Genomic DNA, 72089 nt, shown 5'->3' with positions numbered 1-72089 from the left:
GCTTAGCACTGAGTATTACTACTATCTAGAGTACGGGTTTGGGCAGTTACTGATGCAGTACGAATGGTTGGAAGAGGACCTCAAGGTAAAAGTCATGCTGTGCCTTATCATCTTGGAAACACTACTTCTTCAATCACAGTGGTTAAAGCATTTACCAGTGATATTTACCACATTTTCCATATTAAGCCCAACTCCAATAAGCACACCATGAATAACCTCTAGACCAGTCTTTAAGGAATGTATTCTATATAAACATAAGGTTAAGCCTGTTCATTAAGGCCTCTTCCATGACAGGACTGGGGTATAATTAATCACATGGTGTAAAACTGTAACTTGGACACTCAATGCTATTGAGAGAGTTGAGGAGGAGGCTCTATAAAGACCTGTGCTCAATTATTGAAGGTGGTGCAACCCCTGAAGCCTTGTATCCTCTGCCACTATGGGCCTGGAGTAGCCTAATGTACCCCCACTGAGTCACTCCTGGCTGATAATGGAGATGGTATGGAGTACATGTACTTCAAGTATGATAGAATGACAAGCCCCATTCTGGTGTCTCTCCCCCCTCTCTCTCTGCCCAGGTGTTATATAGAATCCAGGACAAAATCCACCCCAAAATTGCAACCTAGGACAAAATCCACCCGGACAAAATCCACCCCTAATAAATTCTACCCTACAAAAACAAAACTAATGACATGTTTAGTCACAAAAATGAAGTTTATTCATATCAGTCATTCATAATCGATAACAAAAACAACCAAAATACATATGTAAGCACATTTTTGCATATATAAATATGACAATTGCACATTTTCACATTTCACATTTATGAATCACACATTCAAACATATCTATGACTAAACATCTTGCTACATTTCAACAACACAAACAACGGCCTCGAGTGTCTTTTCCTTCACTGCGTAGGTCTTGCACAGATCTTCAAGGCGTTCTTGGAGACGTTTGGTGGTTGTTCTGGTTCTTTTCAAAATGTGACAAATGGAGAAACCTTTAATGTTTGAAACAACATCTAGGAACAACAGCCAATTAGGAAAACATAAATGCTATCAAAGCAATGCTTGCAATGCTTGAGAAAAACAACTTGATCAAAGATCAGGACACACTAAAACTTTTAACAAAAGCAATTTGAGAAGGGTGGATTTTGTCCATTTTTTTGTTAAGAAGAGGTGGATTTTGTCCGGGGTGGCAATTTTGGGGTGGATTTTGTCCGGTCACCGTTATATAGCACAGGCAAACTGTAGCGCAAACAGGTTTGCTCGCTTCGCTCGCATATACGAAGACTGGTCATTTTCTCTTTGTTGCGCAACCCTGTTTGTGCTACAGTTTGCCTGTGTATATAGTCCATTAATAAGTCCATTATTAATGTTGTTATAATTGCAACTGTCTGAAAATCTCAGAAAGCGAATCTGCCGGAGAACCGAGCTGAAGCGACCATGGATCATCACAATGGGACACAGACCCATGTACTGCTCCAACACTGATAAAGATGACTGCACAAGGAATGAAAGTTTGGTAAGAAGGAGGACTTGGTGTCAGCGAAATGAGTTACAAATCCTTGTTTCAGAATGAACTACTGTTGTGTTTTTTTGCTTTTTAATGAAACAAAGTCAAAATTGAAATCTGTTCACATTTAGCCAACAGAGATTGCTTTGAAAGGTTACATAACATAGAATATCGACTAAGCATTTTGACTACATGTAACTTGTATTTAGAATTTGCTTTAAGGTTTCTGAAAGTGTTTGTGGGTTTTATGCAGGTTAAACCCTGTATTTGACTCAATTCATGCAAGACTTCCCCGATAGTGACTTGCTTCACACAACCTATCTCCAGTTTTGACTCGCCATGGCAGATACTGCAGTGTAAAATTGTTTTACCTCTGCCACAATGGTATTAGACCATGCTTGAGTCGTGGAAAGCTGATAGTCATCACACTGTAGGCAGTTTCTATCATTTTATGTTTGAGAGTAATAAACAGAATACTAAACTTGCTTCCATGAAATAATTTTTTTATTTAACTTGTGAAAGATATAACACCAAACTCGTTTTCGCTTGTTTGATCAGGGTTTTACATGACGCGTGATTCCTGCGTATTTGACGCAACAATTTTCTAAAAGACTCTCAAAGTATTATCATACGAGTCAAGCTTGACACAAGTTTTATGAGTGACTCTTAGAATTCAGTTCCATAAAATCGATTTGATAAGAAAACAATGATAGCTTTCGTATAATTGCAAATTGTGTTGAAAACGCTCGTCATATTAACAGAAAGTATGTGAATACCGAAAGGCTATAGACAGTGAGTGAGTGAGTTAACATTTAAAGTCACATCGGCAATATTTCAGCCATATCGTCACAAAAAACATGTAATAATTCTAGAATGCATAAAGGTAAATTTATAAATAAAAACACTGTTAACAAAGGACAGTAAAACCAACTAGAATATGACAGACATGAACATAAAACTAGTATGTAACTCTAAAACAGCATAATTACAGAAGACAATACAATATAAAAACAGGCTAGATATTGCCAACAACTGAAGGTAGATCACCATACTAGGGACCATGGGGACTTGCAGTACATTTGCTTCCTGCATGGACCCTAGCTGGGTTTACACCATCCCTTCAGATGTTAGCAAGTATTGACAATCTAGCCATAAATTAAAATGACATATATACTGCGCTTAAAAAAGTAGTATAAATTTACTTTGAATGTTTTGGGACTTCCTTACCCTCTCAGGAGGACAATAATTTTACAGTACTTTAACCCCCTTAAAGGATACAGCCCTGAACAATCCCAGTTGATAATCTAAACTACCAATTATAAAATATTTATCTATTTACAAAACATATCAAAATTTATGTAACAAGTCTATTTCTTTTAAAAAATCAATAATTAAATGAAAATTAACAGTAGTAAAAAGATCCCTGCAGTTGTTACATTGAAATACCTATTCCTTGTGATGGAAAAAGGCTAAAGAAAGAGCCATGCTAGAATGCGGTAAAGATACCAGCTAATAGCATTTAAGTACCTATGTCATTCACTATATTGAGACAGCCAATAGCAGTTGAATACATCATTCGCTATATTTGGACAATGTTTTGGTCATGTAAGCATTGTATGTCCTGCTAAGAAACAGCAATCGCTTTACTCGTTTTTCGGTAATGAAAGCCAGAAAAACAAATCTGACTTTTCCACTGATGAGCACTGATACCAGCGGCAAAATATATGGTTGTCAAAATTTTCAGAAGTCAACATGAACGAGACATCAAGCTTCTAAAGATGACATTGACGCAGTTAAAATTCACGAAATGCAACAGCATTTCAGTACATCTGTCAAAATTGCAGAAAAGGCAGACCGATGGTCAAATTAAACAAGTGTTTACTGTTTATGTCAGAGCTAAATAAAAATCCCTGTTGATACTTTTAAAGATTCGATGTATCTGCAAGTTATCAATGGTGTATAACACTGCAGTAACTTTCACAGAAATCCTCATATCATTGAGGAATCAATCTTCCATGTTATGGAAGAACAGCAGATTGAAGCCATAAAGAGCAGTCTATACATTGGCCTTATGTTGGATGAGACTTGTGACATCACCATAGATAAAAAGCTTGCAATTTATGTCAGGTATATTGATGGTGAACCTGCTTGTATACAGTATACTGGACTTTGTTAGGTCTGAATTGAACAGTGAAAAACATGCTATTATAACTAATCATATAAATGACAAAACAACACTAAACAAAAAAATCGTATCAAAACTCTTGCTTTTTGATTTACACAAAGAAATGTTACACTAAAATTTTCATGACTCCCAAATATTGAAAATGACTCCCAAAAATACAATGCTTTGAGTCACCATGACTCCCATTTTTCAAAGTCTGTGTAAAACCCTGTTTGATACCAAATCATGAACTCGTTTAATAAAAATGGTTTTACACGAAAGGTTGTTTAGTATCCTCTAACTATGACTCAAGGCATGCACAGGCAAACTGTAGAGCACTTAGGGTTGCGCAACAGAGAGAAAAATGTACCAGAAGCTGGCATGGGTAATGGAGGTGAGGAACGAGTGATGTCCTCCCAAAAGTTAGACGTCCCAAAAGTTAGACGCGTTAAAACAACAAAGGTTATGGTTGGTTGCACTGAGGTTCACTACACTGTTACTTTCGTTAATTAATGGACTAGTCCAAATGTACTAATCCAAACACAAAGAGAAGAGATTATGGATAATGACAATGACTTAATTTGACATAAAACAAAATAAGTTAATCCAACAAGATAATTTAAATGATCCATGTATGACTTTATAATGACTTTATTTGGCACTAAAACAAAATAAGTTAATTTAACAAGATAATTTAAATGGTCAATTAAATCATTCAAGATTTGACATCTTTCACATCATTCACTGTACAGGCAAGAATGTCAACCAAGTCTGAGCAAATGCCCAACTGCATCGAGGAACTCCATGTTTGTCATCCCTCCTGCACGCAGCCTCCCTTGCAGACGCATCAGCCTGTTCTCAGTTTCCCTGTAGACCCTCTTCCTCTTCCACATTGCCAGTGAACAAACTCTCCCCTGACTCTGTTCTTGGTGTACTCTGTTCTTGTGTGTGGCCTTGAAGGAAAGGAATACCTGAGGAGTACCCTTCTGTGACTTCACGTATTCTACTCTCTTATTTGCTTTATTTAGCGTCACATGCACACCTAAGGTAAAATAGGTAAAAAATATGAAATGGGTAAAGAGTAATAGAGATTTGGAATTTAATATATATGTAGTATAATAAATGGTTATTGATATTGTTTGAGGACAGGAACCTGTTTAATTTGACTGTATTTTGTTAATATGTTGCTCTACAACCAACCCATGTTTAAAAACATGTTTATTAAGTGAATAATGATGAACATAGTGACTAAGATTGCAATTTGCTAATCTTAGTCTGGTTATGGCAACATCAATTGCGTGTTTGGTGATAATGTTTACATTTTGTATTTAGTGTTTGTTGAATTTAGTAGAGTGGATGATGCTTTCCTATTATGATTGAATGTTAACCCTACACCCTGTACTTCTTTTTATATTTTATATTGTTTATGTTGGAAACACAATGTTATGAATGAAGTAACTCCATTAGGTTAATGAAAACTCAAAAACAAAACAAATCTATAATCCTGAACATTGTGAAAACACAATGGAGAACCCAGTGATTGAGTAAGCCAGTCAACATTAGTATTCTGATCAAAGTATTTCTGTACAAATGTGAAAACCATTTCGTTAGTGTATGGGACAGGTTCATTATATCAGTGGGTAAGACTAGGTTGTAATCACAGTCACGCCTGATTAATTTGTCCGACAACTGGGATGTCTGACTTTTAGGACGTCTAACTTTTGGGAGTAAACCGAACGAGTTGATATGCCATCAGAGAGTACAACCCTGTGAGGACATGGGCGTCTAACCTTGATGGTGGCAATATTTTATTTGACTTTGAAAATATTTTCTAACTGAAGTGAAGGAAGTACGTTGCCAACCTTTGCTCGCTTCGCTCACATACAGGAAGACTGGTAATGTTTTGTCTGTTGTGCAACCCTATTTGCAGACCAGTTAGCCTTTGATTCATGCAAGATATCTCCAATAGAGACTAGCTTCACACAACCTATCCCCTCCATTTGACTCAATTCATGCTTACGTTTCCCAGAGGATTGCCTGGTCAAGGCTCAATTACTTACAAGCCACCTTCATGTCGGTCGCTGGAACATTACAGAGAGTGGCATTAAACATTCATACAAAAAATGTTTGATGTGATCAGTGATTACACTGTTGCGATCTGTTGGATAAGTTTGACTCAGTTCATTCAAAGTGTTGCCAAGGTTTGACAATATACATGACACATTTCTCCAGGGTTGGACATAGTTAATACAACCCATACTCACTGTTTAAAGTAATTCTTACAGAGTTGTCTCAGTGTCTGTCTTTTTCCAGGTGAGGGTAGGCATCCCTTTTATCCATGTCGGTGGACTTGAGAATATGTTTGACAAGTACGGCGTTGACGTGGCATTGTGGGCTCACGAACACTCATATGAACGACTGTGGCCTGTCTACAACAGAAAGGTGAGTTTCTAGCTTAACCAGAATCTTCTGTTTTGTTTGGAAATGTTTGAAACCCACATATTTGAATATCCTAAGAAATACTGAGAGTTGGTACTTTTAATTTGCCTTAATGAAGTTTTGTTTATCTTGTATTGGATAGTGCTAGCATTACAATAAAGGCAAAACAATAAACTTTGTATAACAATGTACAATCGAGCCCTGTTTACACAGACGTTTTGGTTACGTCTGAAAATTGTCCGGATAGCGAGTTGTCTGGCTATTTGAAGAAACACGTTCGGGAGTTGCACAATGAAAATTTATTCTTTCAGATTTACATATTTAGTACACACATAACAAGTGTAGAAGTGAGCACAGCTCACAAACCCATGCTTCCAACTTTGGACAAGATAACCATGAAACACATTTTGCACTAAGTTGTGTTTCCATGGAAACAGCCAAAAGAACATTCTGATAAACATTAAAATAGCAAAAGGCACATCTATAGGTAATGATTAACATGTGTGTGAACTTTGGTGAATATAGCATGTAAGCTTTAGGAGATATGCTCCGGACAATGTTTCGGGACGGAAAGACGGACGGACTGACAAAATGAACGCTATAAACCCCTGTTACTTCGTAGCGGGGATATAATAATAACAGGTGATAAACAACAACAACAAGCAGTAATAGGATTGGTACACAGAAACATGTAAACTAGCACTGGATACTGTAGATAAATATACAATGTATGTACATGTGCCTTTATGAAGTGAAGAAGTCTGTGAGCATCGTGACTATGCTTTATATATCTGTTAGATGTATTCATTGCTAACAGACTCTTAATTGCATTTCCTCACTGCCCAATCGTACTGCGTGGGGTATGTGTTGACAAGTAATTAACAAAGACACACTTCAAATGACTGCCAAGAGATAGCAGTGAACACAATAATCAGTTGTCTGGTAGGTTACAGCCCGGCAAAGCCACATTTGAGAAAAAAACAGGCTGAAATTCGGGTGGCGTTCCCGCTAAAGGACACGGATGAACAACAGGGGAATGTGGCTTTGGCGGCAATGCTATCACAACATTGTTAAGCCCCGTAATAGGGTACCGTATCTAACATAGAAAAGCAAAGATATATACCATTATTTTCAGTTTTATTCACTCGAGGTTTCACAATCATAACAAGCATAGTATGATAACACTCACATAACTCACAATATTTAATTCACATCATCATCAATTCTCGTAATTAATTCTCAGCGTCAATCGCAAACATACACATAGTATAGCCTAGTATAGTTCATTCTAAATGGAGTCGGGGATCGGGTGGTCAGGCTCGCTGGCTTGGTTGACACATTTCATCGGTTCCCAATTGCGCAGATCGATGCTTATGCTGTTGATCACTGGATTGTCTGGTCCAGACTCGATTATTTACAGACTGCCGCCATATAGCTGGAATATTGCTGAGTGCGGCGTAAAACTAAACTCACTCAATCTAAATGGAGCAGGTTGGTTGACGTTGTCTGCATACTCTACATCAGTCAAATGCTGATTTACCATCTGTGTCTTCTGTGACCTTAGTCGGCTGTCAATATTTCTGTATTTCTTGCGTCTTGAAGCGGCTGTTCAGTGGGTCGACAGTCTCAAGACTGCAACTTCCGTAAGTGATTATTCGCATTTGAACAGTTTGACAATCTTAAAAATGTTGGGGTGGCACTTTCGGGCTAACTGGTTGATCTTGTGATGCCACCCCTCAAGGTTGTTATTGGTCCGATGGCCATCATTCCCAAAGTGGTTCCACACAGACTTTGGTGAAACTTCTGCCCACTACCCAACTTGTTGTGATCCTTTGATCATATGTTTATTCTATATAAAAATTATTTGAGATTTTCTTAAACTGACTACTTATATAAACAATTATATCAGGGGTGTTTTTTTTACTAGTCGGTAACTCTCTGCTCAGTTTGTGTATTGAAAATGTGGCTTTGCCGGCAATTCCCCTTATAAAAGACATATTTGTGAAACGATAACAAGGGTTTCATCCTTATGTATTTCTGCATCATAAATACTATACTACAGAAAAGAGTATATATTATCAAGCCGAAGGCTTGCAATATGCAAGGTTTCTTCTCAGCATTTGATATTTACATTACAAAAACACAGTGGTAATAATTTATATATACTTAAAGGTGTTAGTATTTTGCCAAAGACAAGGCATGCCTGATGTCCATTACATTACTTTGGCATTAAGGGCAGTGGGGTAGCCTAGTGGTCTAAGCGTTCGCTCGTCACGCCGAAGATCCGGGTTTGATTCCCTACATGGGTACAACATTTCTGGTGTTCCCCGGCATGATATTGCTGGAATATTGCTAAAAGCAGCGTAAACCATACTCACTCACTCACTCTGGCATTAAATCGAAATTTACATATCTTTAACATAGTCTTAGCAGTATGATCAAATTGATCAAAGTAAAGATGATAATTTGATAAATGAAGAATATGAAATATATATGTACATGTTACAATATACATTGTCTTATGATACAGGTGTACAACGGCAGCTATGAGCACCCATACACCAACCCAGGGGCCCCCATCCACATCATCACAGGGTCAGCGGTACGTCGCATCACACACTAATCCATGCTTCAAGTGGTATTATTCAGCCTCATGTAAGAATGTCGAGTTTTGATTGGTTCACTTGACTCTGATAAAATACCATGTACACCCGTCACGATCCGCGAGCAGGGAGTACAAAAGTCGTATTATCCCGCCACGCCTCGGTGACCACGTGAAGTGAGAAAAGCGTGCATCGCCAAGCCTTTAGTAACGTGCGCTGCATTGAGGTCATTCGATCAGCTGGTGTCAACATGGCATCTCACATAAATAAAAACAAGTTGATTCGATGCGTATTGTTTTCTTTTGATTCAGTAAAAACATTCGGCTAGATAAATGCGTTATCACATCGTGTCGAGGGAAATACGGGGTTTTATCAGTCCCTCGTAAGGTTGTATTCCCCTCCGGCGAGGGGAATACAACCTTACTCAGGACTGATAAAACCCTGTATCTCCCTCGACACGATGTGATAACTTATAATGTCTGCATTGTGTTGTGTGCATTAAAATCTTGTAAAATGTTAATGATCAATTTAATGACAGGATGCAAATAAACAGAAAAAATATTTCTCTCTAGGGGTGCAAAGAAAGGCTTGACAAGTTTGTCAAGAACCCGAATCCTTGGTCAGCTTTTCATGACTCCGACTATGGCTACACTCGTATGACCATACACAACCACACCCACATTGACTTCCAACAGGTGTCCGATGACAAGGTGAGTACACCATCCACAACCACACCCACATTGACTTCCAACAGGTGTCTGATGACAAGGTGAGTACACCAACCACACCCACATTGACTTCCAACAGGTGTCTGATGACAAGGTGAGTACACCATCCACACCCACATTGACTTCCAACAGGTGTCTGATGACAAGGTGAGTACACCATCCACAACCACACCCACATTGACTTCCAACAGGTGTCTGATGACAAGGTGAGTACACCATCCACACCCACATTGACTTCCAACAGGTGTCTGATGACAAGGTGAGTAGACCAACCACACCCACATTGACTTCCAACAGGTGTGTGATGACAAGGTGAGTAGACCAACCACACCCACATTGACTTCCAACAGGTGTCTGATGACAAGGTGAGTACACCATCCACACCCACACCCACACCCACATTGATGTCCTACTTCTGATGACAATGGTGAGTGGGCGGATGTATACAGGCTTAGATACAGATGTGTATACAGGGTAGTGGTATCAGACGTTACATGAATTGTAGTGTGATGTGATGTTGGTGGGTTTAGGAGATGGTGGTGAAGAGGCTGCTTCTAAATCACTAGTTGTCAATGCTAATGTCTTGCATTTTTAATGTGCTTCAGAACGGGAAGATCATCGACAGCTTTACTCTAATAAAGGACAAACACGAACCATATGGCCTGGGCAATGCCTAAGCAGACGTCAGCCATCAACCCTCAATACAGCTGGTAATTGTTATCCATGTGTTGTTATGTACTTAATCTGGGTGAAGTTTGGATGGAATGGATGATGATGGATCCCCATGAGGACACGGCGGAATAGGTCAAAGTTGCATATTTTCTGTCAGAACCAATCATAATGAGGGTAGCGTTGCTGACTGTGTATCGTTAAGATTGAATTATTGCTCTTGCTGTCAACCACTGGTCTGCCCACATTCTTCATGATGGTCACTTTGACATAAGCAGCGTTTGAAATAACTGCTTGCCTTACCGCCTGGAATGGATTATTTTCAACATGGACTGCCAGATTCTCAAATTCACCTGCGCAACGGTCGGGTTAAAATTTACACATATATATGAAGATATTTTGTGGGCAGGTAAGTTTTGGTCAGGGCTGGCAAGTTTTACATCTAACCAGCCCTGTGGTCTGGCTGAAAGTGTTAGTGTCAATGTGTGTGATGGTGGCCATGCTTTTTGCCAGGTCAGTGTGTCCCCTTGGTTGGGATACAATATATCAACAAATTTGCTTCCGTAATTTTATACTGCAAAAATATTGTCATGCTGGTTATTTTGTACATGGAAGATTAGGATCTATATGGGTAGGGTATATCACAAAAGGAGCATTTATGTCAAATCCAAAGGACGTCTTGACTTTGTCCGTCTTGACGTTTGTCCGAGCAGGTTAAATGGGAATAGCTAGCTGAAGACACACGTTTGTGACTTATTTAAGTATTGAAGTTGTGGTGAGGGGCAACATTCAACTGGAAATTAATATATTTCAGCATTGTCTTGTATTGATACAACATGTATTGTGTATGTTTTGTTGCATGAGAACTTCACGAAGAAAGAGTACTGTTTTCTTGACGACAGGCACCTCTCCTCCTGAGTATATAGACGACAGTAGTCACGGTCAGTGCCCATATATAGAAATATGAGTGATTTTCTCTATGGTCAGTGTTACATTATGTGTTTTATATTTTCATAATGAATCACTAGTGTGGTTTATCACCATGTACGTCCATGTGTTGTATTGTCATACGGGTAGCAAGAGAATCATTCCACTTGTAGTTTAGCCCCAGGAGAAGGAGTCCATGGCTGCATGGTCTCTACAAGATAGAATATATTCATTCACTAAATATTGTGGTTTTGACTGTTGACCTGTGATAGTAGGAACTTGCCAAATAACCCACTGTGTTTCATCCTTTCAACCCCCAAATTGTGCGAGTCAAAGATTGTCATTTATCTTACTGCATAGGCTTTGATTACTTACATCTGTCCAAACTGTATTGTGATCTTTACAAATCATTTGTGTCTTAATATAGGATTCCTCATTCAGGAACAAGCCTGTCCTACAGAGTAATAGGTACTCTGCCTCACAATCCCTGAACCACATTATTTTCCTTACTGCCTAGCCCTCTCTGCAGTGCTAAAGCCCTAAATGAAGCAAGTGTAGATTCCCTCAGGTCTCCTTTTCAATTTAAATAGGTTTGTTTGTTACTAGGGCTACCGAAATAACCGGTTTACCGGTATTTACCGGTTCAGACGTGAAAACGATACGTATTGCGATACCCTGATTGAAATCCGGTATTTTGACATGCATTCGGAAAACTTCGTAACACTCGGAAATCTTCGGATATTCCCTTGTTTCATTTGTGCCAAATATTATTCACATTTTATTTTTCATTTTTTGTCATGATGAAAAGGAGTTTTAAAGCTTAATCAAGCATAGTGATTTTGTTGTGGTTTTGCTTTATAAATCAAGCATTAACCCGATTATAAGTAGTATTATGAAAATTCTCTGCAATACCCACCCCTATTTGTTACTATCAAAGTTTTGTATATATTCAGAGACTAAGCGTTAGTATAAGTAATTTCTGACAGATGGCCAAAATTTACAGCTAGCCAGCCAGATGGTTAAAATCTGTTTTTCAAATTGAATGTTACTCTGACAGATTTTCCTGAAAATGACTGTGGTGAATAGACTGTTAGACAGTAAATACATGTCTCAGGTTCATTAAATTATTCATTGTAACTAAAAATTGAGTTATTTTCTTTGGATTGTCTGTCTGGTTGGTAACATTTTGAGTTACGGCCCTGATGTCTGGCTGGGTTCTTGGCTTATTTCATACAAAGATATTATCTAGTCATTTAATGATAAAGAACCCTAAACAGTTTTTCAAGTACATCTGGGAAGTTTCACATCTGGTTTTTAGTACCAAATTATGATGTGACAATGTTTTCTGTGTTTACTTAAGAAGTGGTTAAAATTGGCTTTAAAAGTAAGCTTGTATATTTCCCAGAATGTTTAACAGAGTTTTCATTGTGGCATGTACTATCTTTTTGTGTTGTGGTGTTGAATATGTTTTAAGTCAAGAATCTTTAAGAATATGATGGTACAAAGATACATATATTCCCATCCAATTCTCCACCTATATACATTTTAGTATTGAGCCTTGTAACTACTGCTGTACCATTGTGGTATGTGAAACTGTTTTGAAAAGAAACGGTTTTGGTTAGACATGATTTATTTTGTGTGTGTTTTAAGGTGATACTGAACACTTATTTCACTAATTCACATCTACTTTTATCTACTCAAGACCAAAATGTTTTACTATGTTTACACATTTTATCAGTTTTATTCAGTTTCACATTGTTATTGGATATTGACAACTGGTTCAGAATGAAAGCCTCAGTGCTACAAGTCAATGAGGATCACTGGACTTTTTACTTGCTCTTAACAGTTTAGTAGTTTAGTTCAAGGCTGAGAGCGTGGGGCTTATTTACTTACCCCATCTCGAACAAAGGCTTAATGAGTCATCAAACATCAAAAACAATCTTCCATATTTCCTTTATAGTGCCAAGTACAGTTGGTATGAAAACTGACAAGACAACAAACCTACATAACATTTTGTATTTGTGACAGCCGTAATACTGGGCTGAGTTGACATTGTTTGACAAGTGTCTGCCATGTTAATGGAGTTTTTTCTGCATTACGCTTGCCTGATGTGTAAATGATGAAACATTGTTGCTTGTTTTATGCAATAAAAAATACACATTGTAATATTGTTTTATTATTGACAGAAGGGTGTACAAGATATGCTCACAGTACATCCCAGATTTACATCACTGGATGTTATCTGGATGTATTGTGTTCCCTGTTGATCCAGGTTCATGGTCTACAGTAATCCATGCTTGTCATAAGAGGTAACTAACCGGCTCAGACTTGGCTGATGCATGTCATTGCATCCAATGAGCTTTGGATCAATGCTCTTGAAAGATCTCAATCACTTGATTTTCAGGTCTAGACTTGAATATATACAGACATCCTTCATAGGTTCACTCCCATTTGTCAGACATGCCATTTATCAGATGGCCCAATTATCAGACCGATCAGTCAGGTGTGACCAGTGTAACTGCCTGGACTTACCCACTAATTAATTAGCTGCTCCAAACTGTGAACAGAGTAGGCTACTCCCCGCTGTCAAGTTAGTTAAGTGATACAGATTAACCAGAATATGATTGTGTTTGTAAGTTGCTTTTGATCACTGTGACGGGTTGCATGTGTTGTAGTAACGAAATTTAGAGTAGTTTGTTCAACGATATGGAATACAGGAAGTATGTGAGGCTCAGTAAAGATTAATCAATAGGTTTTAACTGAATTTGTTTTGCATTATTTTATTACTTAAATGGATTAAACTTCTCCAAAACATAAGCGTAATCTCACATGTACTATATAACATGAACTCTAAAGTCAGTAAGATATCGCTGTAATGGCTGGAACATGTATACGCAGAGTTGAATTCATTGAGTCTCAGGGAATAACCCCACAAGTATTTCTTGATGGCTTCACCTACTCTAAGAATAGAACCAGAGGCCAGACCAGGCGCTAAGCTAACACAGATTGACTTTGGTGCCGCTCCCCCACCCAGGAAGAAGGTGTACATAGAGTCTGAGGGGAGACTGCTCCGGTTGAAAGAGAAGCTGACAAGTGGCCAGAAGACATATGTTCAATTCCTGGATGCTGTTGGACACCTATTGAAACTGGGCTGACAATATTGAACTATACTCTAATATAATCAGTTCTGGCTGATTTCATACTGATATGCTTACTTGTACTTGATCATTATTTTTATTGTTATTATCATTATTATTAAAAGTCTTCCCTGATTTCTTACATTTCTTATTTTTGTTATTTGTTTTATGGGCCAATTCTATTTCATTAAGAGGTAACAGGTAGGGGATTAGCAGCGCACTCAACCAGATAGTTTGTTGTTTTAACCTGTCTGACAAATGGCACATCTGACAAATGGGAGGATACCCCTTCATATAGCTTTAATAACTGTCACCTGGCTGCACAACCTTATAAATGCTGTCTGGCTGCCAACCTGTAACTATCAGTTGTCTACACAACCTTTAGCTGTCATCTGGGTGCTCAACCTTTACCCATTGCCTGGCTGCACAACCCCAAATGTCACCTGAGTAATGGTAAACTGAGCATCATAGATGATTCTCTTGAGACACTGAGTTGTTTCCAAATATTTATGAGTGTATGACATGTGGATGGGAAAAAATGGTAAATTATGAGGAATTAAAATTTCATTAATTTTGAAACAAATCTTGTCTGAGTACCTGTGATGTAAGAGATCAGAAAATAACAGTGTGAATGCACTGGATTGTATCTACTGCTGAACTGGCCATTAGATAGTGAGTTTAGTTTTACGCCGGACTCAGCAATATTCAAGCCATATACTGGCCATTAGTACATACACACTTTGAAGTAGGAAATATAACAACACATTTTACAAATCTAAATTTTATTTGTGAAGTGTAAATATAAAATATCTCTCTCTTTACATATAAGCATTATATATATATAAGATTAATAATAGAACAGCTCAAAGAAATGTCAGGTGAAATAATGTCCTTATATGATGAAATAAATGCCCTTATATGATGAAATAACATTCCTTAATATGTAAAAACTGTCAACAGTATGTAATTGTAATATTTGTATGAATTCTTGTTGATACCAGTATATACTGAGGCAGTACATACTATGCCATAAAACATCTACATAAAACAACACATCACACAACAGTTTAGTGCTGTTATAACACCGAGTGTGAATGTATTGTCACTAAGATAGCACTGATAATAACCTGGCATCCTCTCTGTGTCTAATAAACATATTAAACAAGTAAATAAAGAAAACTAAAAGTTTTTCTTACAGTGAGTCAAGAAGGTCCTTGGTACCCCAGTGACTGATGGCCCCCAAGTCTTGTGCACAAATAATAAATCAGGAAAATGTTAGCAATGTTGGTTGTGGAGACAAGGTTTTGGGGCAATAACTTTGTGTGCACTAATCAATTAGTGGGGTAATAATGAAGGGATTTGAGCAAGTTATAAGAACTGATGCATCATATGCATCATCATCATCATCATCATCATCATCATCATGAGAATCCATTGTTACTGTCATACCTCCAGTCCTCAGACACTAGGGACTTTAAATGTTACTACCAATCAAGAACCATGGAACTATTTGTTGTAATATTATGGATCAGTTTTGTGACTTATCATTTCACTACTCTCAAAATTTTATTTTGAGCCATTGCGATGTAACATGAAATAGGTGCAGAACCATAAAAGGTGGAGAATCACTGCATGAAATCACATTTCACTTGCGAGGTAGGTTTAAGGTTCATGAAGTCATGATATTGTGCAGTGAAAAATCCTTTAGCATAAATATATAGTAAAGATATAGGTAGGTAGATATTGCAGTAAAATAAAAGGTTCATTTTACATCTTGTATATAAAGAAATATGTAACGAAATATTGAAACATTCCACTTCACTGACGTGTCCAGTCATGGCAGCCATACTGGTTTAGACCTTGACCTTCATTAATCAGCACAGAAATGCTTCAAGCTTTCATTTCCTACAAGAATAAAACAGGAATAAGAGCAAAGCATTGATGACATTATGACATTAAGATGTCATGATATTAAGTAATATAGTGAGTTTAGTTTTACGCCGCACTGAGCAATATTTCAAGTAATATAGTGAGTGAAGAAGGTTCTTCACAGTGACATCAACCTGTGGACACTTGCACAAGTTGAACTACATTCCAATTGGCATTTTAGATCATCACAAATTCCCATGGAAGGTATCAAGACTCGCTGCACAGATTTTGTACATGACATATAGGGATAAATAATAAGGTGAGCAAACTAGTCAGTACCATAGCTATGCTCATGGGTTTCAGCAAAGTGGTAAAGGTCTGAGACCGACATTTCGGCCTCACATTGAACTCAAACACTGTAATGTAACTAGAATACTGTTCCAACCAGCTTTAAACACAACTCCCTCACATGATAAGGTGAGCTACACACTCCTTGTTATCCTGCTTTACCTGGAAAGGTGAGCTATTGGTCTCCTGTAGAATTCATGTCCTTGACAGACCGAAGAAGGGCATCAACAGATGGTCTGTCTTTGGCTGTAGCGCTGAGGTAGATGAGCTTCATCTTTCCATCCCTCTCCAGCGTGAAGTCTCCTCCCATCTGTACACACACCAAACAGCCGCTGATGACATTACAGCACTTGACAGAGAGACAGACAGACAGACAGAAGTGCTGACAGATGAACAATCCTTGAGGTGTATGTCTCTTCAAACGTGGTGTATTTTTGATAAAAATGGCAACTAAAGTGAACGATTAGTAAAATAAAATGTTATTGTGAAAGTATCAATTTTGTAATGCCGTTTCTTTGATAAATTTTGATATGGTAACTGATTCATTGCCATCCAAACATTGGACATGACTCACATCAGTAGTGTCATCAATTGTCTCCCTTCTACTAACTTCTTTGAGTGGCACCAATAGTCAATAGTGGCATCAATAGTCAATAGTGGCATCAATAGTCAATAGTGGCATCAATAGTCAATAGTGGCACCAATAGTCAATAGTGGCACCAATAGTCAATAGTGGCACCAATAGTCAATAGTGGCATCAATAGTCAATAGTGGCACCAATAGTCAATAGTGGCATCAATAGTTCTGTTTTGATACAGATTCTTGAAACGTTGTCCTGCTTGACAACAGTACAAGAATCTGTATCGAAATGTCGCACTCACGTAACAAAAGAAGTTGATATCCACAAAGTCTGTTCAGTAAAGTCCCTTCTAATACTTCCTTAAAGCATTGCTCAAAGAACACAATTATCAAGTCAAGACAATGTTTGACTTAGCCTGTAACATAATTACATCACCACAATAGATACATTCTAAAGTGATGTTTGTTCTACTGAATAATATTTATGCTAATATTAATAATTAAAACAGTAATAAATTAACAGTAATGAAATTCAATCGATGTGGTCTAAACAAGGCTTGCCTGATGTGGGTCATCATCAATGTCCTCATAAGGGGCGGGTAACTCTCGTCCTGCCACCATCTGTTCAGCATAGTAAACTAGGCACGATACACTCCACACCTGCCACAAACAATCAGTCAACTGTATTCGTGCAAGCAGGGATTATCACGTTCATTACAGAAATGGTAGTTGTTTGTTGTTTCTATTTGTTGCTTGTAATGTGTAATTTTTATGGTAAAATTCATATTTTATACTTATCCTGACTCACATGACCAATACAGAGGCATGCTCTTGTCACACTCTCCTTCATCGCCCTTTCGGACGGTCGGGCAATCTCTCGAGTCCCTTTTGCGACTTATATCCTTTATATGTTCGGCCAGATTGGGTAACCCAACTGGGTGAGTGATTTTACGTTTGCTTCAGAGAGCAAAGGGAATCAAGTTTCCATGTACACTTTCCCTTCCGAAGGAAAAGGGAGATAAGCATCTAGCATGAGTCAGGATAAGGAAAAATAAACACTGTTTCAGCTAAATGACTGCCTTGAACACATCTGGAAAGAACTGAGCAGGTGAGGACAATAGCAGATGAATCAACCCAAGACGTGCAAGATCATGTGCAGGCACTCGTTGACCAATGGAGATGACTCCTGGTTAGAGTGTTCTCCCTTGTCTAGGAGGAGACGTTGTACTGCCGGACAACCCTAGCCCCTAGGAGGTTGTTGAACATCATGCATTATTTCCCCAATAAATGTTTCACGTTGTTACCTGAGTGGTGGCAGTATGACACATCTATTTTCATAATAATGCACACACTACTGTGATTGTGAGATTTATTTAACAAGTGTTATTTTTTTTCATTTGTCTGAGTAAATTCAAACTTATCATTGAGATTCCTACCTTCAAAACAGACCTCTTCAATGAGAATGCTTTATACAACTGAAACAAAAACAGGAATTGTCTTTTAAAACATGGCAGCTCATATGACAAATATTCCCTCAGGCTGATGTATGACAGGAAATATGAGGGTAGTATTAGAGTGAGTTGTGTAGGTAGGATGTTAATGCTAGTTCTTCAACCATATCACTGCATGAGGAAGGAATGGCTGAATTGACTTACAACTACACATTTGTTACATCAGTGAAGCCTATAAACATGGGGATCATCAGGCTTCCCTGGAATACAAACATTGCTCAGTGGATCCCAAGAGAGACCAACACATGAGTCTTGCTTCTCTGTCGGGAAGCCATAGCCTGATATTTCCCCACACAACACATGAGTCTTGCTTCTCTGTCGGGAACCCATAGCCTGATATTTCCCCGGCACAACACATGTAGCCTTTATACTTGCCTTTCTGTCGGGATCCAGCAGCATGTCAAATGTACAGCCCGTGTCAGCCAGCCATTTCTCCGCCCCTTCCTTAGCTCCAAATGAGATCACAAGCACCTTACTTCCTGCTGCAGAAAACTCCTCCTGAATGAGTGAGTGAGTGAGTTTAGCTTTATGCTGCTTTTAGCAATATTCAAGCAATATCATGGCGGGGGACACCAGAAATGGGCTTCACACATTGTACCCATATGTGGAACTGAATCTTCAACGTGACGAGCGAATGATTCTGAATTCTGAATTTATTTTTACAGTATACAATTTCGTAAGTCACCGGTGATTTATTTGAGTGAACACCGGTAAAAGCATCCAGAAGCTTAGCGTGTGATCCTTTGGGTGTCAATTGTGTTTTATTGTTAAGCCCAAAGTGACACATATCAAAATTTGTACTATTTTAATAAAACCCTTAAGTTGATATATAAAAGATCATAATCATCCACATGATCAGTCACAAGAAGGTAGCATCTACCAACTGAAATACTGCCTAGTTTCTTGCAGTTGATCATGTGGACCTTTTTCTTGTGATATATGTGTAGAAAAGGTGATCAAAGCTGGAGAGCCTGTTCCCAATCCCATTCCTTTTAGTGAATACAATATGTTTCATACAAAACAAATTGACCATTTTATTCTCCATGGTGGCTTCTCCAAAGCCTGAAGTGATGCAGGTGTTAGACCTGTACATCTGACAAACCTAGAACCTTAGGTGATTTCACCCAGGATCACAGGATCAAGTGAGCCTAAGGGACCGTTCATAATTTATGGCTTGGGGGTGATGATGATTTTATGCAGAAGCATGTACAAAATCAATGAACCCCCATCTCCCTTCCCACAATTTATAAATTATTTATATGTACAAAATTGCTGACCCCCACCCTAGTTCATGTCTACAAAATTGATCACCCCCCACCTCCCCAGAACAAAATGGGTGACATAACCATAAATTATGAACTGTCCCTAAAGGACCTAACTCTTCACATCAAATGCCTTTGTTTGCAGGTACAAAACTCCAAACATTTACTTTAACAGGACAAAACATTCCCTACCTGGTGAGCAAGAAGTTGTGCCACATGATCTCGTCATGGTAGTCAGGCAAAATGACGCAACAAGACAAGAGTGAGGCTGGATGAAGGGAGGTAACTCTGTAGAGTTGTGGACTTTCCAGACTGAGCATCCTCTACTGGCAAGTCCACTGGGCCCAGTTCACCTGGGCCTAACTGCACATCCTGCTCCGTATCCAACATCTTGTCTACATCACCAAGAAAATCATCCCATTCTCTCTGGAAAATTATTACACAGCAGCAGGTCAATGATAATGGCCACTTCTGGTTTCATTGTCAATCAGACGTTACAGGAACGGTTGAAAAATCTATTGCTTATATTCCTACATTGTAGGACATGGAATGAAAATATCAGCAGAAGCTATGTGGATGTTATCCATACAGAAAAAGATGTACGTGTAATAGCATTTAGGAGGATTCTATATAAGCTGGGTTTTTTAAAACTGAAAAATGTCCTGTTCCCCCAAAACAAGATGACAAGTCACTACGCTACCTCGAGATCCTGCCAGTAGTCTGCTGCCTCTCGGACCTCAGGGTGCCTGGAAAAAAAGTTTTTACTTAACATTCCATGCGTTTCATATAAGTCATATGACACACTTGCTCGAGTGTAATAATTTCTTTATCCATTTTATTCAAGTACATTTGTCCAGTAAAACATGGTAAGCAAGCGTGACAGCTCTCTTCATTGACATCACGTTCAATTGTTTTATGATGTCACAGACAACAAAATACAGAAACAATGGTTGCTAGGCAAAAGTGATATGTAAACATGTGCACATGATATACTAGCATATGACACTGGTTATGTTTCACCATATGGGTAATAAATGTAATTATTACTAGTTTTAGGATACTTTGAGGTGAATGTTATGATATCAGGTATTAGATTGATAATATTGTAAATATATACCCAGTATATGCAACATGTTCCCATAGTTACCTGTAATACCTCTGAATGTATCGGTTAAATTCTGCCTTTGTTTTCATTCCATGTCTGCAAAAGATGGAGATAAAGTCAGCTGGAGCCACATACTGCTACTGTACATTGCATTCAAGAAGCCTGCCTTTTTGTTTAATTCTCGTGTTACATTTTGTTGTGAAAATCTTATGTGTGTTTTGTTTGTTTCCTTCATCAGGTGGCTGGTCAGTGCAAGAATACAGTGCAAAACAGCTGTATGACAGTGGTTTTTATTGAGGATAACTACTTCTGTCCTTCATTTATTGTAGATCCTTTAGGCTAGAAATATGAATATATCCCAAAGCAAAGACCTTATGTGTAGGAGAGGGGTGAACGATCCTTTCTAGAAATATGAATATATCCCAAAGCAAACCTTAGCAGAACGTCTTTATACGTTGATACGATCTTGAATAGCAGCCCAATCTTCTCCTCAACCAACACAGACAAAGACTCTAGAAACAAACATGGTCAAGGATACAGCTCATCAGTACAGCTCATCAGTACAGTGTGATGTATTAATGATGACAGCTTAGTGTTCTAAAGAAAGTACACCAAGTGTAAACACACAGGAACATTATGTATACATGCAGGACTACTACCTACAACAGGGTTAAGGTGACGACGGGTTCTTACGTTCTCATACTCATAGTATGTAACAGTCTCCCACTGAAGTGACCATTACAGGTTGTGGTAGGGTGGGAGCAGATGTTCATGGGAAGGGGTAGAGGGTACATGGGTGATAGTGGAGATAGCTTGTAACGGTTTTGTTTGTTTGTTGTTTAATTCTGGCTATATGACGGCAGTCTGTAAATATTCGAGTCTTGACCAGACACTCCAGTGATCAACAGCATGAGCATAGATTCCAGCAACTGGGATATGATGACATGTGTCAGACAAATCAATGGACCTGACGACCCGATCCCAATAGTCGTCTCTTACCACAAGCATGGGTTGCTGAAGGCCCATTCTAACCTGGATGTTCATGAGTGTTAAAGATAAGTTGTGGTAGGGTGTTTGTATGTAGAGATTTGGTTGTAATAGTGTGTGTGTATGTGGTTAGAGTGGGTTTGTGGGCAAGCATAGGGTGCTGGGGGGTATGTGTGTTCACTTTATTGCATGATACAATGGTACCATATCAACCTGAGATGTCATGTGCAATTTTATGAGTTTTTCACAGAGACAAAAAGGCTTCTTTCAGTACCCTTTAGTATATCTCTTGCTCTGCCTAGGAGTGTTTCCTCTGTTTCAGTGAGAGAAGAGATGGATTTCACCAGGAGTATTCTCTCATCTTCAGGGTTCCCTCCACTTGAATCACACATGGTTTCGCCAATATCAGCTGAAGTCAGACATGATTCTAACTTAAACACAAGGTTTCAGATTACAATTTGTTTAGCAAATCAGTATTTACTTTGAGTCTTCTATGATTACTCACTTGAGATCCAGTCTAGCTAATAAATACATATTGCTTACCCCATACCCACAAATACATGCTAATACCTCATGTTACAAAATGACAAATGATAATTCATTAGATGAATATTCACTCATAGACTGGTAGGTTTCAAGGGAATCTTGTGAAAGCAGCTATATTTACAGTTAATTCAAGTTATAATGAACTCAAAGGGGAAACTAATTAGTTAGTTCTCACTGCAGTTTGTCACATGCATTTCATAGTCATTCTGGACCAAGTCATGTGACCATGTCAAGTCACTTGATAAATAACATAAGTGTGCAATATATGCATTATCTTGATTCATCTCATACATAACTACATGCATATTATAAATATATTAATGAGACAGTTTCATTGAATTATTCCAGAGGTACAGATAAGCTGTGTATTGTAAATTACACAAATATTTATGTGAAAACTCAATTCCTATTAAGTCTCTTGCATACAAATACGCTTGAATTGTTGTAAATACTCAATAAATTTGATCTTACATGCATACACACAAAATAGATAAATTAACTGAGGTATATTGAGAGGTTCTATTTCAGCACATGAACTTGGCATGTTGCAGTCTTTCTGATCGTTTCTCGTATTACAGATCAAATATATATAACACATAAACCAACATTTAAACTTTATCATATTTTCCAAATTAATAGAAAATGGCCAAATACCCAATTGAGTTTGAGTGAGGTGGGTGTAATTTATCGGGTCACACAAAGGAAAATTAGGATACCCAACTGAGATGAACACAAGCGAGTACATAACTCAAGGACAAACCCCATCCGCCACCCCAAAAATAAAAAGGAAAAAAAAAGAAGAAAGTTATCTATAGCTCTGTACATACATCTACAAACAAGAGGATACTTGTCGTCCGTGAGGAACTATGGTATTTCGTCTTAAACATTAACATGGTCAAGAGTTGTCAGAATATCATCATTGTTTATATCAGGACAACTCTGAAAGAACCGGATACTGCCTTATCACTGTTTCACTATTGCTATTTTAAGATGTAAACTTCAAACAAGGTGTTAGAAGTTAATCCAGTGAATCACTCATCTTCAATAGTTTGTTGCTGTTTTGAACAACTATATGAGGCTACAGAAGTTTACACATGCTGAATCGTGACACGTGATCAGTTCAGAGATTAACAGTTCCTTTTAACCATGAATATATGTATACTGTCATTGACAGAGTACAGGAGCCCAAAGAGAGTTCATTATTCGTTATATGTGGGTGTGTTATATCCATCAATTTTAAATGATAAACTATGCAACAAATTGATGGAACCCAAACCTCAGCTCATTAGATCTATCATTTAAGTGGGTACATTATACATTGTATTATCTGGTACATTATATCTGAGAGTCTTTCAATAGTGCTTCATAATGCTTCACTGACATATAAAATATCATGGGTTCAGTAACCTTGCTACAATTGACAGAGGTATGTTATATGTTTGATTAACTTACCATTCAATTGCAAGGGACAAGTATAGGCATGTTTCACCAGTTCACAGCTCATGGCATGCATGAATGTAACAATGTCACATAAAATTAGACACTGTTCTTGTCAAAATATATCTGCTTCTATCAGCTTGCCATTTGAACAAATAATAAGAAATTGTTAAGGAAATTTCAGAATCTGTTCTCTACACGTTAGTATTATCAAAACTAGATCTATATATCTCAAGAAATATATTTAGCATAAGACAATACATATTCTACTGCTGCTACTATTGTGTACACTAATCAGCCTGTTTTCCCAATTACCAAATCATCTCACCTTTACGTGGGCCTTCTGTGGAAAGACACACAAGTGAAAGCTGGATGTCTCCTTTAAATGACTTTCACAGTCAGTGTCAGGACAAATCTGCACCTACTTTAGAGGTAGGCCTACAATATAAGTAGGTTGAGCCATTGTCATTTACAAGCCAGTATATCACCACGTGCCTCTACAAATATCATTATGATTTATTCATGTGCCTGTCAAGAAACTGTTACATGTAAGATAAGATAGTCGTGTGTCTTAGTTACAGTTCTATTTAATGTACACTTAATTTGTGACCTAATGCAACACGCTAAACATTTGCCTTAGCGGATCATAATGCAAAATCAGGTTTATCACAGAAATGCGTATATTTTATCAGATCAAAACGGGGGTTAAAGATTTACTCTCGTCAACAGTCGTACCCCTTCTTTTGACCGTACGTACAAAATAGTTATCAAGCAAATTTGGTAAATTAGAGTTAGCTCTCCGTGTAATAAACATGTTCTAAACACAAGGTGGCGCCACAAAGAAACCGGAAGGGAATTCCCAATGACGTCAAAAAGCATTGTGGGCTACGTGGCATTCGCCATAAGTGTGATATGTAAGAATCAACGTCGTGTCAAAATTTCGTCATCTGTGAAAATCTGCGGTTTCCACGTCGCCGGTATTGTTTGAAAGGTACGATAATCACTTCCCCTAAACATTAGGAATACTCATGTCGGCGTGTATACTTGACTTCAATTTATGTCAATCAAAATAGAAGCCACTGATTTTCACAATAATGTCGATGTGTGATTTGTATCTGCTGTCAAATGCCAACAGCGACATATTGTTGTTGCTGGATATGCGAAACATTCCATGCTGTCTCTGAAAACGTGGACTGGTATTTAACACCTACTTTGTGTTTTACGACGATATATAAGACTGATTCTCGAGACTAATCAATTCTATGATGGACACAGACGGCATGGAATCGGTGATATTTCAGTGACAGTCTCATCAAAATGTTTATGTGCAGCGAATAGAAAATTAATTTTGATTAATTTTCCACTGGAAATGTCACGTCTTTGAAAGATCAGAAGACATTATTTTTTGTTTTCATTTTGAATTTCTGATCACCAAAATGATTTTAACGGATTCCCAAGATTCCAGATATGTTCATTTGGGGATGGTAAGGTATGTGTAGTGAACTGTTGTTGATCATAAGGAAAATAGCTTTGAAAACGTTATATTTTCTACAGTGAGTGATCTGTTTTGGGTCCTTGTAGTTATGGTCTGACAAATTATTCAGATGTTTGTGTACGTTATTATCTTGTTATCACAGGCACATGATAACATTAGCTAGATAGGGTTCACTGTGCTCAGTGTAATTAACACCTCAGGAACACAATGTGTATAGGCATAACCTTGATGATGGCCACTAAAAATCAAATTCTGATTATCAAGTATATCTGCATTATGATGAACAACAGGAAATTTAATTTTATGTGAGGAAGTACCATGGACAGTAACAGGCATGCAAGCTAGCTTTGCAGATTGTAATTAAGTGATTCCAATCAATCTGTTGTTTAATACAATACTCATCATGCTCATTCTGTGAGATTTGTATTCGTGCATTATCAAATCTTAGCCAAAAAACAAGTAATCTGTGTTGTTGGCAATAATCCATAACAACAGGGTGAGATGATACAGAAACATCCAAGTTAACGAGCCTACCTACCCAGTCCATCTGGTCTTACGCCCAGCAGCTCTTCCTGGTTATCTTTTGCATAATGTCATTGGCAAAATTGTTCAGGCATTATGATTTTAAGGGTGCATAGTTTAACATCTTAAGACATAAGACAACATCTCAATCAGCTTCAAGGCCATCCTTGATGTATCATATGAACACCAACTAATGTAGAATTGCTATTTCCATCAAAGACAACATACAAAATACTTCAACATGTTCAATGAATGTTTCTGTAGCTTGTGATTTCAAGATGTTATGAATACAAAGAGTAATGAACAGTCTCACTCTCAGAAAATCCTGATATTTTGACTGTCAGTACACAATGGTTGGAACTATACTGTGCTTATTCAGAGACATTGTATCATTTAACTGGTCTTATGGATATTTGTATGTTTGTAAGTTCAGTTGCCAGAACTATTTTTTTAGTTATACAATAAATTTCTTGTGAAACTGTTAGCTAAGTGTGTCACTGAAGTCAAAATGAGACCACATGTTGATAAGATCATAGTGAGACCACCCACTAATCATGCTTATGCTCACTGATCACAGTTTGTCATGCTGAGATCATAATTTTTTATTAACATCATATTACTCTGTCATCATAAATCATCATTGTTATAATAACCATTGCAATGATTTACTGTATGTAATTCAAATAGACTCAACCTGCGAAAATTGATACAACTTTACATCTTGTTTGTTTGTTTACAGCCAGGCCATGGCTACCTACCAAGAATTTATTCAACAAAATGAAGACCGCGATGGAGTGCGATTCAGCTGGAACGTGTGGCCATCCAGTCGGCTAGAGGCGACCAGGATGGTTGTACCCCTGGGTTGTTTGTTCACACCGCTGAAGGAGAGACCCGATCTCCCTCCCATTCAGTATGACCCAGTGTTGTGTACACGACCAACATGCAGGGCAATCTTGAACCCTTATTGGTAAGTCTTGTCACTGTTTAAGTGTGATGCAATGTATACATTTAGGGTTTATATCTGATCAATCAGACATATATCATATATGATTTGCAGAAATTTGTAATTTTCATGTCTTCTTGTTGTGCATCATCATTCATGATTGTTGGTCACATGTACATGTACCAGAATATTGTCATACTACAGTCATTCAACAATTGTATGTACACATATTATAATATGATCTCCTTATATCAATATTTCAATAGTCTTGGAAGAATTTGTGTATGATCATGTAAATTATAATGTGTGTGACAAAAAACTACTCATTGCAATACAATATATGTGATGATATGCCAACCCAAATGGTTGTTTTGGTAATATAATAACTTCACATCTGTTGCCATGGTAACCATTAGTGGTAGATTTTCTACATTTCAATCTATGTTGGTGAAACAAAACACTGGAATAATAACAGAAACTTTGAAACAACCAACTTATGCAGATTCTCTAGTATTTCCCGTTAGCTAAAAGTAGCAGTGTCCTCTAGCCATGTTTGTCATGCTTTATATTTTATTATTTATTTATTATAGGATATTTATATAGCACACATATCCATGCAACTAGTACATGCTCAAGGTGCTGAGTTTTATAAGGGATGGGCATTAAATAATCTACTGACCAAAATATTATATTATGAACAGTATTGTACATCCCCTAAACCGTTTCAGATTATACTAGGACTTGTGATATCTTTAACATTAGCCAAATACGACCTTACTTGTGGGCTAGTGCTACGACAGAATGCTTTTCCACTTTCAGCCAAATTGACTACCGAGCTAAAGTATGGTCCTGCAATTTCTGTTATCAGAGGAATCCGGTAAGAGTAAAACTAATTTACCATGGTAACTAGGTTAAAGTGGCTTAACTCTTCTTGTGTATTTTTAGAAATCTATTGAACTTTTCATGTCTGTTGCTATGCTAATGTACAGTTTTCACTTCAAAGTGGAATGTTGTTTAAACTGATACATTTTGGCATCATGTAGTGGCAGTGTCGCAGGGTGCAGTTTAAAAACACTTTCTCATGTACCTTTCAACTTCAAGCGCTGCAAACATGGATGGTCCTAAAGATTAGCAATGTAACAATGTATTGCTTGTTGTACAGTTTCCCCAGCAGTATGCAGCCATATCGGAGGCCCACCAGCCCGCCGAGATCATTCCTCAGTTCTCTACTATAGAGTACACAATCAATGTGAGTACTTATTGAGTAGCAATATTTTCAAACATGATGATGCTTTTAATATTTTCTTCTTGAACACCATTCTTACATAAACAGTAGTAATTTTCTCCACCCAACCCCCCAAAACGGAAAAAATATCAAGTGTATGTTTTACAACTTGACTACCCATCTGTCTCCATGGTACCTGGCAAGACTATAATCAGTATCCACATGTTCAACATCTCAAAGTATCTCAGGGTCATCATCATGCTTTCTGGAAATAACATATAGAAAATGATTAGCAAATTGTTAGTGGTGTCACTAATAGTAATAACACCACCTCGACATGTAATACCAAGGGTTTGATTGTTCCAGCGTGCAACATGCCACCCTCCCATCTACCTGATAGTGCTGGACACCTGTATGGAGGAGGAGGACCTACAGGCTCTCAAGGTAAACGCTCACCCTCTCATCACATTCATCCCCTTTACACACTCACCCCTTATCATATTCACCCTCCCTCATCACATTCATAACCACCAACAACACCTCCTCATCACTCTCACCCACCATACTCAGTGACCCCCCACCCACCCACCATACTCAGCTCCTCATTACTCTCACCCCTTCATCACACTCACCCCCTCATCACTCTCACAGCCTCTTTACACATACCCCTTCATCACTCTTGCCCCATCATCACATTCATTACCACTACCACCACCTCATCATCACTCTCACCCCGTCATCACATTCATTACCACCCCCACCACCTCCTTGTCACTCTCACCCCCTCACCATACTCACTCAACACCCACCCACCTATCAACCATTCTCAACTCCTCATTACTCTCACCCCCATCACATTCACCACCCCCACCCCCATTACTCTCAACCACCCCTCATCACTCTCACCCCCTCATCACATTCACCCCACCCACCCCATTACTCTCACCCCCACCCCCTCTCACTCCTCACCCCCCTCATCACATTCACCACCCCCACCCCTATTACTCTCAACCCCCACCCCCTCTCACTCTCATCCCTCATCATCATTCACCACCTCATCACATTCACCACCCCTACCCCCATTACTCTCAACCCCCACCCTCTCTCACTCTCATCACATTCATCACCCCATTACTGTCCACCCCCACCCTCTTACTCTCATCCCTCTCCCACCTCTCAACTCCCACCCCCCTCTCACTCTCACCCCCTCATCACACTCATCCACACATTTCTCAAACCCACCTGATGTATGTATGGCGTTTGTGTTGATGTCAAGATTTTGTGTTTCCCAGGAGTCCCTGCAGATGTCTCTCAGTTTACTTCCTCCCAACGCCCTCATCGGACTCATCACATTTGGCAAGATGGTCCAGGTTCATGAGCTTGGCAGTGAGGGGGTTTCAAAGAGCTATGTGTTCAGGGGAAACAAGGACCTCACTGCTAAACAGATACAGGTGAGCCTATAACTTCAAGCTAGAATGGCCAAGATGCCCAATAATTCTCAGAAAGGAAAAGTTATATTTTTTATGTGTCCGGTATCAGTGACTGAAGAAGTGGTTTACTGTTATCAGGAAACATCAAATGAAGTGTTCAGATCCGATTGTATTCCCTCATATTGTAGTCACTGAGGATCTCTTCTGAAGAATGGACCGTGCACTATTTGATTTAAATGATTTCCCTTTATTAACTTGACTTTGTGTTTCAGGAAATGCTTGGTATTGGTCGTGCAGCTGCTCAGCCCCAGCAGAGGGGCTCCCAGGGCATGAATCAGCAGTACCAGCTGCCCATGAACAGGTGCAGTATACATGAAGACACTCTACATCCAGTACTGCACTGAACACTTTTGGACATACAGGGATCTAACATTTCAGTAACATATACTATCATGGGGAAAATAACACATTTCAGAAATAGTACAGATGTCACTTTTTATATTTTTCTTGTATTTCTTTGACTGTCCGATCTATGTAATATATATCAACATTAATACTAAAAGCCTGGCTTGGATCACAATTTCCCCTTCTGTAGCTGATAACAGGTGTTCTTTGTATTTACCAATGTTTCTGTAATGACATAAGAATGTCCTGTCCAGGTTTCTGCAGCCAGTGCACAAGTGTGACATGAGTCTCACTGACCTGTTGGGAGAACTACAGCGTGACCCATGGCCGGTCAGTCAGGGCAAACGACCTCTCCGGTCAACTGGTGCAGCCCTGTCCATCGCTGTGGGGCTTCTAGAGGTGAGAAATGAGTAGAGAGTATGTCACTGAACTATTTTTACCGTTGCAGTTTTTTTACATTTCTATTTTTCTATTCCTATGAAAAAATTAAAGAAAAAGGTTTCATTTAGCTTTTGATTTGACCCATTCTGCTTACATTGTGTAGTTTATTGTTTTCAGTTCCAGTTGAGAATGTTTACTCGACACCCAGTCTGATTATCCCACCAATGTATTTGCAGTGCACATTCCCCAACACTGGAGCACGTGTGATGCTGTTTGTGGGTGGGGCATGTACCCAGGGTCCAGGGATGGTGGTAGGGGATGAGCTGAAGCACCCCATCAGGTCCCATCATGACATAGAGAAGGACAACTGCAAGTATATGAAGAAAGCCATGAAGGTGAGGTTATGCACCAGGCACCCTGGTGATCTGATAACGTTTAGTCAAGAGTTTTGACACTCAAGTTAAATGCCATTGATAAACATAATGATTCCCATGGTGTACACTTTGGGTCATTGTCAGTCCATGCCAAGTGTAAAATCTTTCATCAGATAGAGAGTATTCTCTATGTGCAAAATGTACACTTTTCAGTATTTATGAAAAATCAATGTGAAGACATATTGATTGGGCGAATGATTGTATAGTGGAAATTTTATGCCTGTCAAACACAGTGAGATATTATTGACTTGAACTGAAACATATATATTTTCTGACACTGCTTAATAATCACATCCTCGATAATCTGCAGAGTATATGTTCCGAAAAAGCTCCACTACACCCTGGATGCATCTACGGCTTGGCCTGATGATTTTATTACCTCCCTTTGCTGGCTTTTTATCCATTCAGGTGTCTGCTTTGAAGTTGAGCATAGAAATCACAACTCACTTTCGCTTCTTAAACTATCTATCCGATTAAACTTGTCATCACAATTGATGCAGAGGTACTCTGAAAGCCATAGATGCATCCAGGGTATAGTGGAGATTTATCGGGAACATATACCCTGGAGATTATCGAGGATGAATAATTAGGGCATGGCACACATTATAACCACAGTGACCTGGTAACACATTGTCAACTCTGCTGTGACCATAGATCTATCACATACATAAACTCCTTCTTCCAGCACTACGAAAGCCTCTCCAATCGGGCTGCAACAAATGGCCATGTGATAGATTTGTATTCCTGTGCTCTGGATCAAACAGGACTGCATGAGATGAAGTTCTGTCCTAAATATACTGGGTAAGAACCATATATCCAGATATATACAATTGGGGTTTCAATAAAATATCAACCATTTTCATGAACTATCTTCTTCCCTTGGCTACTAACGGTGGATCAACTGGGTGCTCTCTCTTGCAGTCTACCCATTTGAAACTCCTCATCAACGTAAACATATGAGTGACAAGTTTTGTTCATGTAGTATCTGAACTAGGTCCTATATGTTTAGGACAAATGCATTATGACTATGATGCTGTACAACTTTGAATAAGTTGTGCATCATGTGGAAATCGGTAGCTACTTTCTCTGCAAACTGTCTCTGAACTTTGAATGAACTTTGGACTTTGTTTGAATTAGAGTTATTCATGTTTACCAAATCCTTTTCTTCAGTGGACACATGGTGATGGGAGACTCGTTCAACACGTCTCTGTTCAAACAGACCTTCCAGAGAGTGTTTGCCAAGGACATGAAGGGGGAATTCAAGATGGCATTTGGTGCAACTGTAGAAATTAAAGTAAGTCACAAATTCACTCGGGTGGAAATGTATTGTTTCTAATAAGCTTGTAGTGGAATGTAGCTCAGGGCCCACTTGCCCAAAGTGATCTTAGTGCCATGGTGAGTGTAGCTCCCAAAATCCAACAGACTAAAGACCACTGATGTGGCAGTAACATGGTTCACTTTGGGCTCTGGAGAGTTCCACATCACACTGTGCTTATCATCAGGGTTGACTTTGATGTGGAGCATGATTGTTGTCATACCCTGATGGGCTGGATGGTTGTCATACCCTGATGGACTGGATTGTTGTCATACCCTGATGGACTGGATTGTTGTCATACCCTGATGGGCTGGATGGTTGTCATACCCTGATGGGCTGGATGGTTGTCATACCCTGATGGACTGGATTGTTGTCATACCCCCATGGGCTGGATTGTTGTCATACCCTGATGGAGTGGATGGTTGTCATACCCTGATGGGCTGGATGGTTGTCATACCCTGATGGACTGGATGGTTGTCATACCCTGATGGACTGGATTGTTGTCATACCCTGATGGAGTGGATGGTTGTCATACCCCATGGGCTGGATTGTTGTCATACCCTGATGGAGTGGATTGTTGTCATACCCTGATGGACTGGATTGTTGTCATACCCTGATGGGCTGGATTGTTGTCATACCCTGATGGACTGGATTGTTGTCATACCCTGATGGAGTGGATGGTTGTCATACCCTGATGGACTGGATTGTTGTCATACCCTGATGGACTGGATGGTTGTCATACCCTGGACTGGATTGTTGTCATACCCTGATGGACTGGATTGTTGTCATACCCTGATGGACTGGATGGTTGTCAAGTACCCTGATGGAGTGGATGGTTGTCGCACCCTGATGGACTGGATTGTTGTTGTACCCGATAGACTGGATTGTTGTCATATCCCAATGGTCTGGATTGTTGTCATACCCGATGGACTGGATTGTTGTCATTATCCCAATGGACTGGATGGTTGTCATACCCCTGATGAGTGGATTGTTGTCATACTCTGATGGGCTTGATGGTTGTCATACTCTGATGGGCTTGATGGTTGTCATACCCCAATGGGCTGGATGGTTGTCATACCCGATGGAGTGGATGGTTGTCATACCCTGATCGAGTGGGCCGGTTGTCATACCCCCATGGGCTGGATGGTTGTCATACCCCCATGGGCTGGATTGTTTTCATACCCCATGGGCTGGATTGTTTTCATACCCGATGGAGTGGATGGTTGTCATACCCTGATGGAGTGGATTGTTTTTCATACCCTGATGGAGTGGATTGTTATCATACCCTGATGGACTGGATGGTTGTCATACCCCATGGGCTGGATTGTTGTCATACCCTGATGGAGTGGATGGTTGTCATACCCTGATGGAGTGGATTGTTGTCATACCCTGATGGAGTGGATGGTTGTCATACCCCTGATGGGCTGGATGGTTGTCATACCCGATGGAGTGGATGGTTGTCATACCCGATGGAGTGGATGGTTGTCATACCCTGATGGAGTGGGCCGGTTGTCATACCCTGATGGAGTGGATGGTTGTCATACCCCTGATGGAGTGGATGGTTGTCATACCCCCCTGGATGGGCTGGATGGTTGTCATACCCTGATGGACTGGATTGTTGTGTCCCGATGGGCTGGATGGTTGTCATACCCTGATGGACTGTATTGTTGTCATACCCTGATGGACTGGATGGTTGTCATACCCCATGGGCTGGATGGTTGTCATACCCGATGGACTGGATGGTTGTCATACCCTGATGGACCCTGATGGACTGGATTGTTGTCATACCCTGATGGAGTGGATTGTTGTCATACCCCCATGGGCTGGATTGTTGTCATACCCGATGGGCTGGATTGTTGTCATACTCCCCATGGGCTGGATTGTTGTCATACCCTGATGGACTGGATTGTTGTCATACCCTGATGGACTGGATGGTTGTCATACCCTGATGGACTGGATTGTTGTCATACCCTGATGGACTGGATGGTTGTCATACCCCATGGGCTGGATGGTTGTCATACCCGATGGACTGGATGGTTGTCATGCCCTGATGGACTGGATTGTTGTCATACCCCTGATGGTGGATTGTTGTCATACCCCCATGGGCTGGATTGTTGTCATACCCGATGGGCTGGATTGTTGTCATACCCCATGGGCTGGATTGTTGTCATACCCTGATGGACTGGATTGTTGTCATACCCTGATGGACTGGATTGTTGTCATACCCTGATGGGCTGGATTGTTGTCATACATACCTGGATGGACTGGATTGTTTTGTCATACCCTGATGGAGTGGATGGTTGTCATACCCTGATGGACTGGATTGTTGTCATATCCTGATGGACTGGATGGTTGTCATACCCTGGACTGGATTGTTGTCATACCCTGATGGACTGGATTGTTGTCATACCCTGATGGACTGGATTGTTGTCATACCCTGATGGACTGGATGGTTGTCATACCCTGATGGAGTGGATGGTTGTCGAGTGGATTACCCTGATGGACTGGATTGTTGTTGTACCCGATAGACTGGATTGTTGTCATATCCCAATGGTCTGGATTGTTGTCATACCCGATGGACTGGATTGTTGTCGTATCCCAATGGACTGGATGGTTGTCATACCCTGATGGAGTGGATTGTTGTCATACTCTGATGGGCTTGATGGCTTTGTCATACTCTGATGGGCTTGATGGTTGTCATACCCCAATGGGCTGGATTGTTTTCATACCCGATGGAGTGGATGGTTGTCATACCCTGATGGAGTGGATGATTGTTTTTCATACCCTGATGGAGTGGATTGTTATCATACCCCTGATGGACTGGATGGTTGTCATACCCCATGGGCTGGATTGTTGTCATACCCAGATGGAGTGGATGGTTGTCATACCCTGATGGAGATGGGATTGTTGTCATACCCTGATGGAGTGGATGGTTGTCATACCCCATGGGCTGGATGGTTGTCATACCCCCGATGGACTGGATGGTTGTCATACCCGATGGAGTGGATGGTTGTCATACCCTGATGGAGTGGATGGTTGTCATACCCTGATGGAGTGGATGGTTGTCATACCCTGATGGAGTGGATGGTTGTCATACCCTGATGGACTGGATGGTTGTCATACCCTGATGGACTGGATTGTTGTCATACCCCGATGGACTGGATGGTTGTCATACCCTGATGGACTGGATTGTTGTCATACCCTGATGGACTGGATGGTTGTTGATGGGCTGGATGGTTGTCATCACCCTGATGGACTGGATGGTTGTCATGCCCTGATGGACTGGATTGTTGTCATACCCTGATGGACTGGATTGTTGTCATACCCTGATGGACTGGATTGTTGTCATACCCTGATGGACTGGATGGTTGTCATACCCGATGGACTGGATGGTTGTCATGCCCTGATGGACTGGATTGTTGTCATACCCGATGGACTGGATTGTTGTCATACCCCGATGGACTGGATGGTTGTCATGCCCTGATGGACTGGATTGTTGTCATACCCCTGATGGACTGGATTGTTGTCATGCCCTGATGGACTGGATGGTTGTCATACCCTGATGGACTGGATTGTTGTCATGCCCTGATGGACTGGATTGTTGTCATACCCTGATGGACTGGATTGTTGTCATACCCTGATGGACTGGATGGTTGTCATCACATCACATGAATGGCTGAATTCTTGTCGTATTAGGATATTGTTATGCCCCTGCCTCTAGCTGGTCCAGACCTGTTTACATACTGATTATATTTATATAAAGCATGAATATTTACCTCACACATTGCAGTTTAAGGTTTTCTGTGTGGTATAAATATTTGTACATGTTGATTTCAGACGTCTCGTGAGTTGAAGGTGTCCGGTACTATTGGTCCATGTGTGTCTTTGGCGGTGAAAGGACCGTCAGTGTCCGACACAGAGATAGGCCTTGTGGGGACGTGTCAGTGGAAGATGTGTGGGGTTTACCCCAACAGTACCCTCAGTTTGTTCTTTGAAGTGGTCAATCAGGTAAGCAGTAATTGTGTTCAGCTGTGTGTTCATCATGGGCTACTCATTTCATCATAATCATCATAATCCTGTGTGATATGTAAATCAAGAATGTCTACCACTCAGAATGCAGTACTTATTGCGGTGATCTGTTGATATATTTCTTCAGAAAGGGCACTCAAACTTTTGTAAACTGTTCACAAGAAAGTATTACCCTGAAAAATGAGATGATTATTTTACTACAGTAAATGGATTAAAAGACAAAATATATTTTGTTAGACATGTTACTGTTTGGAAATACATGTTACTTGTTGGGTTTTATGCCATTATGATCAATTGTACCTACAGCTGACTGTGTCATGTGTCTGTGTTCCAGCACAATGCTCCTATACCACAAGGAGGTCGAGGCTATATACAGTTCATCACACAGTATCAACACTCAAGTGGCCAGAGACGGATCCGGGTTACCACAACAGCTAGGAAGTAAGAGCTTCTCTCTCAAACCTTTTTCATATGTTTACAGGGCTTCCCATGCCCACAGTGATTTTAGTGTGTTGTCCTATGTGGATTTCTTCGTAAATTGGTCTCACTGATGCATAAATGTGTTGTAAAAGGTGACTTTGATACATCAGGTGATCAGTGGTCACCCTCAGAGACTATGGATCCATTGCTTCCCACAATTTTTATGTTTTAACATCAAACTGCAATAGCATGGAACATTATGATATCTGCCACTGGTATGTCAGGTTCAGTTTTTACAGACTGCTGGGATGTAGCTGACAGCCTTATTAAACATCAGTCACTCATTTTAACATCTTGCTTTGTGTGTTCCAGCTGGGCTGATGCCAGCACCAACATCCAGCACATAGCTGCAGGGTTCGACCAGGAAGCTGCTGCAGTGCTGATGGGGAGGATAGCCGTGTACAGAGCTGAGACCGATGACGGCCCCGATGTTCTACGGTGGCTGGATAGGATGCTTATTAGATTAGTAAGTTGATGATCAAGTCGAATGTTAGTCAACACCCCAGCCAAGAAGGTGTCATGTGGAGCTCTTACTTCATTGTTCTGCTGATGTATTAGATATTATGTTGAGACGGAGTGTATTGACATTCTGATAGTTTGTACATCCTATGAATGATAATGGACCAGTTCATTTTGTTTTTAGGGTTATGACCTGTTAATAAGGTTTGTCATTATATATGAGATGTGTAAGGTGTTATTTTTGTGTTGCAGTGTCAAAAGTTTGGAGATTACCACAAAGAAGACCCAAACTCATTCCGGTTCTCGGAGAATTTCTCACTTTACCCTCAGTTTATGTTCCACCTTAGACGATCACAGTTCCTTCAGGTCTTTAACAACAGTCCAGATGAGACATCATATTACAGGTACAGATGATGATGATGATGATGATGATGATGATGATGATATAAGCAATTGATCAATTAATCACACGATCAGAAACCGTGATTTGGCTGAGAGCATGTTCTTGTACTGTGATATAACATGGATTGCTGTCCACAACATTGATTGATCACTGGATTGTGTGGTCATGTGGGTAAAATAGATAAGCAAAGAAAAGGCTCAGGTTTCAATATTTAATCATGATAATACTTCAAGGTATAATTTGCATTTAAATATGATGGAAGTAGAAAAGCCTTTTCATTTATGTCAGATATTTTGACTATTTACACGTGTGAGCTTATTGAAGTAGCAAGGGTCCAAGTTGAAGTGGAAGATTATTTGTCTATTGTGGTATTTTCCAGACACATGTTGAATGTGGAAGACTTGACGCAGTCACTCATCATGATCCAGCCTATACTGTACGCCTACTCCTTCACAGGACCGCCAGAGGTACAGGCATTTAAAATAATTCATACCTTCAGTAATGTTCTTGATGAATTAGTTACTTGTTTTCTTTTAGTGATTAAATGTTTTAGATTTATAAGTTAAACGAGTGAGTGAGTATGGTTTTATGCCACTTTTAGTAATATTCCAGCAATATCATGGTGGGGAACACCAGAAATGGACTTTACACATTGTACCCATGTGGGGAATTGAACCCAGGTCTTCACCATGATGAGCGTATGGTTTAACCATTAGGCTACTCCACTGCCACAAACGAGAAAGTCTTGGTGGAAAGTGTTTCTTTAAATATATATCTGAGGCTTGGCAACATTTAGGACTGACTCACTGGTAAACAATCAACAGCAGATTTTGTCTTCCTGTTTACATTTGTATCTGTGTCCTGTATCATCTTTTTGTTATCAAAAACAATTGTTAAAAGTAAGATTCTGGAACTACAGTTGTGTTTTCAATCATTTCAGTCTGTGTGTGTTTGAAAATGTGTTGACTAACGTGTATGGTAGGAATGTAATGGGATGTGTGTGTTTGTTTCAGCCGGTGCTCCTTGACACCAGCAGTATACAGCCAGACAGAATACTCCTGATGGACACATTCTTCCAGATAGTTATATACCATGGAGAGGTGAGCAAGTCCAATATGAAGCTCATGGATAAAGGAGTTATTCCCCTTTGTTTACAATCTGTATGTGACTGACTCATTTTTGCATGTCATTAGATCTAATTCCAACTTATCTATGATCATTTGTGTTGCCATAGAACAAGAGAGATACTGACCAATGTTGAATTATTGAGTAAAGGGTGTGCCCAGACTGACAAATATTTACTAGGGCACATTCTTTGTGAAGTAGATGACTTCTTGTTGTGTAGCTTGTGTTGATTATTTAACTACACAGGTGCAGGGTAAGCAATATCACACTAACTGCTGTTCACCAATGTTATGGGGTGATTCTCAACTGGAGAATATATATTAATAACGACAACTCTCTATCTGCATCAGACAATTGACCAGTGGAAGAAGCAGGGCTACCACGACCTACCAGAGTACGAAAACTTTAAACAGCTGATGCAGGCACCAGTGGATGACGCCCAGGAGATTCTACAGACCAGGTTCCCCATGCCAAGATACATTGTCACCGAGTCCCAGGGTTCACAGGTCAGTGACCAGTTACTCTTATATCAACAGGAAATATTGTCTAATGTTTTATGTGAAACTCTGTTTCTTAACTTACAATCTACAGTGTGTTTTTTACGAAAGATGTATTGTCATACAAACTTCAACAACTTTGTAACCATCATTTGCTAACCTTACAATATAAGTCTGCCTACTGATGTAGCAGTGCTTTCTTCCAAGATGCATGTACCATGGTACCTAGGGATGGAACATTTGTAATTGGTATCAAACACCACATATTTAGAATGTGAAAGAGTGTTGATAGTCTCAGTATAATTAACATGTAATGTAACATGAACTGCCCACTACTTGTTTCAGGCTCGGTTCTTGCTGTCCAAGGTGAACCCATCACAGACACACAATAATGCATACGGATGGGGACAGGTACGCTTCATAGCAGTTACCTCTCATAGTTTGAACATCAGCATGATGTTGAATTGTTGCCGTAATACTTAGTACATTTCACAAATGTGTGTAGTGTTAATGAATGAAATTTGGTTTTTGCATCCTGTAGTATAGGACTCATGTGTTTTGATGGGGGTAAAATTCATTTATTTTTATGTTTTTTTAATATACTTGTGTTTTACATTTTATCATCATGTCATTGTGAAATAATAACATAAGCTTGTCACTTTGAGATGACTCACTAATGCCTAAATCATCTTGTTGATTATTTGGATTCAGAAATCAGTTTTGGATAAAACTTGAATAATTCAAATGATAGATGAGATATCTACTTTGTAACTCCAATAAACCTGGAATCGTACATCTACTTTCAGCCATCAACAGGGGTGTGTAAACACTGTCATTTTTATGTCTTGGTTGTCATGTGAACCACTTGTCATGTGCAGTGTGAAACTAACGTGGTTGTTGAAACTGGCATGATAACTTTAACAGTGTGCAGTGGCAGCACCGTAAAAAGATTGGCCTGAACTATACAAATTCAGTTTCATATTCAGAAATATTATTCACTTATAACAAACGTTTTTGCTACAGACTTCTTGATATTTGTAACAGAGCTGCACATCACATTCTCTATTGAAGATCTAAGGCCAATCTTTTTTCGGTTAAATTTTGATAACATTTGACACAATTGTTTGTTCAGTTCTGAGTCATGACTTGAATCTTGAATGCTGTATGCCAAGATGCTCTTGCTTCAAAGTTGAGGAACCTTAATTATTTTGAAGAAACCATGTTTGTTTGTTAGGAACACATTTTGCACCAAACATTTACTTGTACACATGTAGAATGTTACCTAGCATTATTTGTAGCTGTGTTGATGTGTGTTATGAAATAATGATGTTGTCCACTAGACTGATCTCCCTAAGTGAATGATGTAGGCTGTTAGCATGAGCTTTTGTTGCATGAGTTGCATAGCCCTACATTTGTAGCATTGATGAGTTTGACCTTCACCTTCACTCTGCTGTCTAGGTCATCACAACTGGGGGCCCAGAGGTAGTATGCTCCGTCACACCTTGGGGAGCGGACCCACAGTTACTTAGTCTGTCCATGATGGGAGGAGGCTTTGTGGAATGATTCTTTAAAAACTGTGCCAGATTGAGCAATGTTGCCTGAGCTACTTATATTTTACTCAGACTATGATTATAATTATTCAACAGATATTGCACTTGCCAATTTAGTTTCTTGTGTTTTTTCAAAGCTTAAATCCTTGTGTTTATTTTATGTTGATTTCCTAAAAAAAATTGAAATTATTTCAACATCAATTTAATACAAATTTTGTTGAGAGTTGCAAAATTGTAATGAAAAATTATGTTGCTTTTAAACGTTACCTTTTGGTACCATTGGTACTAGTTGAGATAGGATCCACTGGTTTCTAAAGCTTCTAATTAGAGACTTATGCAGGATGAGGGCGTCAGTAATTCTGTGAATGGAATATTTCTTACTGCAGCTTTAAAACCTCAAACCATCAAATATTATTACCATTATTTCATTTACACTGTTTCGAGTGTGCTCATCAATACAGATAGTAACAAGAAACCAAATTGGCCTGTGCACAATCTCAAAGCCTGAGATACACATGACACACCCGAGACAGTAAGGAAGTGTTTGGTGGTATTGTGGTCACTCATGTATGAAGTCATTGTTATCACCCTACATACTTCACAAGCTGTAGGTGGAAGAATTGCTCGAATGAGGGCAACATTGTCACAAACACTTCTGTACCTGAAATCTGAACGCTGCTCTGCAACAGCAATTGAGGGATTCTTGTTGGCACAGTTTTAGTATCATTACTCAAAGAAGGTTGTGCTTGTGGTTTTGGGTTAGGAGGATTTGGTACCTGTACATGGAGGTTGTCCTAATAGAGGTTATCACACGCAGATGTCTTACCGGGTGTCCACACATTTTTAAGAAACAACTGCATAAGACATTTTTAAAGTCTAAATTATACCCCTTCATCATCTGCATGTGATGACATTTTCTATGATATATGATATTGCTTGTTGACTACACACCCTGAGATGATTGTCATTGTCTGTCTCTGTGTCCCTCCTTCATTCCATTGTCTGTCCCTGTGATTTCTGTCATCAAGGCCATCTCAGTACTCCATTAACCCATCTGAAGTATTCTTATTAAGAACAGATCTAACAGCAGAGTATGCCTGTATCAAGGTTTTTGGGTTTTTTTTAAAATGAATTGTTCTTTGTTACTCACATTGAGGAACTCCCAATATGAGAATGTATCACATTATGCCAGTATCTCCTGAAACATCTTCACAGTAGTCATCTAACTATGTAGTATCTGATAGTTCATGCCTTAATATTTTATATATGTACTTGTTTATTGTCTCTAAAACATTCACTCACTATCTGATTAATTCAGATCTCATTTTTCTCATATAATTCAAAACTGAGTTTTTTTCTTATTTTGGTTTAATGAAAATTCGAACATTTGTTCAATTTGAATGCATTTCAAGTTCATTACAATGCATCTGTTTGTTGCAGGATGGCGGTGCGCCTGTACTGACCGACGACGTGAGTCTGCAAGTGTTCATGGATCACCTGAAGAAGCTGGCCGTTTCTTCGTCATCTTGATTAGTACCAACCCTCATCTAGTACCGACCGATTCCATCTGGCTTGATGTAGACACAATGCTTGCTGCTGTATAACACCACACGCTAACACAGATCTGGGGACGCCAACGCCAGGATCATGAAAGATTTGTTGTGTGTGTGTGTATGGCTATCTGTCCGACATGTGGGGAAAACAGACTCTCCATATGTGTGGATTAGCAACTAGATGATGCTTGACGTGCTGTAACGCCAATGCAAAGACAATACATGTGATTTCGCTACCAGTGATGCATGTTTTCTGCACAATATTATATGGATGTTCCTTAGTCAATAACTCTTCTGGAGAGTGTACAGTGCCAACATGGTTCTCCCTGTACAGACATCTTTGGATTTGCCAAAGAAACAATTATCACAGCTTGCCTTCTAAGGCATCTTAAACTTGTTATATTACCCTTGAACTTGAAAGGCTTAACATATTTCAAAAGGTATGTTCCAATTACAAATTGCTTTGTCTGACGCAAGATAATGTTGATAGTCACATGGTGCATATTAGATATTCATGACCAAAGGTTATGGATGTTAGGAATGATAATGTACATAAATAAGTACAGTGTAATTTTATCATGTTCATATCAAGAGTACATGCAGGAAGAATAAAGATTAATTCTGTGACATGTAATCAATTGTGAAAATAGAAATGAGTACCGGATATCAAACTTGAATTGCATGTTTTATTGTATTTATATCTATTGTTAATTTTTTTTTCTTCTCTTGTGAAAATAAATATAACAATCTACAGTGGACACTGTGCTTGTCATGGTTTATAAGAGATGGATTCCTCATGCAGTATGTGGTTACTATGTCCCTCATGCATTTTATTCCTTATACTAGCAATTTTGTCCATTGAAGAATAGAATCCCAGCCCAAATCTGAAAACCATGATCCCAGTTTTATTATCATTGTCAGCTATAGCATCTATGTACCTTAGTTAACCTTTTCACAAGGAGGATGGTAGGACTATGAATATTAATGCTTCACTCTTGCATCATGTCTGGACCAGATGATCCTGTGATGGACCAGATGATCCTGTGATCTACAATGGAGTAATTCATATGTACTGGGATGTTCCAAGTCCAATCCCATTAGTCTCCTGACTAGCATGCACATTAACCTGTGATTTTGATTTGTTTGTTGTTTAACTCCGCACTCAGCAATGTTCCAGCTGTATGATGGCGTTCTGTAAATAATCCAGTCTGGACCAGACAATCCAGTGTCAACCACATGAGCACTGATCTACGCAATATATTCAGCCGAAACATTCTAGATGGTTTTACTAATGTATCTTAGCAGGCATATACTGACTATGATGGGACATCAGACTGCTGACAGGCATACCCAAACAAGCGAACTTTGTAGCCCACTTTGTGCACATGGCTCCGATTGTACGTTTACCTACCGTGTGTTCACCTGTACCCTTGAAACCTATTTGTGTTCAAGACATGGAAGTACTAAAAGGAAATGTTTAAGTTGTATTTATATGAACATTTTTGTCATCCTGTTTTCCTCCTAACTCAATATATGGTTAGCCCCACTCAACCAAGCCCCTTGTTGGGATCTGGGTCTATATAGGCATCAACTGGAACCAAAAGGTTCCACAGCACATCACTGTCCCTTTAAAGGATTCTGACATACATAACATATCCTGTCAGAAAAACAACAAGAGGCATCTATCTTAATTTATTTAATGTTGTATTTACACTGTACAAATTGCTCCCATGATTCAATAACCTGCTTCTGACTACATTCCTTCTCGCACATTAGTGACAGGAGACCTCTAGTTGCGAAAACATGAAATACTAGAACTCCCATGTCAGCATCCTTGAGCTTCTCACTGATGATATCTTGTTCATGGCAGCACAGTGGATTACAGTTTTCTCTCATCTGGAGTAGTCTTGTGCTTCCAAAAATATTTCTCTGTGTTGGACATTGGAAATTTTCAGGATAGGAACTAATTTTGCTTAGTGCAGGGCATTCAGTTGTCCATTAAATACACTGTATACAGAATACTCACCAACATGCAGCTATATGTTTGTTGTTACTTAACATTGCTGCTATGCTGAATGTTCATTTGCAGCAAAGGAAGTGTACCAGAGTAAAAGATCTTCCTAAGATCGATACATACACTCAATATCCATACATGAGAATGCCATGAGCAGCACGCGGGTTAAATACAGAGTTATACAGAAACAGTTATATACAAATGAGCAACCACCATCATAAATATGTCACAGACTAAACTGTATGTACATTACTAATTCAATAATACTGTATTCACTTGTTCATCATGACTGTTACACCAGTGCACATGTACTCTCATGAAACTGGCAGTGGTACATTATTCCTGTATAATAAGATGACTGTTAGTGGTGACTTTAGATCAATACAACTTGTGTTTTAAGGTGTTACAATATCATGTAAAACATTTTAACAAGTGTAAACTTAAATTAAAAACTTAAGTTAAAACTTAAATGGCTGAATCAGGACGAGAGTTGAACATGCTGTTACTCATGTTAAAATTTCAATGACACTCCTAAAAACAATCATCCAACAAAGTAATTTCAATGGATAATAATTCTGACTTCATTATATTTATTGACTTCACAATGATACTTGTAGATTCTTAACACTTGGTAACACAGGAATGTACAGAACACTTTAGACAGTTTGGAACTTGGGAACATGAACTAGACCTGGGTCAACTATAACATCTGGCATCATGAGAGGCTGGCCTTCATCAGCTGCTGGAGCCTGTTTAATCGTTCGTCAATGTCACAGATCTCAGCTGATCTGTCAAAATACTCGCTCTCATCATCTGTGACAAACAGGAGAAGTAAGATAATACATGAATCTCATGTACATATTTTGTTTGATGTGTCATTTAATAGGCTGATAACTATTTTGGGTTGGCATGCCATATTTTGTACAACCCTAAGGGTTGAAACAGTAACTCTAGTGTTATCGTAGCTGGTGAATGAATGTGTTTTCATGCAGCAGTGAGCAATATTCCAGCTCCATGTTAGCAGCATTAACTAACTCTGGACCAAGTACACCTGTTATTGATGGCCTGGGTATATCCTAGGTACAGTGCCACACAATCAGCTTAATGTAACCACCCAATCCTCAGACAGCTCTCACCACAACTACTTCGGGATTCGATCTAGATGTTTAAGTTTTTAGGTGGACAACTGTCCCTGCTGCACCCACCACTGTCAGGGTAGTTCTCCTTGTTCCTCACAGCTCTCTTCCGCCCAGACTCCGAGTCAGGGGTACTGGCCAATGTAAACAAGTCAAGGATTATTACAATATTAGTAGATTGATGTATCTATACTGATATCTGTATTGATGTTTCTGTATTATTAGAAATTTGTATTGCATTTAAATCTTAAACATGCTGTATCAAACACAGCATTACAGCTATTGAGAAACATAATTTTCTGTTGACATTAGCTTGAGGAGTTATTCAGCTATAAACTCTATGTTGGTTGGTTACTGTCATTTGAAACCTCTGAATGACAAATCAGAATCAAATATTTTCCTCAGGATATTTGGCAGTATCATCAAGATGGGACAAAGGATATATTTTCTTTTTTTGATTGACTGGTGCTCTCCTTGTATCCTTTCTTGGCTGAAACACAAAACACATTAACTTACAGGAAGATGTACAAACATTCATCAGGATGCCTTAACAGTCCTAATTCTCATTTAACCATAATTAGTGAGTGAGGGAGTATGTTTTTGTGCCAATTTTAGTAATATTCCCGCAATATCAATATCATCAGGATAGCCCACTGTCCCAACATGAAACGCTGCATCTGATGATACACAGTTGAAACTAGGGAAAGTTGGACAGTCTCATTATACTTACCACACCAGGACTGGTTTGGAACGAAGTTCTCTTTTGTTTGGAATTATTGTTGTAGTTCCTGAAAATCCAAGTACAGAAATGACACACACTGGGAACTGCTACTAGAATTTCAAAGAGATCTGTCACACGAGGTTGGATTATCTCATGAGGTTGGATTTTCCTCATAAGAGAACAGATACTAGAATTTCAACAAGGTTCTGTCGCCTGGGGTAGAATCAGCCTCTGGGTGTCCACATTGTGGTGAGTGAGTATTTCCCCAGGTGAGAACTAACTTACCATTGTTGCTCCTGTGACATGTAAAGGTGGACACATTGTGGTGAGTGAGTATTTCCCCAGGTGAGAACTAACTTACCATTGTTGCTCCTGTGACATGTAAAGGTGGACACATTGTGGTGAGTGAGTATTTCCCCAGGTGAGAACTAACTTACCATTGTTGCTCCTGTGACATGTAAAGGTGGACACATTGTGGTGAGTGAGTATTTCCCCAGGTGAGAACTAACTTACCATTGTTGCTCCTGTGATATGTAAAGGTGGACACATTGTGGTGAGTATTTCCCCAGGTGAGAACTAACTTACCATTGTTGCTCCTGTGACATGCAAAGGTGGACACATTGTGGTGAGTGAGTATTTCCCCAGGTGAGAACTAACTTACCATTGTTGCTCCTGTGACATGCAAAGGTGGACACATTGTGGTGATTACTATTCCCTAGTTCCCAATATCCCAGCATGTATCAGTGCTGCCTGTCCAACAATCAACAGATGCACTAAACAGTTGATACAGTGACACGCTGTCAGACTGTGATGACAATTAGCAATTATCATAACAGAAAGCCAGTCCTTCCTCCATGTACCATAAACTGTGGTCCCCCATGAAGATACAGGTTAAACCTGGTCCCCAGCTACCAACACTCATGTTTTTATGTAACAGGTGGTTAGACTTGGTTCATGCTTGTCCTTGTATCCCAGTTGCATATCAATACATATGCATACACGGATATCTGTGACTGGCAGTATTTATCAACACTATGGTCTTGTCTTGAGTGAGTTTAGTTTTATGCCACTTTTAGCAATATTCCAGCAATGTCGCGACGGGGAACACCAAAAGTGGGCTTCACACGTTGTACCCATGTGAGGAATCAAACCCGGGCCTTCGGCGTGACAACTATAGCCTAACTATTAGGCTACCCAACCACATTTTCTTGTCTCGAAAAGGAGTAACTTCATACATGGTAAAAAGGTTTCATTGCACAATCAAGGAACAGACACACTATGTACCCACCTCAGCCCTCTATAGGAGGAATCTGACATCCCACCATCACTCAGGTCTCCTTGACTGCCCACTGGTAGGAGAGAAATATCACTTTACTGATAATGGTGCTTTGATACGAAAGTTAGTTGACAGAGAATGGACACATCATAAATGACACAGTTTCAGTCACTACAAGTCCTATTTGTTGTAGTTTGGCTGTTTACCTAAGTGCGACACATTTTGATGTTATAATTCTTTCAGTTATCGCAGATACAGAAAGCAAACACTGCACCTAAAGTAACAGAATAATGGCATATCCAGGAGAGAACTGTTTACAAGTCCTCAGACAGGAGCATCTGCACATGTGTCGTGCATCACGAGGCCACTGCCAGGAGAAATACAGCAGGCATCTCAATGTCCTATAACCCTCATTGCCGCGAGCGACAGTGATCGTTAATGATAATCTGCTGCTGAGGCATGTCCCTCTGTGTATGGTCTCGGGTTTAATACTGTCATATTTACCATGTGTCTCCCAGTCAGACTGTAATCCTGAAAAATCAGCCCCTGTTTTATCCCCTTAAAGTTAAATACAAGACAGGGTGACATTGCCATGGATTGAACCGTTGATCTTACTCTCCCTGATCAGACACCTTATCCACAAGACCATTGAAATGGTTGACAGAGGGGATGAAGTGTCATTCCATATTCAAAAGTAATAAGAACTGACTTATAACTGCAACAACAGAATGATTATTGTACTCACAGGATGAATTCCTTGATCTGTTGCGACTTTGAGCTGAAAATACATTGAATATTTATTATTTACACACCTCATTGTAGAAAATTGTGTTGCTGAACTGAACACATCAAGTTCAGTTAAAACTGAAGTAATTTAAGGACTAAAGAACTATTGAGACTATACCACCAGGTCATTTTGGTAAAATATAATCTAAAATATAACAGACGAGCAACTGACGAGCATGAACAAGGTGACGACAGAGAAATCATCAAAAATGAGTTAACTGATGATTTGCAACCACAGCAGATTATGTCACACACAAGGGACACAACTCTCTACAGTGATCAGCAATATAACCAACCATTGAACCATCTGTACTATATCTGCACTTACCTATAGCTGTTGTACAATCATAACAAATGTAAAATACCAGAGTGATGACATACTGGAAATTTACCTGAAAGCCTACTTGTGTTTGTGCGGCCAGGCGAAGGACCAGTGGATCGGTTGGACGTCCGAGATATGTTAGCACTTGTTCGCCTCTTCCTACAGACACATTTAAAGATTATGAATATGACTATGCTTGGCTTCCATGAATACATATAATTTCCACAATGCAAACTGTTAGGAAGGATGCTGGCATAAAGTCACCCCTGTAAGGGTAGCATGTACGCACGTAGAAGTAATATCTTGCTGACATGAACCATTCAATGTTACATACTTTTTCAAGTGAGATTCCCTCTTTAATCGCTGTTTTTCCTTGATGTACGCTGTGGGGTCAAAGCGAGGGTTGCGTGCACCTGAAAGTATCAAATTAATTTGACATGTGCAAAGAAATGTGACACTGTAAATATTAACTGGTTTGTCCACCAAAATGTTGACTGTAAGACCTGCTGTATCATCACTGATACTATTAACAGGTTTGAGGAAATGCATGTCTACTACAACCTCATACGTGGAGAGATCACTTAAAACCTTACCATTTCATTTCCCTGTCCTAAGTATCATATCAGACATTTGAGAGTGTTTCGGGAGGATGCAGCATGAAACCCAAATGTCATATCCCCTGTTAAACATCTAAAAGAATGTCTCAAGGACAGCAACTAGGGTTTAACATTGCTTAGACAAGTATCCCAGATATGTCACAGTATGTCAGCTAAAGGTGGAAGGAATGTTGACAGAGATTCTGGTCTCAGACATAGACGACTCTAGTGAAACCCATTAGCATGGGTATAGCGTTGACAAATATAGAAACAAATGGGGTAAATCAGGGTTCGAACATACAGTTTTCGTACTCAAGGGAAGTAAAGTATACTGAGGTGCCTTAACACATTCGGGCCACCGGTGCCCCATGACTGGATCAAACTACATCTTAACAACTGCTCACAGGCAGCATGGTCTGGTCTCAGGGTAACAAACACACTATCTTGTCTTGAGATTCTGTTATATCTTAGCCTCATTAGGTCAAGAAATTACAGTAATGACTTGTGGAAGTTGAAGGACAACAATAACTATACCTGCTGGAGATGGTGTTCGGCTCCTGGTGTGGACATAACTCTTTCTAGTCGATGGGGATCTGTCACTGAGGCTGCTTCTGTTTGGAGCGGTGGATGGCCTCTCCCTGGAGGAGGAACGAGGCCGGCCGAACAGTCTGTCTTGTGAGTACGTCCTGTCTCTGTTGTAGGACCGGTCATTGGACAATGACCGCTCTCGTGTGTATCGATCGTAGGAAGATGACCGTTCTCGTGTGGAGGGACGGGATGTCCTCTGTGTTCCTCTTGCACGATCACGCTTGTAAAGAGCTAACTCATTTGTTAAACTTTTGACTCGAACTCGGAGGTTTCTCTCAGAGGCTCTAAGTTCCTCAACCTGTATGAATATATATGGTACACCATCATATCCAAGGTTACTACATTGTGAGAAAACTTATATATATTATATGAAGACTATTCATTGAATCAAGGAATTGACACAAAGTCTTGCAAAGATAAAAGTGGAAACCTGGAATGCTTTTGTTCAAATAAAGATCTCAACATCCTTTATAGAGTCATTACATAGTAACAAACTTTCACCCCTTACATTTGTAGAAAAGTGGAATTGTATGGGTTTTCTGTGTGTCGGTTTGATTTGTGACTGTGTGTGGGATTAGTGGGTGAGTTTTGTATGAGATATGATACAGATTGTGGAATTTGCAGGTGAGTGTTTGATTTGTGAGCGAGTGTTGGATTTGTTGGTGAGAGTTGGGTTTTGTGGGGATCTACGGGTGTGTATGATTTGTGTGTGGGTGTAAGTTCCCTGTATTCCTACTACCCAACCCTCACCTCCCTCCCACCCCACCTACACCTACCTCCTCTAAAAGTTCCCTCCTACTACCCATCCCTCACCTCCCACCCCCATTTACACCTACCCCTTCTAAAAGTTCCCTCCTACTACCCACCCCAATTTACTCCCATCCCCCACCCCACACCCACCTACCTCCTCTAAAAGTTCCCTCCTACTACCCACCCCTCCCCTCCCACTTACATCTACCTACTTCCTTCCCCTGTACTCCTCCTATCAACCACTCACCTCCCACCCCCATTTACACCTACCCCTTCTAAAAGTCTCCCTCCTACTATCCACCCTCACCTCCAACCCCCACTTACACACCTACCTACTCTAAATTCCCTACTCTCCTACTACCCACCCCTCACCTCCCACCCCCCACTACACCTACCTCGTCTAGAAATTCCCTGTACTCCTACTACCCACCCCTCACCTCCCACCTACACGCTCACCTCCTCCAGAAGATCCCCTCCTCCAGAAGATCCCTCCTTCTATCACGTCTCACCACTCACCTCCAGGACCCCCTCTTTCTATCCACCAGCTCCTCTCCAACCTCAACCTGCATTACCTCCTCTAGAGATCCATTGCACTCCTTCTATCCACGGGCCACCTCCAACCCCCAACCTACACGTACCTCCTCTAGAAGATCCCCATTCTCCTTCTATCCACCCGCTCACCTCTCCAACCCCAACCTACACGTACCTCTCCTCTAGAAGATCCCCTGCTCCTTCTATCACCGGCCACCTCCAACCCCAACCTACACGTGCCCCTCCTCTAGAAGATCCCCCTGCATTCCTTCTTCATCCACGCCACCCCTCTATCCACCTACATTGCCTCCTCCTCTAGAAGATCCCTGTACATTCCTTCTATCCACCGGCCACCTCCAACCCCAACCTACACGTATACCTCCTCTCTAGAAGATCCCCGTGCTCCTTCTATCCACCGCCCCACCTCCAACCCCAACCTACACGTGCCTCCCTCTAGAAGATCCCCTGCTCCTTCTATCCACCGGCCACCTCCAACCCCAACCTACACCTACCTCCTCTAGAAGTTCCCCTGCTCCTTCTATCCACCGCCACCTCCAACCCCAACCTACACGCACCTCCTCTAGAAGATCCCCTGTGCATTCCTTCTATCCACCGGGCCACCTCCAACCCCAACCTACACGTACTTCCCTCTAGAAGATCCCCGTGCTTCTTCTATCCACCGCCACCTCCAACCCCAACCTACACCTACCTCCCTCTAGAAGATCCCCTGTACTCCTTCTATCCACCAGCCACCTCCAACCCCAACTCCTACACACATCTCCTCTAGAAGTTCCCTGTACTCCTTCTATCCACCTCCTCAACCCCACCTCCAACCCCAACCTACACTATCCATTCACCTCCCTCTAGAAGATCCCCTCATTCTTCTATCCACCCACCCTCACCTCCAACCCCAACCTACACGTGCATTCTCCTCTAGAAGTTCCCTGTACTTCTTTCTATCCACCACCTAACCCTCCAACCCCAACCTACACGTGCCTCCTCTAGAAGTTCCCTGTACTCCTCTTCTATCCACCGCCACCTCCAACCCCAACCTACACCTACACTCCCCTCTAGAAGATCCCCTGTATTCCTTCTATCCACCAAGCTTCACCTCCAACCCCAACCTACACTGCTGTCACCTCCTCTAGAAGTTCCCTGTACTATCCACCTATCCACCCACCCTCACCTCTCCACCCCAACCTACACGTACCTCCTCTAGAAGATCCCTGTACTCTTTCTATCCACCGGCCACCTCCAACCCCAACCTACACGCGCATTCCTCCTCTAGAAGATCCCCCGTACTCCTTCTATCCACCGGCTCACCTCCAACCCCAACCTACACCGCATCTCCCTCTAGAAGATCCCCTGCACTCCTTCTATCCACCGCTCACCTCCAACCCCAACCTATTGCATTCCTCCTCTAGAAGTTCCCTGTACTTCTTTCTATCCACCGCCACCTCCAACCCCAACCTACACGTACTCCCCAGAGAAGTCTTCTCCCTCCCACTATCACCCCAGCTCCTCCAACCCCAACCTACCGTGCATACCTCCCTCTAGAAGATCCCCGTACTCCTTCTATCCACCGGCCACCTCCAACCCCAACCTACACGCACCTCCTCTAGAAGATCCCCTGTATTCTATCCATCAGCCACCTCCAACCCCAACCTACACTGCATCACTTCTCCTCTAGAAGTTCCCTACTCCTTCTACCCACCTCCCACCACCTCCAACCTCCAACCTACACTGCATTCCTCCTCTAGAAGATCCCCTGCATCTCTTCTATCCACTGCAGCCACCTCCAACCCCAACCCACATGCAGCCTCCTCTAGAAGATCCACTTGCCACTCCTTCTATCCACTCTAAAGCCACCTCCAACCCCAACCTACACCATGCATTACCTCCTCTAGAAGTTCCCTGTACTCCTTCTATCCACCCCTCACCTCCCACCTACACGTACCTCCTCTAGAAGATCCCCGTACTCCTTCTATCCACCGCTCACCTCCAACCCCAACCTACACCTACCTCCTCTAGAAGTTCCCTGTACTCCTGGCCCCGCTTGCTTGCCAGTCTCTGATGCTTGGACTTCTCCTTCATCAAGTCTTCCTCCAGATTCTTCACCAGAGTCTTCAACATTCTCACGTCATTCGCAGCACTCCCTGCTGATGTACTCTTCAGTTCACGGCGGTACTGAAGGAAATCAGCCTCTAGTGATTCTTTGTCTTTCTGTAGACGGGAGTTCCTATGTGAAACAGAAGTGATAGTTCAAATGCACTGAAAACAACACAACCAGCTATCATAAGAGAAATCACATGTGTGGGACATACAGAATAATACACTCATCCTTGTTAGAAACCCTTTCAATGAAACATGTCAATGTTCTATGTCCTCTTTGAGAAGCAGATGGACTTAAAAAGGAAGGACGTTCCAATATCCCTTGGCCATTTTGCATCAGGGGATAATAATTTAACAAGTTGTAGCTGTTCCAGTTGCACAATTACATGTTTCACATGTTTCAGGTTCTTACACCTCAAGTATCACTACAGAGGTGGAAAGGGGTTAACATCCCTACGATCGATCATTGTGAGTGACATTCCTCAACTACAGCAGATTCAGGGAATTGAATTCCTATTCTTCCTACCAGAAGATACTCACTCTTTATGAAGTCTTTCATTTTCTCTCATTTTGGTTTCTGAGATTCCCTGCAATGATAAAAGGTTTGGGATGATCAAAACATAATTGAATCATCATTTTGTGTTCATCTGTGGAGACCACACTATTACCATGCAGCCAGATGTAAGGAAACATGGAGTTGTGACGACAAAACAACCACTGGGGCAACACAACCCACCAATATCAACATGACATAGTGGGTTAGGGTAGGTCGGGTAGGTCTTAAACGGTTTAATTATTATTCAGACTATAAAATGATTACAAATGAATAGGTAGACATGGTGAATGTTTTCTGTATGAAACAAATATAAAAATACATAAAAATCATAACATTAAACAGTTTTTAGTATGATCTATTTTGTTGGGTTTAGCAACTTGGGTGACACAAAGGCATATTTAACTGAGGTAAAATTGTGCCCATGTATCCCTGGATACAAGCATTCTCTCCAGCAACACTACCTGATGCCGCATGACCTTGATTTCCCCCTTGAGTTTCCTGATGGTCTCCTGCAGCTGACGAGGGTCTGGCTTCCCCACATAGGGCAGAGGCAATGGGTAGTGGATCCTACAACAGTCAGTGACCATTAGTCTGGCAACACAACCAGGGGTTTAGATAGTAGCTGATACAAACCCAGAAATAAGCTGTTTATAGTTATTTTCAAAGTGATGAATGTTAATGTTCAAATATTAATTAAAACAATTTAAAAAAACATTGGAAACCATCATTTCTCACATGTTTGCCTTACCCCTACATCTACATCTAAATCTATTATTATTTTAAAAAAATACAAATGAAGGTGTGAACAAATTAAATCACATTTTTATGAACATATCGGATTACTTTGTCAAACTTGTCCTCATCTATGTTAGGTTACCTGTCAAATTCTACAGTGTATGTGAGAATGAGGTAGCGTTTTGAGTTGAGGACAGAGGCTCTTGGTGCGGGTATGGAGGACTTGACGTTGCTGCCTGTCTTCTTCTGTCGGAGAGACTCCAGGTCAGCATAGGTCAGCAGGTCCAGAGATACACTGTCACTGGTCTGTCAACACATGAACAGGTCTTTAAAACTCAGAAGGACGTGTATCAAATCAGAGAATATTGAATGTCTGGAGTAAGAGTGGGATTTAATGTAGCACTCAAGACTATCCTTACATAGTAAAAGGGTGCCCATGTGTGTTTCTGTTTTATATATCTAATGTTATGGTACTCAACCACAGAGATACCCTGCCACAAAATGAGTGAGTATGGTTTTATGCCGCTTTTAGCAATATTCCAGCAATATCATGGCAGGGGACACCAGAAATGGGCTTCACACATTGTACCCATGTGGGGAATTGATCCCCTTAATGGCAAGCACCAGGCCAGGGAACAACAAGTAACATCTTCTCATATGACGTCGCTCGGAAATGAACCAGCAATGCTCTGCTCTCTAGGTAGAAGTTATTCACAAGAAGAATAGGTGGTCATGTTGCATTAAAATGTGACATGAGCATTATAAAGGCATGTACTCAGATTTGTTATCAACAGGAGGGATTGAATCTGTCAGGAAGTTTTAAAGTCACACACATGTATTGTAATATCACCGAAGTGTTTTTCTATCTGTTAACACTGCACCTAGCAATATTCCACCTATGATGGTGACTATATACACTGGTGACCAGGAACTAGGTCTGGCAATACTTTCTTGCTTACTTACATTCTTTCCCTTACTTTAAACAAGTTTTACATGTACACACTCAATAAAGTTGCATTTCAATGTAACATGTTAAGGCCAATGAAATTCTATATTACGCTAACCTCACTCTTATGAACACTGAACTTATAATAAGGGCCAATGACATTCTTAATTATAGGGGCCCTTGAACATTGGACTGATGTAAATTTCAGTTGCCGGCCTATAGTAAAACCAATGTGTTTTATATTTCGCCTTATATTCTGAACTTAAACATATATTGTTATCAGTATGTCAAAGTACCTGTGAGATAGCTGATTCAAGCATGCTGATAAAGACACTAAACTGTTTGAAATTCCCAGTCTTATGTGTGAGATCCTCAATATCTGCAAGGAACAAAGATTACAAATAAAACTACAAATGGAAATGCAAACATACATATGGCAGTGAATTCAGACACAAATAATGATTTAAGTTTGTGACTATGGTATGTGTAATAGAGTCTAGTATTGGTGCCATAATAGCTTTACTTGTTGTTTAACACAGCACTGAACTATGTTCCAGCTATCTGACTGCACTCTCTAAATAATGGAGTCTGAACCAGGCAATCCAGTGATTGACATCATGAACATCAATCTTCACAATAGGGATATAATAACATGTATCAACAGAGTTAGCTAGTCTGACCACACGATAATGTTAGCTGCCTGTTATGACAAGGCAAAAGCTATTCAAGACCAATCCTAACCCCAGATCTTCATGGGTTGGTGCAATAATATCTTCTAATTATTAATGAAAACAAGTTGAAAAGATTAGAGCTGGTGAAACAAACTGTTACCATGGATACCATACTTCAAATTACCAGAATTACTTTCGCGAAGCATGCTAAACATACCAACCATAGTACCATTAAAAAAAGCTTTTAATGTAAGCACAACCAAGCACCACCACACTTAAAGGAAGACTTTTTAAACTGACACCTTATTTGTTATTTATATTAGCAGTTGTGCTTATAATCATGATAACAGTTATGTCCTTCTGTAAGGACACTATGATGACATTTCCAATATTTTACTGTAAATCCCCTGAAAAGTTGTTTGTGTTTTGGAAAAATTGTACAGATGCAACTCATTGAAAAGTACTTTACCACTCACACCAGTGACATAAAGATGTTCCACACAGTCAATTCCAGTATGTTTGTGCCGTTCACATAAATCATTATTACTAATACTATATAACAAACACTACGCCAAAAACTTCTCAGAATATTAACCAGAACCTGGTTTTCGATGCTTTATGCTCTACCTTCCATTGAATTTATTTTATTTTCACTAAGTTTATAAGACAAAACTGAATTTTTTACAGGACTCAGGCTTTAAACTTGAGGCTAAACATACAGACATGATTACTTACACACTGCAGAGGTACAGATAAGCTGTGAATCTGCGTATATTACGTAAATATTTATGTGAAAACTCAATTCTTATTAAGTTTATTGTGTACAAGTATGCTTGACTTTTTGTGAATACTCAGTAAGTTTGATCTTACATGCTATAAATCGACACAAAAATGTCGATTCATAGCCTGTGTACCGGTGCTTAGATAAAATAACAGGTATATTCAGAGATTCTATTCCAACACATGAACTTGGCAACTTGCAGTCTTTCTTATCGTTTCTCATATTACACCGTTTTACAGATCCAATATAATTTATTATAAATAACATTTAAACTTTATCATATTTTTACAATTAATGGAAAATGGCAAAATACCCAATTGAGTTTGAGTGAGGTGGGTACAATTTATTTGGTTACTAAAAGGAAAATTAGGATACCCAATTGAGATGAAAACAAGCGCGTACATAACTCAATGACCCAAAAGAGTTATCTGTAGCTCTGACACTGCCTTATATTTATGCTGGAAATGTCATCAAATTCAGACAGTGTACTGGCTTGAATCATATATATATCTGCATTGAAATTTCTATATTTTGTGTCCTGTGTTTGGTAATATAATTTAAGAGGACCCATTCAGGATTCAAACCCACACTCTCGAAATAAGACACCTAATTGCCAGCACACAAAAAGAGCAATCTAACACTGATCGGCAGAATGGGTTAACGACTGGATAACTTTGTTCTTAGTGTAACAGTCTGGATGTAGCTAAGTCAGTTAGCTATCAGGCTAACAATAGAAGGATGCTCACAAAACTGGTTGCATGTCATATGACATGTGACCTACAAGTACAACAGAGCTCCTCCGCACAAGAGGTTGTGGTGCTGTATTCTGGTATATACAAGGAGCACAGCAAAGTGGTAGGTCCCTGGATGACTGGGTCATTCATACCCGATATATTTATTAATTTTGAAAATTACACTATATTTTGTAACATCCTTTTGATTTCATATATGCAGAAGTTGTATCATCTTGTGGTACAGAACCGTAACCTAAATTCGTGGATAACCTTGATTCGTTGATCGCGGAAATTATCATGCCAGATCGAAAATTAAGTCTCGACTGACGTCACGAAGCGGTACTTTTGATGTACATACAATGCCACGCCTCGCTGACAAATAAGTTCTGAAGCTCTGCATTACACGCAAAAATACTAAATATAATTGTCCAGCATTGAGATAAATAGCCCCAGATCACTAATACCACCATTACCAAATTTTATTTTTACAAAATGTCAAGTAAATAAGATACGGTTAGCTCCAAGCTTCTTACTTCTCGTTGTCTGCTTTCCTTAGTGTCAATACTTACTGCAGTAGGATGTCATACATTGTGGTAAAAAGTAGCCGACTATGTAATCCACGAAACAAGGTGACATGAAGTCACATTTTGTGGGCACACGAATGGGTGATGTTTGCAAATGGCTTCCGTAAACAAACGTTTCATTCATGATTGGAATATTCGGCATTTTCAATTTGCTGAATCAATGCATAAAATAATCAGTGCGTATACAAAATGAAATCATGCATTTAAAATATGAACTTCGCAGCACTTCCCTTATATCCACGAATCAAGGTTATGCGTGTATATATATTTTGACAAGACCTTTGGGTGTAACATACTATGACAAATTGACAAGTGATCAGTCCAATGGAGTAGAATGTACCACTTATTTTGTGTTACTATTAAATACACATACTCATCCAGCTTAGGAAACTGTTAATGTTGTTTTTAAATTGAACCAGCATTTTGCATTTTTTTACACTAATGACAGAGACATCAAGAGCTGTATTGGGGGGTCTGAAGGTGTTTGGCCATTTTTAATTGCATCTTATGAAACAAAAGCATGAATCCACAAAGTATATGAAACACAGTCCTTAAAAAACTATGAAACGACTGCGTTTACATAACATCCCCAATTAACAATGATTAATGCTGAGTTGTATTACATTTGTATAACAAACTTCAGGAAGAGGTTGGCTTTTAATTTGCGTAAGACTTTCTCAACTGTCATCGATTTAGCAATACAAAGTTTCTGTTAGATGCAATGCATACTTACAGGCGGAGTCAAATGTTGCTCGCCATTGATCTGCTGACAACTTATCTTCAACTTCAACCAAAACAGCACCTGCTTGGCTTTCGAGAGTCACAATATACTCAGATCCACGGAATATATGGGCACTGCTAACACTAGCATCGCTTACGGATGCCATGATGACGCTGGTGAGAGAACGTAAATCAAATCAACCTAAAATCTAAAATAATAGCAACAGCACGTTTCAACACGACTTTGGAAAGTGACAGCCACCCCTTATCAACACTATGCCATGAGTGTTTTCATCTTTAAATGATGATTCCATCAAACTTATATGTAAGGATAATTATAACTTCGGACACACCAGCACATTTGTGCTAAGTTGTGCCCTCATTTGCTCAGGATAATTATATGTTTGCAACTTTTTCCAAATCATCGTCTTTCAAACAAGGCGCTGTCAGACATATTGTTTACCGCGCATGCGCGTTAGGATAAATATGCATTTCCGGTGTCAACACGCACATACGTGTCGAAGCTTGTTGCTAATGACGCGCAACTTTAAAAAGTATCGAAAATGATCGCCTGGCTTACTTTAGCTCGTATAACCCTGCGGAATTTGCACGAAAGTTGAAGATACGATGTTTACAGTATAGTGTGATCAAATATCCCAGATGTTTATCAGTTCACAGGGGCTTGTAACGCTAAAAACTGCCATCAAGGCATATACTATTTTATTGAGCTGACGGGGTCTTACGGTACTGGCTGTAGGTGAATTCGTAACCAACCAAAACCGGTTCGTAGACGTGGAAATCCGGTGGATTCGTAGACGGATTCGAGCGGTGAATTCGTAGACGTTATTAAAATGGGGAAAAGTTCATCCTCAATGATGAAATTAAAAGATATGTATTAGGTAAGTATCGTCATTCAACGTTTAACTACGCAGACCAGCAGAGAAGTAGCAGAAAACACTTCTTTAAGAAAAAACACTTACATCTCCCACACAGAGTACTTCGCAATCAAAACAACTCACCACTTCCTAAATAACATTCACAACAACTCAGTGAAACCAGTTAACATCTAAGTAAAATTCAAACTATATATTCAATTATTTATACACCGTCCTACGATAATTCACCGATCCTGAACCGGTTTTGGATTCACGCATTCACATAATTGAAATAATTTGGCGTCACAGATAAAATGATTGAACTGGTTTTGTCCTCTTCTTTAGAAATGAACGAAATCACCGTCTCCCTTAGTACTATATAAAAGGAAAAGACCCGTCAGTGATAGTATATGCCTTGATGGCAGTTTTTAGCGTTACAAGCCCCTGTGTATCAGTTGTCAAAAATCATATCATATCATATTCATATCAGTACATTTAGAAGGCCAAGGAAGGTGAAAGTTTGCATGAATGATAACGAACAGAATTATTCTAGATGTGATGAAAACGAGAAATAATCAGTAATGACCGTCGGTTTTGAACAATGACGCTGAAACCAAGCTTTCTCCTTTTTCTAAAACAATACAACTAATATGAACCAGATACCATAATCAGTTACAGTTTTAACCCGTTTAGATCACTTACACACCGCCCCGATATAGTTTGCATAATGCACCCAAAAGCCTGCCTCCCTTTCCCTCTCCACCCCAATGTAAGTCACGAGTAAGTTTACTTTAGAACCAAATCGACATAATATCATGTGAGGCAATGATGGTTCTGAGCGAGTGGAGGTTGGGGTAGCCTGTATATATGAAGTTTATTTATGGTGTTCCCCTCTGTGATAGTGGAGGGTGGGGTAGCCTGTATCTATGAAGTTTATTTCTAGTGTTCCCCTCTGTGACAGTGGAGGTTGGGGTAGCCTGTATCTATGACGTTTATTTATGGTGTTCCCCTCTGTGATAGTGGAGGGTGGGGTAGCCTGTATCTATGACGTTTATTTATGGTGTTCCCTCTGTGATAGTGGAGGGTGGGGTAGCCTGTATCTATGACGTTTATTTATGGTGTTCCCCTCTGTGATAGTGGAGGGTGGGGTAGCCTGTATCTATGAAGTTTATTTCTAGTGTCCCCTCTGTGACAGTGGAGGTTGGGGTAGCCTGTATATATGAAGTTTATTTATAGTGTTCCCCTCTGTGATAGTGGAGGGTGGGGTAGTCTGTATCTATGAAATTTATTTATGGTGTTCCTCTCTGTGATAGTGGAGGGTGGGGTAGCCTTTATCTATGAAGTTTATTTATGGTGTTCCCCTCTGTGATAGTGAAGAGTAGGGTAGCCTGTATATATGAAGTTTATTTATGGTGTTCCGCTCTGTGATAGTGGAGGGTGGGGTAGTCTGTATATATGAAGTTTATTTATGGTGTTCCCCTGTGATAGTGGAGGGTGGGCAGCCTGCATTCATGAAGTTTACTTGGTGTTCCTCTGTGATAGTGGAGGGTGGGGTAGCCTGTATCTATGAAGTTTATTTATGGTGTTCCTCTCTGTGATAGTGAAGGGTAGGGTAGCCTGTATATGAAGTTTATTTATGGTGTTCCCCTCTGTGATAGTGGAGGGTGGGTTATCCTGTATCTATGAAGTTTACTTATGGTGTTCCCCTCTGTGATAGTGGAGGGTGGGGTAGCCTGTATCTATGAAGTTTATTTATGGTGTTCCCTCTGTGATAGTGAAGGGTAGGGTAGCCTTATATGAAGTTTATTTATGGTGTTCCCCTCTGTGATAGTGGAGGGGTGGGTTATCCCTGTATCTATGAAGTTTACTTATGGTGTTCCCTTCTGTGATAGTGGAGGGTGGGGTAGCCTGTATCTATGAAGTTTATTTATGGTGTTCCCCTCTGTGATAGTGGAGGGTGGGTTATCCTGTATCTATGAAGTTTACTTATGGTGTTCCCCTCTGTGATAGTGGAGGGTGGGGTAGCCTGTATCTATGAAGTTTACTTATGGTGTTCCCCTCTGTGATAGTGAAGGGTGGGGTAGCCTGTATATGAAGTTTATTTATGGTGTTCCCCTCTGTGATAGTGGAGGGTGGGGTAGCCTGTATCTATGAAGTTTATTTATGGTGTTCCCTCTGTGATAGTGGAGGGTGGGGTAGCCTGTATCTATGAAGTTTATTTATGGTGTTCCCCTCTGTGATAGTGGAGGGTGGGGTAGCCTGTATCTATGACGTTTATTTATGGTGTTCCCCTCTGTGATAGTGGAGGGTGGGGTAGCCTGTATATATGAAGTTTATTTATAGTGTTCCCCTCTGTGATAGTGGAGGTTGGGGTAGTCTGTATCTATGAAATTTATTTATGGTGTTCCTCTCTGTGATAGTGGAGGGTGGGGTAGCCTTTATCTATGAAGTTTATTTATGGTGTTCCCCTCTGTGATAGTGAAGGGTAGGGTAGCCTGTATATATGAAGTTTATTTATGGTGTTCCGCTCTGTGATAGTGGAGGGTGGGGTAGTCTGTATCTATGAAGTTTATTTATGGTGTTCCTCTCTGTGATAGTGGAGGGTGGGGTATCCTGTATCTATGAAGTTTATGTATGGTGTTCCCCTCTGTGATAGTGGAGGGTGGGGTAGCCTGTATCTATGACGTTTATTTATGGTGTTCCCCTCTGTGATAGTGGAGGGTGGGGTAGCCTGTATCTATGAAGTTTATTTCTAGTTTTCCCCTCTGTGACAGTGGAGGGTGGGGTAGCCTGTATATATGAAGTTTATTTATGGTGTTCCGCTCTGTGATAGTGGAGGGTGGGGTAGTCTGTATCTATGAAGTTTATTTATGGTGTTCCTCTCTGTGATAGTGGAGGGTGGGGTAGCCTGTATCTATGAAGTTTATTTATGGTGTTCCTCTCTGTGATAGTGAAGGGTAGAGTAGCCTGTATATGACGTTTATTTATGGTGTTCCCCTCTGTGATAGTGGAGGGTGGGTTACCCTGTATCTATGAAGTTTACTTATGGTGTTCCCTTCTGTGATAGTGGAGGGTGGGGTAGCCTGTATCTATGAAGTTTATTTATGGTGTTCCCCTCTGTGATAGTGAAGGGTAGGGTAGCCTGTATATGAAGTTTATTTATGGTGTTCCCCTCTGTGATAGTGGAGGGTGGTTTATCCTGTATCTATGAAGTTTACTTATGGTGTTCCCTTCTGTGATAGTGGAGGGTGGGGTAGCCTGTATCTATGAAGTTTATTTATGGTGTTCCCCTCTGTGATAGTGGAGGGTGGGTTATCCTGTATCTATGAAGTTTACTTATGGTGTTCCCCTCTGTGATAGTGGAGGGTGGGGTAGCCTGTATCTATGAAGTTTACTTATGGTGTTCCCTTCTGTGATAGTGGAGGGTGGGGTAGCCTGTATCTATGAAGTTTATTTATGGTGTTCCCCTCTGTGATAGTGGAGGGTGGGGTAGCCTGTATCTATGACGTTTATTTTATGGTGTTCCCCTCTGTGATAGTGGAGGGTGGGGTAGCCTGTATCTATGAAGTTTATTATTTTCCTTATCCTGACTCATGCTCTTTGCTTGTCTTCTTCTTCTTGCTTAGAACATAGTGGAACACTTGTATCTCCTTATTTGAAGCCCTTCAAAAATAAAATCACTAATTGGTACTCACCACGAAGTTGCTCCCCTTTGTCTCCCCTGGCGGAAAAGGTGTCGCCACCCTCTGGCCATGTGCTTCACTCTCCTTCTTCCAGTGAGCAGGATGTGAGAGCCTTGTGTCTCCTTACACACATATCCTTTGATAATCTCTTAGTTTTACCTCTCATAGGTTACTATAGAGGTATAGCTAGTATCCTTTACTATTTGTATTGATTAATTATCGTATTTCTACTGTTTATTCACGTGTATTCGCGGATTGTTCAGCTAGCTTCACGCTCATGAAAATCTGTACGATTTGTAGATTACGCTTTTCTGCCTCCGATCCCATGTAATATGCCCTAGTTGTTCTACGCCATTGTAGCGTTTAATTCACGCTTTTGCAGTTACTGCATTAATTTATCTCATTCTGCATTTAATAAATATCATCTTTGGCGCTTTAAGACGCGGCTGCAGATAGATCACGCAAACAAGGGCAAAACATGGCAGAGAGTCCAGATATTCCTTCCAGTCAGCTGCTAGCTGATCGACCCTCTCCCCGTCTGGTGTTCTGCTAGAGACCCCGCGCAGAGGAACGTGGGGACGAGTCCGTTACTCGAAGAAACTTAACCGCCTCCCCCAGACATCCCGGTCATTGCAGACTAAGTCTAAGAGGGTCTCATCGTCGCCTCAACGCAGATTGAGGATTACCCAGGGCAGCGCAGACTTCCAAAGGGAAATTCACGAAGACAGCAAGAACTTTCTCAGCCGAGATCGTTCCAGCAGCAGAGTTGGGCCTCTATGATGATCAGCCGATAATCATCCCCTAACTTCACGGCAGAAGAAGCTTAACCGGTGTCAGCGACTGTGACTTCTGCAGAGATCTCCATGCAGCCTGATGCCTCTACACCGACGCCAGACGCCATTGATGTGAACCCCATCGCAGAAAAGACGCCTCGGCGACTTCGGCTACAGATCATCCCAGAAGACATGATGCGGCAGATTATGAACATCATGGAGGACCACTACAAACCGCGCAAGCAGGGTCCGAGCAACCGCGAAGGCTCCAACGTGAGACAGCACCCCAGAGGCACCCCCGTCACAACGTAGCAGCCAAGACGATGTCACCTTCGCGAAGCGAAGTCCCGCACCACCTTGACGAAGGACTCTAGATGTACAGCTCAGCACAAGGCCTCGGGCTGGCGGCGGGAGAGATCATCACCATCTTCGATTTCATCTCTAGATATGGACTCAGACCATCAGACATCACGAAGCCTTCGCGAAGGTCATATCATCGATCCCCTGACTGGACGCAAAAATGAAAGCTAAGGCATCTGCAGAAGGACATATGATTCCAGATCTTCATCGTCTAGAAGAACATCGAGGGATCGCCAAGAGCTTCGCGAAGCTATCAACATTCACCTCATTAAGTCTCCGAGAAGATCATCCCATAGACGATCTCCACTCCGCTCATCACCAGATTCGATCACCCATCAGATCTCCACATAGAGCGGGCGACAAGTCAACTAGGATCGCCACAAACCTCATCAGATATTCAGACAGCTACACGCGAGTCCCGAAGAGCATCTACAATTTATTAATGATGATGGTTTTGAGGATGATGGAGGAATCATATTTTCTGATGCAGAGATACGGGTATTGGATGGTCAATAACCTAGATCTCACATCACCATCTAAAAGTGGCAATACAGCTCAGACGATTTGATGAAGGAAGATGATCCAGATGCAATCACTCTACCCCGATCGACCCGATTGCAGCAGTGCCACAGAATCTAGATGCAGCTTTCCAGAAAGCTACGAAAGTTCAGATACCACATCTACCCAACTTTCAAGCCAAGAAGTTCTCCTACGCGATAACATGGACTCCTTCTTACAAGGCCCAGGACATCGATGAGAACTATAAGATCATCAGCGATGTAAAGAACAAGATTTACAAGATGGATGATCGCAGTTGGCTCATATAGAAACCATGACGTAGACGCATGTTCTTTGGGTTAAAATAGATCTAGGACGATCAATGAGACTCTTATTACTAGATTCGGATTCCAATGACGGAAGATGATAGAATGATTTATTCTGCCTTTACTTATGCAAAAGAAAGATCAGCAGTTTTAGCGGATCATCTTACATCTGTTTCAGCAGCACTGACCTTAGCTCGTCGTCAAGGCCTCCCTCGCCTCCTGTAATTGGGGGAGAACTTTACAGCCCCACTTTATACAGCCCCTGGTATATCGACAACATCCATCTTGACGGAGAAATCGACAAGATTAAGCGCAAAGGAAGTCTCTAAGGATTCCAGGGAAGTCCTTATGATTAGATCGATGGACACACTAGCCAGCGTCATTCGGCCTGGGACTTCACAAAGATACTCAGGCAGATCTAAGTTCACGGGCCTACAAAGAGCAAGAGACAGGAAGATAGCCAGCTCTAGAGGTAAGATTCTTTCGGTCGCCCATATGGCAACTATAGAGGAGGATCAGGAAGAGGCAGGACACCCAGAGGTTCCCTTAATTATAGACAGCTGAAACACAGGTTCGACGACTATCTGGTCTTCCACCCCCCCTTCCAGTACAAGCCAGCTCAAGTGGGTGGACGCCTCCCAACTACACTGGGAAAACTAGGGGAATACAAGATCCTTCGCCTCCAACATTATTCAACACGATTTCGTATCCCTCTACAGGACAAGCTCCCCTGACAATCAAACTCCCTAAGTTCGATTTACAAGCGCAACAACTACCAAAGATAAAAGAGGCTGTCTCATCACCTCCTATCCAAACAGGCCATAGAAGTAATAGATCAAGCAAACGTCGAACCAGGTTTCTACTCCCCAGTTTTCCTAGTTCCCAAGAAAAACTCCACGGAGAAATACAGATTCATCTACAACATGAGCTTTTTCAGCAAGAACTATCTACGAAAACCAATCAAGTTTCGCATGATACATTTACCTCAGTTACGCCAGATGATTCGTCCCATGGACTACATGGGCAGCATAGATCTACAGGATGCCTACTTGCACATCCCCATTCATCCCGATTCCAGGAAATACCTACGATTTACTCTTAGAAGGGCTACATTACCAGTGGAAAGTACTCCCATTGAATATCATCAGCCCCTGGCTATTCAATGCAGGATAAACGTAAACCGATTATCAAATTTCTACATCAGTCAAGGGAGGCTCGCAGTGCGTTTTACCTCGACTTCCACGGGATACAAAGTAGATCAAGATCCACTCGCGCCTCAAACTACAGTTAAATTACATCATAAAGCTACTAAACACAACTAGGGTTGGTTAGTAAACTTTACATAAGTCGGACCTAGTACCATATTATTAGCAAGACCTACAGTTCCTAGGTATTCGATTCATCACAAATCGCAACCTTACCATTATTATGGTACCAGAAGACCGTTGGCTCAAGATACAACAGACCATTCCACCTAGCTCTACTCTCTCCGTTACCACTGCGCGACAATGGCAGAGCCTACTAGGTCTTCTCACATCAGCCCAAGACATGACTGTCACAGGCAGATTACAGTTACGTCCCCTACAGGTCCTCATCAACGCACATCTCAAGCGATGTACAACCATTCAGTCTACCGAAACATCTCAGACCACATCTACTATGGTGGACCAAGAAATCGAATGTCCGCAAGGAAGGGATTTGTTTAGCAGAGCAGGAATACAAAACCCATCTGTATGTAGACGGGCGTACTCCAAGGTTGGGGAGCTCATCTCACCAACCACCGCGATATCAGGGTTATGGAATCAGCAAGAATGCAAACTCCATATAAACAGTCTAGAAATGAAAGCTGTAATCAACGCCATTCTACATTGGAGCACATTTCTACAAAATGGCGCCCTAATGATCCATACAGACAATTCGACAGTGGCGTTCTACCATAAACAAGCAAGGCTCCAACCAGATCGATGAACCTTTTGAACTCTAAGCTTTCAACTGTTGATTTAATACAAGATCTAAATCTACATGTCAGAGCAGTGCATTCTCGAGCCAGAAATATACTAGCAGACGGCTCTCTCTGGCCTCATCTACCATCACCGACAGAGTGGATGATCAACCGGGGAAATTTTTGCACAGATAATCAAGCAATTAGGGCAGCTAATAGACCTATTAAGCCCGCCACTGATTCAACAATCAGCTACCGACATTCGGTGTCACCAGTCCCAGACCCCCAAGCTTGGGCAACGGACTCTAAGTCTATCATGGAAGGCCTCAATGCGTGCACGCGTTTCTCGCCCGCCAGCAATAATACCTCAAGTATTACAGAAAATCAGACAAACACAGAGCCTACAACTCACTTTGAATTAACCCTACTGGCCGGCCACAGAACGTGGTTTCCATAGTTTAATTCAAAGAAATCGGTCAACCAACACTGGAGCTACCCAAGCGCCAAGAAACCTGTTAATTCATCCTCACACCAAACAAGTGCACGGAAACTCCAGCAATGTTCCAACTACACGCATGGACTGTATACAAATGTGTTTAAACAAGAGGATATTCTGCCAGGGCGCAAAAGCAGTCACGCTATTCCATCATTATTCAACTCGTAACTTGTACTTAATTTGACAAGTGGCACAGTTTCTGAAAATTATGCAACAAAGAAAGGGTTTATGGCAAGAGAGGCTTCACAACCCTCAAGTGGCAGACTATTTGTGTTACCTAATGCAAAACAAACATTTCAAAAGGTTCAACGATATCAACATATCTTGTTTGGCTTTAGCTCTGTAATCACCATGAGAACGGGTGTCAAATTGACAAGATCTCCAGAGTTACTGGTCTTACTACGAGCTTTCCGATTGAGGACCATTAAAGCAGTTCCACTTCCAGCTTGGGATCTGAATGTAGTGTTACAACACCTCAACGAGTGAGGTCTATGAACCTCCTTGAATCGAGCAAACTTTGAATTTCTCTCACAGAAAACATTGTTTCAAGCTATCGGCTAGCCACAGCAGCAAGAATGTCTGAAATTCACGCTCTGGATTACGAGTAGAGGATACAGTTTGATGACAATCATAACACAGCACCTCCGGATTAAGATGGGATTTCATTATCGTAAAGAATCAACTGCCAGGTCAACTAGACAGATTATTCCACATCCCGGGCGCTTATCCTCTATTCTCTCGATCACAAGATACACAAGACCTAATACTATGTCCCCGTAAGAGTTTTCAAAGTTTATTTACTAATTTTATCCAAAAAACAAGGAGAAGATTTCTCAAACGTTTGATTCATCCCATTATCAGCCACTGAATCCAAACAGAAGTGTCATGGACCACAATATCTATTGGATAAGGGACTGTCATTCTCCTGGGTAGCCTACAAGGCAAGTGTGGCTTGGACCCACCAACAGCATCAAATCCACATGAGATCAGGGCACTGGCCTCTACCCTCGCCTACTACAGTAACTGTTCCCTTGAACACGATTATGGAAGGATGCTATTGGAAATCTAACATTGGTATTTGCTAATCACTACCTAAGAGACATCACTACAGAAGATGTCTCTGTGCATTCCCTCGGGACCACTGGTCCCTCGCCAACAACTGACAGTCCCTCTGTGAGCGTTAAAATATTAGCCTCACAAGATTAATATGTATTTTATACATACTCATCTAGCTTATAACTCTAAGGAGTTTTAGGGCTATGTATATATATGTTCAGCTTTAAGTATTCCCACCTTAAGCATATGCTTTGATATAGTCAATTTCAGTGCCTCTATCAGAGTCACCTATATATATATATATATATATAATTTATATGTATTGTTCAATATATTCATAATGTAATTCCCTTTAATGGCTTTTATATAACCTATGGTTTCTTTTATACAGGAAACATCCTAAATCTAAGGCTTCATGAAGTTCCGTGAGGGGATATTACAGTATATCTATACAAAATCACTAATTATAAACCAAAGTATTCTGTTACCCACCTCCGTTCTGTGAGGGATGCTACAAGCAAAGGAGCATGAGTCAGGATAAGGAAAAAATATGTAATTTTTAGAGTAAAATTGATATTTTATACTTATCCTGACTCATGAGGTTAGCCCTCCCATCCTCCCACATAACACTTTTGATTTCCTGTAAATCTCAAGTGTTGGGCTCGCTAAATCAGGAGAGAGTGGAGCACATGGCCAGAGGGTGGCTAATAACTTTTCCGCCAGGGGAGACAAAGGGGAGCAAACCGTGTGGTGAGTACCAATTAGTTTATGGTGTTCCCTCTCTGTGATAGTGGAGGGTGGGGTAGCCTGTATCTATGAAGTTTATTTATGGTGTTCCCCTCTGTGATAGTGGAGGGTGGGGTAGCCTGTATCTATGAAGTTTATTTATGGTGTTTCTCTGATAGTGGAGGGGTGGGAATTGCCCTCTGTGATAGTGGAGGGTGGGGTAGCCTGTATCTATGAAGTTTATTTATGGTGTTCCCCTCTGTGATAGTGGAGGGTGGGGTAGCCTGTATCTATGAAGTTTATTTATGGTGTTCCCCTCTGTGATAGTGGAGGGTGGGAGTAGCCTGTATATATGAAGTTTATTTATGGTGTTCCCCTCTGTGATAGTGGAGGTGGGGTATTGTTTACTTATAGCCTGTATATATGGTTTATGGTGTTCCCCTCTGTGATAGTGGAGGTGGGGTAGCCTGTATCTATGACGTTTATTTATGGTGTTCCCTTCTGTGATAGTGGAGGGTGGGGTAGCCTGTATCTATGTTTATTTATGGTGTTCCCTCTGTGATAGTGGAGGGTGGGGTAGCCTGTATCTATGAAGTTTATTTATGGTGTTCCCCTCTGTGATAGTGGAGGGTGGGGTAGCCTGTATCTATGAAGTTTATTTATGGTGTTCCCCTCTGTGATAGTGGAGGGTGGGGTAGCCTGTATATATGAAGTTTATTTATAGTGTTCCCCTCTGTGATAGTGGAGGGTGGGGTAGCCTGTATCTATGAAGTTTATTTATGGTGTTCCCCTCTGTGATAGTGGAGGGTGGGGTAGCCTGTATCTATGAAGTTTATTTATGGTGTTCCCCTCTGTGATAGTGGAGGGTGGGGTAGCCTGTATCTATGAAGTTTATTTATGGTATTTATGAAGTTTATTTATGGTGTTCCCCTCTGTGATAGTGGAGGGTGGGGTAGCCTGTATCTATGAAGTTTATTTATGGTGTTCCCCTCTGTGATAGTGGAGGGGGGGGTAGCCTGTTTATCTATGAAGTTTATTTATGGTGTTCCCCTCTGTGATAGTGGAGGGTGGGGTAGCCTGTATCTATGAAGTTTATTTATGGTGTTCCCCTCTGTGATAGTGGAGGGTGGGGTAGCCTGTATATATGAAGTTTATTTATGGTGTTCCCCTCTGTGATAGTGGAGGGTGGGGTAGTCTGTATCTATGAAGTTTATTTATGGTGTTCCTCTCTGTGATAGTGGAGGGTGGGGTAGCCTGTATCTATGAAGTTTATTTATGGTGTTCCCCTCTGTGATAGTGAAGGGTAGGGTAGCCTGTATATATGAAGTTTATTTATGGTGTTCCCCTCTGTGATAGTGGAGGGTGGGGTAGCCTGTATCTATGAAGTTTATTTATGGTGTTCCCTCTCTGTGATAGTGGAGGGTGGGTTATCCTGTATCTATGAAGTTTATTTATGGTGTTCCCCTCTGTGATAGTGGAGGGTGGGTTACCCTGTATCTATGAAGTTTACTTATGGTGTTCCCTTCTGTGATATATTGCTGGAATACTGTGCAACCTGATCAGTCCCAGCATCGTGGATCGATGCGTTCATACGCTAGTGTGCCAGGTTCAGATCAGCCTCGATGATTAATAAAAAATATCGCTGACTCCAACTGAAAACGATAATAACAGTACCTTCTATAATTCACAGGAAACGAGATACACATGTGACATGTTTATCGAAGAGTTCTTTTCAGATATTGTATATCACTGCTGCTGGGATCGCAGTGGATGCTAGTACAGAAAAAAATGTCACCCGACCTAGCTGTGGTCTGTATATCTAAATCTATTTAATCATTCGAGATAAATATTTCACTGAATATTTTCAGTTTTCATTCCCTCTCGCCATAAAGCGAGGAAACAGTAACCGGGTCTTGTCCATGTTCTTTGAATCAGATACAGGTACACTGATTTTCCTCTTGTAAAAGAAATACATCCACATGATCCTTGTGTGGCGGTAAGGTAGCCTAGTGGTTACGGCGTTCTCTCCTCACGCCGAAAACCCGGGTTTGAATCCCTACATGGGTGCAATGTGTGAAGCCCTTTTCTGGTGACCCGATGTGACCTTGTTGCTGGGATATAAAAGCGGCGTAAAACCGCCCCCAAACATGATTATTGTGTGTAAATTAACGTGCACAAACGTTTATTTCGACGTCGGTAGAAACACTGTCTGTCATCTCGACATTGAAGAGGATTCATCACTGGACAAACTCTTCGCCAGTTTCTCATGCCATGCCTGCATGGTGTTGCTCAGTGGCATACGTTGTTGTGCATGCAAACGTCTGCGACAAATAGCGGTCTGACGGTTCCTGATTGTTTGGTCCGATATCCTCCCAATACCATCAACATGTCCTGCAGTCTCACTGACAGTAGGCTTTCGATGACGTAGATGGAAGATGTGCGATCTTGTGCCGAGGTGGTGACACATGGCCGACTACTTTTGGGACTAACTTTTGTTAATTTGACACGGGATACCGTACCCATACACGAGATTTGGTGCTCCGATGTACTTTAAAATAAAGTGCAACTTCAGACTGGGACTCTCCTGCTCCAAGACGTTCTATGGTAATGTCCCGGCATTTGAAGGACTGCAAGGTATTGCCGGTATACCGGTATATTGCAATAGGCTTTCAAACGATACGTATTGCAATATATTTTCTGAGAACCGGTATATTGGGTAA

General features: G+C 40.6%; 4 protein-coding genes across 7 annotated transcripts in view; 2 read left to right on the top strand and 2 right to left on the bottom strand.

The window, feature by feature from the left end:
• The window catches only part of LOC124285169 (acid phosphatase type 7-like), an 18628-nt gene extending 7858 nt beyond the window's left edge, over window positions 1–10770 (top strand). The window contains 7 exon segments of the mRNA XM_046721351.1: window positions 1–85; window positions 1413–1439; window positions 1441–1527; window positions 5996–6124; window positions 8652–8723; window positions 9297–9434; window positions 10058–10770. The exon segment at window positions 1–85 is cut by the window's left edge and continues 30 nt beyond it. Of these exon segments, the coding sequence (XP_046577307.1) occupies window positions 1–85; window positions 1413–1439; window positions 1441–1527; window positions 5996–6124; window positions 8652–8723; window positions 9297–9434; window positions 10058–10129 (610 nt within the window). The 3' untranslated portion in view covers window positions 10130–10770.
• A 5082-nt stretch (window positions 10771–15852) lies between these two features.
• Window positions 15853–24635, bottom strand: LOC124285165. Its single transcript, XM_046721346.1, has 11 exons — window positions 24565–24635; window positions 22121–22255; window positions 21293–21371; window positions 20902–20955; window positions 20455–20500; window positions 19947–20180; window positions 18868–18990; window positions 18418–18456; window positions 17543–17641; window positions 16565–16712; window positions 15853–16090 (listed from the first exon to the last, which is right to left on the bottom strand). Exons 2-10 carry the CDS (start codon window positions 22236–22238, stop codon window positions 16578–16580), a joined length of 927 nt encoding a protein of 308 aa, XP_046577302.1. The 5' UTR covers window positions 22239–22255; window positions 24565–24635; the 3' UTR covers window positions 15853–16090; window positions 16565–16577.
• Window positions 24636–24692: 57 nt separating this feature from the next.
• Window positions 24693–42831, top strand: LOC124285164 (protein transport protein Sec23A-like). Of its 4 annotated transcripts, XM_046721342.1 has the most exons (22): window positions 24693–24820; window positions 26586–26813; window positions 27609–27666; window positions 27952–28038; window positions 28381–28458; window positions 29307–29465; window positions 29717–29805; window positions 30104–30248; window positions 30467–30625; window positions 31350–31465; window positions 31835–31958; window positions 35817–35987; window positions 36343–36449; window positions 36801–36954; window positions 37200–37351; window positions 37730–37817; window positions 38364–38450; window positions 38826–38981; window positions 39318–39383; window positions 39779–39790; window positions 40431–40454; window positions 41963–42831. In XM_046721342.1, exons 2-22 carry the CDS (start codon window positions 26593–26595, stop codon window positions 42050–42052), a joined length of 2343 nt encoding a protein of 780 aa, XP_046577298.1. In that variant the 5' UTR covers window positions 24693–24820; window positions 26586–26592; the 3' UTR covers window positions 42053–42831. The 4 variants fall into 4 exon arrangements, with proteins under 4 accessions (XP_046577298.1, XP_046577299.1, XP_046577300.1 ...); XM_046721343.1 differs by lacking the exon at window positions 39779–39790; XM_046721344.1 differs by lacking the exon at window positions 40431–40454.
• A 927-nt stretch (window positions 42832–43758) lies between these two features.
• LOC124285185 (centrosomal protein CCDC61-like) lies at window positions 43759–59089 on the bottom strand. Its single transcript, XM_046721371.1, has 15 exons — window positions 58648–59089; window positions 55441–55523; window positions 54341–54504; window positions 53925–54030; window positions 53448–53494; window positions 52818–53034; window positions 49461–49812; window positions 48665–48743; window positions 48401–48489; window positions 47968–48000; window positions 47235–47295; window positions 45956–46013; window positions 45669–45715; window positions 45295–45368; window positions 43759–44902 (listed from the first exon to the last, which is right to left on the bottom strand). Exons 1-15 carry the CDS (start codon window positions 58799–58801, stop codon window positions 44805–44807), a joined length of 1662 nt encoding a protein of 553 aa, XP_046577327.1. The 5' UTR covers window positions 58802–59089; the 3' UTR covers window positions 43759–44804.
• Between the last annotated feature and the right edge of the window lie 13000 nt (window positions 59090–72089).

Source organism: Haliotis rubra, unplaced genomic scaffold (genome assembly GCF_003918875.1).
Source record: "Haliotis rubra isolate DU_JTF1 unplaced genomic scaffold, ASM391887v1 Scf354, whole genome shotgun sequence".
NCBI classification, from domain to species: Eukaryota; Metazoa; Mollusca; class Gastropoda; order Lepetellida; family Haliotidae; genus Haliotis; species Haliotis rubra.
Note: the sequence above shows the minus strand (reverse complement) of the source record. Positions and strands in the feature narration are given on the sequence as shown.

Coding starts and splice junctions, on each gene's coding strand:
- LOC124285164 (XM_046721342.1), top strand. CDS start 26,593: ATGGCTACCTACCAAGAATTTATTCAACAAAATGAAGACCGCGATGGA. Junction 29,806..30,103: donor TACCAGCTGCCCATGAACAG/GTGCAGTATACA, acceptor TGTCCTGTCCAG/GTTTCTGCAGCCAGTGCACA. Junction 37,818..38,363: donor CCTTCACAGGACCGCCAGAG/GTACAGGCATTT, acceptor TGTTTGTTTCAG/CCGGTGCTCCTTGACACCAG.
- LOC124285185 (XM_046721371.1), bottom strand. CDS start 58,801: ATGGCATCCGTAAGCGATGCTAGTGTTAGCAGTGCCCATATATTCCGT. Junction 55,524..58,647: donor AGCAACATTTGACTCCGCCT/GTAAGTATGCAT, acceptor TGTTCCTTGCAG/ATATTGAGGATCTCACACAT. Junction 54,031..54,340: donor TACACTGTAGAATTTGACAG/GTAACCTAACAT, acceptor TGACTGTTGTAG/GATCCACTACCCATTGCCTC.